The sequence below is a fragment of the Aegilops tauschii genome, chromosome 6 (genome assembly GCF_002575655.3).
Source record: "Aegilops tauschii subsp. strangulata cultivar AL8/78 chromosome 6, Aet v6.0, whole genome shotgun sequence".
Classification (NCBI taxonomy): Eukaryota; Viridiplantae; Streptophyta; class Magnoliopsida; order Poales; family Poaceae; genus Aegilops; species Aegilops tauschii.
The window spans coordinates 440,351,460-440,423,548 of NC_053040.3; the positions used below are offsets into that span (position 1 = coordinate 440,351,460).

Genomic DNA, 72,089 nt, shown 5'->3' on the forward strand with positions numbered 1-72,089 from the left:
AAAACATAATAGGTTCAGATCTGAATTCATGGCACTCGGGCCCTAGTGACAAGCATTAATCATAGCAAAGTCATAACAACATCAATCTCAGAACATAGTGGATACTAGGGTTTAAACCCTAACAAAACTAACTCGATTACATGGTAAATCTCATCCAACCCATCACCGTCCAGCAAGCCTACAATGGAATTACTCACGCACGGCGGTGAGCATCATGAAATTGGTGGTGGAGGAAGGTTGATGATGACGACGGCGACGGATTCCCCTCTCCGGAGCCCCGAACGGACTCCAGATCAGCCCTCCCGAGAGAGATTAGGGCTTGGCGGCGGCTCCGTAATACGTCTCCAACGTATCTATAATTTTTTATTGTTCCATGCTATTATATTATCCATCTAGGATGTTTTATACGCATTTATATGCTATTTTATATGATTTTTGGGACTAACCTATTAACCTAGAGCCCAGTGCCAGTTTCTGTTTTTTCCTTGTTTTTGAGTTTTACAGAAAAGGAATACCAAACGGAGTCCAATTGACGTGCCAATTTTTAATAATTTTTTATGGACCAAAAGAAGCCCCCGGAGTAAAAGAGTTGGGCCAGAAGAGTCCCGGGCTGCCCACGAGGGTGGGGGGCGCGTCCTACCCCCAGGGCGTGCCCCCCTATCTCGTGGACGGCTCGGAGACCCCCCTGACGTGAGACCTACGCCAAAAATTCCTATAACCTAGATCGGGAGTTTCGCCGCCGCAAGCCTCTGTAGCCACCAAAAACTAATCGGGACCCTGTTCTGGCACCCTACCGGAGGGGGGATCCCTCACCGGTGGCCATCTTCATCATCCCGGCGCTCTCCATGACGAGGAGGGAGTAGTTCACCCTTGGGGCTGAGGGTATGTACCAGTAGCTATGTGTTTGATCTCTGTCTCTTGTGTTCTTGATTCGACACGATCTTAATGTATCGCGAGCTTTGCTATTATAGTTGGATCTTATGATGTTTCTCCCCCTTTACTCTCTTGTAATGGATTGAGTTTTCCCTTTGAAGTTATCTTATCAGATTGAGTCTTTTAGGATTTGAGAAGACTTCATGTATGTCTTGCGTGGGATGCCTGTGGTGACAATGGGGTATTCCATTGATTCACTTGATGTATGTTTTGGTGATCAACTTGCGGGTTCTGTGACCTTGGGAATCTATGCATAGGGGTTGGCACACGTTTTCGTCTTGACTCTCCGGTAGAAACTTTGGGGCACTCTTTGAAGTACTTTGTTTTGGTTTAATAGATGAATCTGAGATTGTGTGATGCATATCGTATAATCATACCCATGGATACTTGAGGTGACATTGGAGTATCTAGGTGGCATTAGGGTTTTGGTTGATTTGTGTCTTAAGGTGTTATTCTAGTATGAACTCTATGATAGATCGAACGGAAAGAATAACTTCGTGTTATTTTACTACAGACTCTTGAATAGATCGATCAGAAAGGATAACTTTGAGGTGGTTTGTTCTCCGCTATTAGTGACTTTGGAGTGACTCTTTATTGCATGTTGAGGGATAGTTATATGATCCAAGTATGTTATTATTTGAGAGAACTTGCACTAGTGAAAGTATGAACCTTAGGCCTTGTTTCCTAGCATTGCAATACCGTTTACGCTCACTTTTACTACTTGCTACCTTGCTGTTTTTATATTTTCAGATTACAAAAACCTATATCTACCATCCATATTGCACTTGTATCACCATCTCTTCACCGAACTAGTGCACCTATACAATTTACCATTGTATTGGGTGTGTTGGGGACACAAGAGACTCTTTGTTATTTGGTTGCAGGGTTGTTTGAGAGAGAACATCTTCAACCTACGCCTCCCACGGATTGATAAACCTTAGGTCACACTTGAGGGAAATTTGCTACTGTCCTACAAACCTCTGCACTTGGAGGCCCAACAACGTCTACAAGAAGAAGGTTGTGTAGTAGACATCACTCTGTATCGTAAAACGCGATGAATCCTTCTTTCTGATTTTTTTTCTCCCCGAACGTGAATATATAGAGTTGGAGTTGACGTCGGTGGAGCCTCAGGGGGCCCACGAGGCAGGGGGCGCGCCCCAGGGGGTGGGCGCGCCCTCCACCCTCGTGGACAGGGTGTGGGCCCCCTGGTGTTGATTCTTTCGCCAGGTATTTTTTATTTATTCCAAAAATATTCTCCGTGAAGTTTAAGGTCATTCCGAGAACTTTTATTTCTGCACAAAAATAACACCATGACAATTCTGCTGAAAATAGCGTCAGTCCGGGTTAGTTCCATTCAAATCATGCAAGTTAGAGTCCAAAATAAGGGCAAAAGTGTTTTAAAAAGTAGATACATTGGAAACGTATCAGAGAGCCGGAGGCCATCGTGCTGCCCTCAAGCCGGAATACCGGCCGTAGCTCTGCGGCGCTCTGCTCTAGAGCGAGCAGTGATTGCTCGAACGAGTCGTACGCGTCGGCGAGCGTAAGAAACCGACCGCAGGGGGCTACGTTGGCCTGCGGCAATGCCCCCACGGAGCGCGGCCAGGACGCCCTCCACATGCGCGACCCTGAATACCCGTCCGCAGTGGACGCCGACCATGCCTTGAGTGCGTGCACTCCGGCATCAAGGCGCGTGTCGACGGGGTCACACTGGCAGTGGCACGGCTGGCACACCGACCGGGTGTGCGCGGCCATCCTCTTCTCTGCAGCGCTTCCGAGTGTGAAGTCATCATGTGGTGAGTACCAGCAGCGCGGTTTCGCGTTGTTTTTCTTGGCGCGCTGGTGGATGAAATCGAGAGTATGTGGTCGTGCCTGGGCGCCATGGTTTGCTGCAACGCAAAATGTTATACCATTGACAAGCCATGATTCTAGCGCTTTTTCTCGCACTAGAAATCCCCTGTATTATATATTTATATTCCAAGAACTGCGAGGATAAACTCCACAGAAGAGTACAGCAGATACATGAACCGGCAACTGGCTACAAAAATAAAATAAAATTGCAACAAAGTCAGCAGAATTCACGAGCCTAGCAACGAGATAATTCGCGAGGAAACTTCAGGAGGCAATACGTAGTCTCCAGGAAGAGCTACGCGTGTTCCAAGACCGCCGCTGACCAGAGAGGATCGTCGCCGGTCCACGCTCCAGTTGCCACCATCTTGAGCTTCTATAGACAAATAGCTAGGAATGGGAGGTTGTTCTCCTTTTCCAATCATAAAGAAAGCATTTGTCTACAAGTAACGGAAAAACATTAGTTGGGAGTCGGCAATTAACACCAAGTAGGTTAAATTTCGAACGAGTTACATAAAATATTATTTTGTAAGAACTTCCATAGAAAAATAATCACATTTTTTAAGAAATGAAATCTTCACAGTAATAATGTGCTATTCTCACTGTTATAAAAATAGAAAATAGAAGAGAAGGACACAAATTTTTGAAAGTATAGTATATATGTACCGAATAAGAATTAGAAGAGCTATATCTCATAAATTATTTTTTAAAACTCATATCTGATAGAAAAAACTCAGGCTTGGAAGTACATGGATAGTTACAATATTACAATATCGATTAGTTTAAAGAATAGGCAATATCCTAGACAACAAAGGTGTAATGCATAATATCTTTATGATAGGACAATATATGTTGGCATCCTATCACATCTTTATTACAAAGTCAAATAGGCAATATCCTAGACTACAAAGGTGTAATGCATAATAAATTTAACGTGCAACATACTTAATTTTTCGTGTGGCAAGTCAATACCAGAGAACTAAAACATGTGAAGTTGAAAATATGACTTACACAAGGAAAATTTTGTTTTTGCCACTCTAGATTTTGCCAATTTTCCTTATGCCATTCTAGATTCTGACATTTCACTTTTGCCGCTATTAGCTTTTGACAAGTATCACAATTGCCATTCCGTAGCAAAAGCAAAACAATTTTATTTCATTTTTGCCATTCTTAGCTTTTGAAATGTATCACAATTGCCACTCTGAAAATTTTGCTTTTGCCACGGGAATGCAATTGTGATAATTGTCAAAAACTAAGAGTGGCGAAAGTGAAATTTCAAGATCTAGAGTGGCATAAGGGAAATTGGCAAAACTAGAGTGGCAAAAACTAGAGTGGCAAAAACAAAATTTCCCCCTCGACATTAGGATATGGTAGTTGGCGGGTGAGCATTTCCAACACGGTACAACCCAAGCTCCACATGTCAGCTGTATGCTCATATGTTTTTCTACGATTAACAGCTTGAAGTGGGAAGGTGCACTTAGATCTTGGGCGCTTTTTAAAATTTACCACAAAATTATTCCCGAAATATTGCCAAATAACATCAAAGTCGAATAGTTTGAACCAGATTAGAATGGACTAAACCGCTGAAGTATGACTATTACCTCAGGTGCCATCCAGTAAACACTTCCTTTGCATGATCTCAGCATATTAGAATGGACTAAACCGCTAAAGTATGACTATTACCTCAGGTGCCATCAAGTACCAATCTGCCATTTGAAGACGTGCAAATAACCTCGAAGAAGAAACAAGGATCACCTCCTTCGTAATCCCAAAATCTGCAAGTTTTATCGATCCATTTGCATGAACCAATATATTGGCGCATTTGATATCTCTGAGTAGAAAGAAATGTTTCAATCAAAGGCTAAGACTAATTTTTTCCCACCTAAACCCTCTCATGAATATATTCTTCATAGATTGGTTCAAGCAGGGGGGGCAATGGTCCTCTTAGCTAAATAGCCCAACCTACGCACTGATTATTGGCTCATAAGCACTGATTATTTTCAAGATAAATCATAAGAGAAGCAAATTATACTCGTGGACCACATTCCTCTCATGGAGATAAACCAATCCATTGATAATCTGTCTTGTGTACGCACAGACTTGTGAGTCTTGCAGTTTATACTTTTGATAGGTAGATGAAAGAGAACCCTATGTAACAAGCTCAATAAAAAATGTAGAGTTTAGAATCTTCCCGCATTTAAGTTTTGAACATCATTATACATAAATAAATCAATTTTTGTAGTGACATAAGGATTGCTTAAACAAAACAAAAAAATCTAGAATCGCAATGCATAACCTGGGAACATCAAAAGGAGTGTGGGATACAATATAAAGGAGTATGGAATACCTTGTCAGTTCCATAATACTGGACTATATTTTGATGTTCAAACTAACAAAGGAGAGGAATTTCCTAAGAAACAAAAGAACATAAAACCAGGCAATGAAAATTGAAGAATATAGCTTCAGAAGATGTTAGAGCATGTGAAATGTGCATAGACAATAGTTGATATCACAAAAGTAATCAAGAGCAACAGTAAACCTGTTCTAGTGAAAGAATAGATTGATGTGAATTGCGTCCTTGGTCAAGCAAAGATACTTCCTTACCAACAAAGAACACACCTTCACTGCAGAAATATTCAATAACAGCCGGATAATATCGACTCGCTAGCATATAGCATTGTATGCTAGCCGGATAAAATGGACACGGAAAGATTTGGCCAGATTCAACATAATCAGATCCGAATCCAAATAAGGCCTGAGTCGGACATACCCGACAATGAGACGCAGCAATAGGTCATCTGTGAGTCTCTAGTACAACATAAGTTCTATGTCCTAATACCTGAGCTAGCGCATGTACTCTGGATGGTGACATACCTGCTTTGGGCGGACCAAACGCTACTCTGTAACTGGGTAGTTATAAAGGTAGGTTTCGGACTTGCCAACACCCATGTTGCGAGACATGATCGAGAAAGATGGGATTTGCCCCTCCGATCAGGAGAGATATACTCTAGGGCCCTCGTGTGATTCGACCAAGATAAGTACGTTCATGCGACAAGGATTATGAGATAATACGGTTTGTGGTTGGCACCACTAGAACCAGAAAGAGGTTGGGCTAGCACAAGGATGACAGACTCGCCTTGAGCCCGAAGTGTGACATGTTGTACAGATTTGCCAACCAGCTTCATTGTCTACTTGGTGGTCGGCACGCCTTGCTACAGGCCCCTACTAACCGAGCAGGTCGGATGTGACCCGACCTGCGACCAAGCCGACTTGAACCTAAGGGGTCGCGTGCTAGGAAGGAACCTGTGAGGCCGGGTTTGACTCCACGACTCACATGATCCTACTCGGACTCGGATCCAGACCGAACAGACTTTGGGCTTTAGGATCGGTGCGAGGCCCAAGTGTTGAGCCCGTGGCGGATGCCTATATATGGTGGAGGTGAGGCATACGGTTTCAGTTGATCAATTTGGCGCCGTCATTAGGGCTTTGCATGTGTTGCAACTAGCCACCTCCACTCACCGCCGGTTGTGTGATCGTACCTAGCAGTCCGCCGCACGATGTTCCTCCTGCACGTGCGGATACCATTAGAGGCGGTGTACTTGCGCTGCTCCGGCAAACTTGTTCGTGGGATCCGATCTGCTATGTGGGCCGGAGACGCGCTGCTTCAACTCTACTTCTGTTGCACGACACTACGCGTCTAGAGGTGACGATCCGTGATCCATCTCCCATAGCATGTTCCTGGTTGATATGCGCGTAGGGAAAATGTTATATTGTAGCCAATGCACCTAGCATAGCCGAACAAATGGTTGGCAAGGGAGCTCGGGAACGAGAAGCCCAGAACAATGGCAGGCCTCACCGCCGGGGAGGATAACTGGTTAGCTCGGAAGAGCAACCGTAGTGGCAATCCTAGGCACTTCTGAGGTGCAGGATGCAAATGTAAAACCTCAGCATAACAGAAACAACAAGCATTGTAACAAAGGTGGCAGCCAAGCTAAGGATGGTGAGGTCAACGCCGGTTTTGGCAACCAGCGCGGCGGTAATAAAAAGAAGCCCTTTCAAGGATCATGTACTTGCCCACACCCCTATTTCTCACACTTTTTCCCTTTTCGAAAGAATGTACTCGACTTTCAACCAATTAGTTTGTGGGGCTATGGATTGGACTTCAAGATGTTAAATTCTTGGAGGAACAAAACCCAAGGAAATGGGTAGAAAGCCGAATGTGCTCTTCTGAGCGCGAGCACAGGTGATCACGGTATCCCTCCCGCCTGTGGTCATCAGGATGCACGATCTGAAGCGTATAGGCCCAGGTATTACTCTAGTGTATGATTTAATGAACAGTTCCGTTGGCCCACTTCTGTCAAACGGCGTGTGGTACATCGTCAGCTACCTGGGCTCCGGCTTGGGGCGGCGAGAACGGAGTGGGCCGTTCTGGTGTGGATTCTGAGCCAACGCCGGCATCTGCCTCAATTATTGCTGCCCACGGTCACCGATGCCCACCACGATTCACTCTTCCTCCTTCCTCCTCGCTAAATTTTTTCTTCACCGACCTCGGCCTCTCGTCGCCAGCGAGTCTAGTGAACCTTGCGGGATGTCGACTTCCCGTCCAATGGCGTCGACGATGACATGCTGCCGCTCATCCCTTGCCCTGACTTCGGCTGGGAGATTATCACCTGGATTGCTCGCGGCGGCGAGAACGTCGGGGACCGCTTCTACAAGTGCGTCAAGAAACATGCCAGAGCAATTATACAGGTTCATGGTCCAATCGGACTCACTAGCCCCAGATCTGCATATTCTGCCGTGATAATCCCCAAGTGCAGGGAGTCATCGTAGCAATTTCCAAAGGTGGAAGTGATAAGTATGGAGTGTCGAACCCACAAGGAGCTAAGGTAAGATCAATATTCTCTCAAGCCCTATCTGCCACTGATACGACTCTACGTACACCGAACGTTTGCTTCCAACTAGAATCGAGAAATAAAACTACGTTGTGGGTATGAAGAGGATAACTTTGTATGGTATCGGAGAGCTAAAACATAAAAGTAGGTGCTATTATCATAAAGTTAGAATATATATATTACTAAGTATTATAAATAGCGAGTGTGCAATAATGGTGGATCGGTGTGCGGAATTGTCCTAGGCAATTATTAACAAGACCGGTAGTCATCATTGCAATTTCATATGAGGGAGAGGCATAAGCTAACATACTTTCTCTACTTGGATCATATGCATTTATGATTGGAACTCTAGCAAGCATCCGCAACTACTAAAGATCATTAAGGTAAAACCCAACCATAGCATTAAAGCATCAAGTCCTCTTTATTCCCATACGCAACAATCCCTCTTACTCGGGTTTGTGTTTCAGTCACTCACCAACCCACTATAAGCGAATCATGAACGTATTGCAACACCCTACAGCGGGAATCCCTCACGCTTGCGCGACACGGAGGGCACCATAGGACAGCACCAAAATAAAACATACAACTCATACCAATCTAGATCATCAATCAACCCAAAGACAAAAGATATCTACTAAAAACATCATAAGATGGCAACACATCATTGGATCATAATATGTGGCATAGAGCACCATGTTCAAGTAGGGATTACAGCGGGGTACGGGAGAGTGGACCGCGTAAAAGAGATGAGGATGGTGATGATGATGGTGGTGTTGATGAAGACGATCACCGTGGCGATGATTCCCCTCCCGATGGCACTCCGGCGCCACCGGAAGAGAGGAGGAGAGGTTCTCCCCCTTGTGCTTCCTCCTCCAGGCCTTCATGGTGATGATGGCCCCTCCGGGATACTCCTCCATGGCCACCGATGATGATGTCCCCCTCCAGCAGGGTACCAGAGAGGGCCTAGATTGACTTCTCGTGGCTACAGAGGCTTGCGGCGGCGGAACTTTCGATCTAGGTTTCTTTCTGGAAGTTTGGGTATATATAGAAGAGTTTTGCGTTGATTTCACGTCAGGGGGGTCTCCAGGCTGTCCACGAGGCAGGGGGGCGCGCCCTAGGGGGGTGGGCGCGCCCCCCACCCTCGTGGGCAGCCCGGGACTCTTCTGGCCTGCTTCTGGTACTCCGTGGGCTTCTTCTGGTCCAAAAATGATCTCCGTCAAGTGGCACGTCAATTGGACTCCATTTAGTTTTCCTTTTCTGCGATACTCTAAAACAAGGAGAAAACAAAAACTGGCACTGGGCTCTAGGTTAATATGTTAGTCCCAAAAATCATATAAAATATCATATAAATGCATATAAAACATCTTAGAAGGATAGTATAATAGCATGAATACTTCATAAATTATCGATACGTTGGAGACGTATCAGCATCCCCAAGCTTAATTCCTGCTCGTCCTCGAGTAGGTAAATGATAAAAGAAATAATTTATGAAGCGTGAATGCTAGCAAGTGCATAACTTTGATCAATGATAACTCCAATCACTTTCCTAGCATCATTATATGTCATAAAAATAGCTCATCTCATTAAACTTTTCATGATCAAGTCACAAGCAAGTCACAAGTTTAAAGTATAGATCATAAACTTTCTTGAAAACTAACAAACAATATTCTCAGTCATCAAACAATTGCAATTCATCCTATTTTCAGGAAGAGTCTATGTCAGAGCTTTGATTTAGCAAACTCCACATACTCAACTATCATTTAATCTTTCACAATTGCTAACACTCACGCAATACTTGTGGTTATGGAGTTTTAATCGGACACAGAGAAAGATAGGGGCTTATAGTTTCGCCTCCCAACCTTTTACCTCAAGGGTAATGTCAACAATAATAGCTCATGCTAACTTACATCCAATTAGATATATATATCAAGATCCTTCCAACATCCTGTGCTTGCCAAAGGATAAAATGTAAAAAGGAAAGGTGAAGATCACCAAGACTCTTGCATAAGGTAGAAGATAAAAGTAAAAGATAGGCCCTTCGCAGAGGGAAGCAGAGGTTGCCATGCGCTTTCAGGGTTGGATGCACAAATTCTTAATGCGAAAGAACGTCACTTTATATTGCCACTTGTGATATGGACCTTTATTATGCAGTCCATCGCTTTAATTTCTTCCACATCACAAGATCGTATAAAGCTTATTTCCTCCACACCAATCAATCATACATATTTAGAGAGCAATTTTTATTGCTTGCACCGATGACAACTTACTTGAAGGATCTTACTCAATCCATAGGTAGATATGGTGGACTCTCATGGCAAAACTTGTTTTAAGGGTATTTGGAAGCACAAGTAGTATCTCTACTTGGTGCAAAGAATTTGGCTAGCATGAGGGGGAAAGGCAAGCTCAACATGTTGGATGATCCATGACAATATACTTTATTTCAGATATAAGAAAACATAACCCATTACGTTGTCTTCCTTGTCCAACATCAACTCTTTAGCATGTCATATTTTAATGAGTGCTCCCAATCATAAAATATGTCCAAGATAGTGTATTTATATGTGAAACCTCTCTTCCTTCAATATTCTTTCATGAATTGTTCAAGTGACCAATTCTATGTTTGCTAACTTTCAATAAGTTTACTACCTATACTTATTATGTGTGAAGTCATTACTCCCCATGTTATAAGCATATGAAACATATACAAAATTCAGATTTATGACATTCAATTTATTCAACCATTTACTCAAAAGATATACATGAAGCACATGAGCAAATGACAAACTACTCCAAAAGATATGAGTGAAGAACACTGAGTAGTCAAATAATTAACTAGCCATGGGAGGATTCTTTTTCATTCAATATTTCAGATCCAATGATTTTATCCAAACAGCAAGTAAAATTGAAAATACGCTCCAAGCAAAACACATATCATGTGATGAATAAAAATATAGCTCCGAGTAAGGTATACCGATAGTTTTGAAGACGAAAGAGGGGATGCCTTCCGGGGCATCCCCAAGCTTAGGTACTTGAGTCTTCCTTGAATATTACCTTGGGGTGCCTTGGGCATCCCCAGGCTTAGGGTCTTTCCACTCCTTATTCTCCTCATATTGATATCTCACCCAAAGCTTGAAAACTTCAATCACACAAAACTTAACCAAACTTCGTGAGATAGGTTAGTATGATAAAGAGTAAACCATTCACTTTAGTACTGTCTAAGAGAAGGTTCATAATTGTTCCCACACAATGTCTACTGTACCATATCATTTCTACAATTTATATTGAGAAATATAAGTCATAGAAATTAGAAAACAAGCAAACTATGCAATGAAAACAGAATCTGTCAGAAACAGAACAGTGTGTAATTATCTGAACATAAACCATACTTCTGCTACTCCAAAAATTATGAAATAAATTGGTGGACGTGAGGAATTTGTCTATTAATCTTCTGCAAAAAGAATAAACTCAAAAGCACTCTTCTGTAAAAAATGACAGCTAATCTCGTGAGTGCAAAGTTTCTGTTTTTTACAGCAAGATCACATTAACTTTCACCCAAGTCTTCCCAAAGGTCTTACTTGGCATTTTATTAAAAAAAAAGCTATAAAACATGATTACTACAGTAGCTTAATCATGTAGACACACAAAAACAGTAAGGGTAAATATTGGGTTGTCTCCCAAAAAGCGCTTTTCTTTAATGCCTTTTAGCTAGGCATGATGATTTCAATGATGCTCACATAAAAGATAGGAATTGAAGCACAAAGAGAGCATCTTGAAGAATATGACTAGCACATTTAAATATAACCTACTTCCTATGCCTAGGTATTTTGTGAGCACACAATTTATAAGAACAACAATCAACTAGCATAGGAAGGCAAAACAAGTATAACTTCAAAACTTTAAGCACATAGAGAGGAAACTTGATATTATTGCAACTCCTACAAGCATGTATTCCTCCCTCATAATAATTTTCAGTAGCATCATGGATAGCAACTTTTTTCTCATACTCAATTGGAACCTCTTCCGAAATAGTGGAATCATTACTAGCTAAAGTTGACACTCTTCCAAATCCACTTTCATAAATATCACACTAAGATTCAACACCCTCCAAGATAGTGGGATCACTAATTCCTAAAGTTGACACTCTTCCAAACCCACTTTAAATGATAGTATTATTCATACTACAACATATATAAGTGAAGTTCATGGAGCATTCTACAATTAACATAGACTAACCAATATCCAAGCTCAAAATATATAAGTGAAGCACATGAAGCATTCTATAAAACCATACTCAAAAAATTTAAGTGAAGCACAAAGAGTAATTCTATAAGATCGTACTTAAAAGATATAAGTGAAGCACATGAAGTATTCTATAAATCAATGAAGGGCTATCTCATGCTAGCATGGTTCTTAAAGAAAAAGAAAAACACAAAGGACACAAATCATGTGAACAAAACAAAAACCAAGGTTTACCGATAATTGTTGAAGAAGAATGATGGGATGCCAACCGGGGCATCCCCAAGCTTAGATGCTTGAGTATCCTTTGAAATATTTACTTGGGGTGCCTTGGGCATCCCCAAGCTTGAACTTTTGCCTCTCTTTATTCTTCTCACATCGGTAACTCCTCGTTCTTCGAACACTTCATCCACAAAAACTTAACAAAAACTTTGTGAGATCCGTTAGTATAACAAAGCAAATCACTACTATAAGTACTGTTGCAAACCAATTCATATTTTGTTTTTGCATTGTAGCTACTTAATATAACTTTTTCATGGCTTAATCCACTGATAGAAATCAATAGTTTCATCGAAACAAGCAATCAATGCATCAAAAACAGGATCTTTCTTAAACAGGACAGTCTGTAGTAATCTGGAAGTTTAGTATACTTCTGTAACTCCTAAAATTATGAACTAAATTTGAAAATTTGAAAAATTTGTACAAAAGTAATGTGCAAAAAGTTTCAGACCCATTTGACTTCCCAGCAAAAAATGTAAATTCATGCACTACAGCCAAAGTTTCTGTTTTTGTTCTGCACATAGTAAACAAGCAATCTAATCATCCTAAAACCAAAGCTTGGCACATTATTTTTATAGTACAATGAATATATACAAGGGGATAATTATTTACAGAGAAAATTCCATGAAAATTCTACATTGTTTCCGTGAGCATGAACACAAGTGCTCAAGGTCGACCCTCACTTCTTCAATGCATAACTTTCCAATCACTTCTCTTTTTGAAAAACTTTTTAGGAATGAGAGGCAAGTAAATTTTTTGTATTTTCATTCTTTTAATTTTTTTGTATGTTTCACCCACAACTAAACAAAAACAAAAAGGAAAAACAAAATATACTTAGTGAAGAAAGCAAACAAGCACACACGAGAATATCAACCCCTCGCTATTGCTCCCCGGCAACGGCGCCAGAAAAGAGCTTGATAATCCCCAAGTGCAGGGAATCATCGTAGAAATTTCCAAAGGTGGAAGTGATAAGTATGGAGTGTCGAACCCACAAGGAGCTAAAGGTAAGATCAATATTCTCTCAAGCCCTATCTGCCACTGATACGACTCTACGTACACCGAACGTTTGCTTCCAACTAGAAACGAGAAATAAAACTACGTTGTGGGTATGAAGAGGATAACTTTGTATGGTATCGGAGAGCTAAAACATAAAAGTAGGTGATGTTATCATAAAGTTAGAATATATTACTAAATATTATAAATAGCGAGTGTGGAATGATGGTGGATCGGTGTGCGGAATTGTCCTAGGCAATTATTAACAAGACCGGTAGTCATCATTGCAATTTCATATGAGGGAGAGGCATAAGCTAACATACTTTCTCTACTTGGATCATATGCACTTATGGTTGGAACTCTAGCAAGCATCCGCAACTACTAAAGATCATTAAGGTAAAACCCAACCATAGCATTAAAGCATCAAGTCCTCTTTATTCCCATACGCAACAATCCCTCTTACTCGGGTTTGTGTTTCAGTCACTCACCAACCCACTATAAGCGAATCATGAACGTATTGCAACACCCTACAGCGGGAATCCCTCACGCTTGCGCGACACGGAGGGCACCATAGGACAGCACCAAAATAAAACATACAACTCATACCAATCTAGATCATCAATCAACCCAAAGACAAAAGATATCTACTCAAAACATCATAAGATGGCAACACACATTGGATCATAATATGTGGCATAAAGCACCATGTTCAAGTAGGGATTACAGCGGGGTACGGGAGAGTGGACCGCGTAAAAGAGATGAGGATGGTGATGATGATGGTGATGTTGATGAAGACGATCACCGTGGCGATGATTCCCCTCCCGATGGCACTCCGACGCCACCGGAAGAGAGGAGGAGAGGTTCTCCCCCTTGTGATTCCTCCTCCATGGCCTCCACCTTATGGTCCTTGGCCTTCATGGTGATGATGGCCCCTCCGGGATACTCCTCCATGGCCACCGATGATGATGGCCCCCTCCAGCAGGGTGCCGGAGAGGGCCTAGATTGACTTCTCGTGGCTACAGAGGCTTGCGGCGGCGGAACTTCCAATCTAGGTTTCTTTCTAGAAGTTTGGGTATATATAGAAGAGTTTTGCGTTGATTTCACGTCAGGGGGGTCTCCAGGCTGTCCACGAGGCAGGGGGGCGCGCCCTAGGGTGGTGGGCGCTCCCCCCACCCTCGTGGGCAGCCCGGGACTCTTCTGGCCTGCTTCTGGTACTCCGTGGGCTTCTTCTGGTCCAAAAATGATCTCCGTCAAGTGGCACGTCAATTGGACTCCGCTTAGTTTTCCTTTTCTGCGATACTCTAAAACAAGGAGAAAACAGAAACTGGCACTGGGCCCTAGGTTAATAGGTTAGTCCCAAAAATCATATAAAATATCATATAAATGCATATAAAAGATCTTAGAAGGATAGTATAATAGCATGAATACTTCATAAATTATAGATACGTTGGAGACGTATCATGCCGCACGACTCATCTCATGGCCCAACAATATCCAGTTCCAGCTGCTCGTCGCCATGCAGCATAGATTCGCAACAGGGCTTGGACACAGAAAGCAGCCGACGAGGTCATTGTTGGAGGTGGCGAGGCTCATAGCGCTCCATCCCAGATGCAGAAGAATCAACTCATGCCGGCGTCGCCTGCTAATCACTCTCCTTGCTGCTCGGAGATGCAGCGGATAGCTGTTTTCCTAGCGGGGGCCAATCTACTCGCAGCTGATCGGGCTGGGGATGTTGCTGCTAATCCTCGTGCGCATCTTCGGCTAGAAGCTCAGCCCGTCACGTTGATGAGTTGGTCTTGATGAGTTGGTCTCTCAGTCTGTATGATTGTTTTAGCGTTAGCAGTGATTTGGCTGGTCAAATCACATGTCCGTGTGTATAGTTAAGTCATGTGGTGTCCCGTAGTAGTAAAGATCAAGAGTGTTGTCGGTTGTGCCTTGCTTGTAATGTGATGTCCGTGTGTTAAATCAAGCACTATTTGGCTAATTAAGCAATGCGGTGACATGTGGTAGTAACGATTAAATGTGATGTCGTGTCTATTTTGACAGAGATAGAACTATATGAGCCATGGAGAGAACTGCCCTGAAGATTCGGACTTCTTTTTACCAAATGGATGAATGGCTCAACTGGTGAATGCATAGGTGGAGGGATCTACTTATGTAATTGCACCCCTGTTTTTACCGTTCATGTAGTTCGAAATTCGAATGGGAACAACATAGCACTGGGCGGGTGGCCTAACAAAGGCATTCACTTGTTAACACTGTACACTGCTACGTGTCCAGCATTCCATTGTATGGCCCACCCAAGAGGCAAACATAGTCAGGTTACCTCAAATTTACATCAGTCAATAGAAACCATGTTTGCAATGGGCAATGCGGTTCTTAGATTCTCTAACGCAATCCAGCCAACAATATATACACCAGTCTATAGGCATGTTGATTCTGTAAAAAAATTCAGAATGCTCTACCATACAACCGGAAAATTCAGACTGGACGAGCGTACTGTCGAAAAATTCAGAATGCATGACCGTATTGTTAAAAAAATCAGAAAACAATACAGCATTCTGCAGGCAGACATACATCATGCATACTAACTTGAAATCAGTTCAAACATACATGCAGAGGGGTTTCTTTTTTATTTTGAAACAAGCCATATTGCTATTGCCACACCTAACATCAGGCGGTATATTCAAGTATGCATGAAACAAGAAAAGTTCTACCAACTGAATAACTGCCACACATTTTGTTCCACAGAATTATAGTCTTTAGAAAAACAATAAACAAACAGATAGATTTGCATCCACTGCTCAGATGGCGTTCATCCATAGATCACCCACTCCATGGCAATTGTTTCGCATGTGCCCTTCAATGCCACAGTTTTTTCACCTTGCTGGTTTGCAAACAGGCTTCGGAATATCACCCCGGTCCGGGCAAGTTGTTCTCTTGTGTCCCTGCTGACGACATATCATGCAGAACCTCTTTTGTTGAGCCCCTCGTACGGTGCCTTCACCTGGTAGTTGTTGGGCGCCCCATCTCTTTCTGCTTCTTTGGTGCCACCCACCTTTGAAATATGGCTTCACCCACCTGTGCCTTATTTCATACAGTTGCGTCATGTATGCATGAGTATTCAAGTTATATTTCTCCACCAATATCTTCCAAGCGTCCTCAAATACATCGATTGTAAGCATGTTTTCACTACGTTGTGGAACTCCGCCCTAAACTCGCTCTTGGTGTACAATGAACCATGCGATTGCTTTTGCGTGCCACTTGCACCATCGATGTGCTCTCTGAGGCATAACATTTTGTATGCCAACCTCCCATCACGCGGTTCTGATCTGCACAACAACACAAATCATATTAGATATCAATGCTTCGTGAACAATAATACCAGTGTTGTCTCTACTAACTGCAGCTGCTGGTTAATCTTTAGTCCAGCATTGTACTACTTCTCAATCCACCTGCATCATTGCTCCATTTTCTGCGAGATGATCTTCCAGTCCTAGCACATCTCCCGTCTCGGCATATGGTTGTAATTTCTGCCATATTAGATTTGAATAAGGCGATGAGCCAATTGTAAGCAATAATACCAGTGTTGCTGAGTCGAACCAACTCCATTGCGTGCATATACATGTTGAAGTGTCTATAAGAGAAAGAGTTTATGATCCATGTTATCCCTCTGATAATGGGAATGGTTTGCCGGCAGGATGTCGCGAGCATATTTCGTCCACCGCTACACTAGATGCTTCGCTGGAATTTCATTCACACGGATGAAGTCAAGCACCTGTAATTACAACAAAGTGCAGGTCTCGTTAGGCCAATACACAACTGAAAATTCAAACTCTTGGCAGTTTTCAAACAACAAAAGCAAAAAATGCCACTGGCACCTTCTTCAAACTCATTGATAGTTAACATATGGTTGACTACCTTGTGGGAACTCTGCACGGAATTTATTCTTCTTCGTGTACAGTGGTCCAAACGTCTCCTACAACTTCTCCAACACATGCCATTTACACAACCGATGAGCAGTGCTTGGCATCACACTCCGGATCATGACATCCATTTCTTAGTTTTGGTCTGAAAATGACGAAGCACATCCATTGCTTAGTATTGTTTTAGGCGCAACCCCTCCCATGAAACAAAGGAACTCGGAGAATACGCAATTGAAACTTTGAACTGTTTCATCGCGGACAAGGACCCCAGCTAAAACCACACTCTGGAAATGACCTCGTGTTCTCGATTCCTGCTTTTCCCTGTATCAACAACAAAACACAATCTTAATACATAAGCTCCTCGCATAAGAATGTAATAATCAAGTCAACAAGAAATAAAATGATTCAGTTAAATGGGTACTCACTTCGCGACCAAATACTATCACATGTGCTCACTGAGCGCGAGCATAGGTGATCACGGTATCCCTCCCGCCTGTGGTCATCGGGATGCACGATGTGACGCGTATAGGCCCAGGTATTACTCCCGTGTATGATTTAATGAACAGTTCCGTTGGCCCACTTCTGTCAAACGGCGTGTGGTACGTCGTCAGCTACCTGGGCTCCGGCTCGGGGCGGTGAGAACGGAGTGGGCCATTCTGGCGTGGATTCTGAGCCAACACCGGCATCTGCCTCAATTATTGCTGCCCACGGTTGCCGATGCCCACCACGATTCACTCTTCCCCTTCCTCCTCGCTAAATCTTTTCTTCACCGACCTCGGCCTCTCGTCGCGAGCGAGTCTAGTGAACCTTGCGGGATGTCGACTTCCCGTCCAATGGCGTCGACGATCACATGTTGCCGCTCATCCCTTGCCCTGACTTTGGCTGGGCGATTATCACCTGGATTGCTCGAGGCGGCGAGAACGTTGGGGACCGCTTCTACAAGTGCGTCAAGAAACATGCAAGAGCAATTATACAAGTTCATGGTCCAATCGGACTCACTAGCCCCAGATCTGCATATTCTGTCGCGGGACTCATCTCGGGGCCCAGCAGTATCCAGTTCCAACTGCTCGTCGCCATGCAGCACAAATTCACAACAGGGCTCGGACACAGAAAGCAGCCGACGAGGTCACTGTTGGAGGCGGCGAGGCTCATAGCGCTCCATCCCAGATGCAGAAGAATCAACTCATGCCGGCGCCGCCTGCTAATCACTCTCCTTGCTGCTCGGAGATGCAGCGAATAGCTGTTTTCCTAGCGGGGGCCAATCTACTCGCAGCTGATCGGGCTGGGGATGCTGCTGCTAATCCTCGTGCGCATCTTCGGCTAGAAGCTCAGCCCGTCACGTTGATGAGTTCGTCTCTCGGTTTGTATGACTGTTTTAGCGTTAGCAGTGATTTGGCTGGTCAAATCACATGTCTGTGTGTATAGTTAAGTCATGTGGTGTCCCGTCGTAGTAAAGATCAAGAGTGTTGTCGGTTGTGCCTTGCTTGTAATGTGATGTCCGTGTGTTAAATCAAGCACTATTTGGATAATTAAGCAATGCGGTGACATGTGGTAGTAACGATCAAATGTGATGTTGTGTCTATTTTGACAGAGATAGAACTATATGAGCCATGGAGAGAACTGCCCTGAAGATTCGGACTTCTTTTTACCAAATGAAAGAATGGCTCAACTCGTGAATGCATAGGCGGAGGGATCTGCTTATGTAATTGCTCCCCTGTTTTTACCGCTCATGTAGTTCGAAATTCCAATGGGAACAACATAGCACTGGGCGGGTGGCCTGACAAAGGCATTCACTTGTTAACACTGTACACTGCTACTTGTCCGGCATTCCATTGTATGGCCCACCCAAGAGGCAAACATATTCAGGTTACCTCAAATTTACATCAGTCAACAGAAACCATGTTTGCAATGGGCAATGCAGTTCTCAGATTCTCTAACGCAATCTAGCCAACAATATGTACACCAGTCTATAGTCATGTTGATTCTGTAAAAAAATCAGAATGCTCTACCATACAGCCAGAAAATTCATAATGGACGAGCGTACTGTCGAAAAATTCAGAATGCATGACCGTATTGTTAAAAAATTCAGAAAACAATACAGCATTCTGCGGGCACACATACATCATGGATACTAACTTGAAATCAGATCAAATATACATGCAGAGGGGTTTCTTTTTTATTTTGAAACAAGCCATATTGCTATTGCCACACCTAACATCAGGCAGTACATTAAGTATGCATGAAACAAGAAAAGTTCTACCAACTAAATAACTGCCACACATTTTGTTCCACAGAATTATAGTCTTTAGAAAAACAATAAACAAACAGATAGATTTGCATCCACTGCTCAGATGGCGTTCATCCGTAGATCACCCACTCCATGGCAGTTGTTTCGCATGTGCCCTTCAATGCCACAGTTTTTGCACCTTGCTGGTTTGCAAACAGGCTTCGGAATATCACCCCGGTCCGGGCAGGTTGTTCTCTCGTGTCCCTGCTGACGACATATCCTGCAGAACCTCTTTTTGTTGAGCCCCTCGTACGGTGCCTTCACCTGGTAGTTGTTGGGCGCCCCATCTCTTTCTGCTTATTTGGTGCCACCCACCTTTGAAATATGGCTTCACCCACCTGTGCCTTATTTCATACAGTTGCGTCATGTATGCATGATTCTTCAAGTTATATTTCTCCACCAATATCTTCCAAGCATCCTCAAATACATCGATTGTAAGCATGTTTTCACTACCTTGTGGAACTCCGCCCTAAACTCGCTCTTGGTGTACAATGAACCGTGCGATTGCTTTTACGTGCCACTTGCACCATCTATGCGCTCTCTGAGGCATAACATTTTGTATGGCAACCTCCATCACGTGGTTCTGATCTGCACAACAACACAAATCATATTAGATATCAATGCTTTGTGAACAATAATACCAGTGTTGTCTCTACTAACTGCAGCTGCTGGTTAATCTTTAGTCCAGCGTTGTACTACTTCTCAATCCACCTGCACCATTGCTCCATTTTCTGCGAGACGATCTTCCAGTCCTAGCACATCTCCCGTCTCGGCATATGGTTGCAATTTCTGCCATATTAGATTTGAATAAGGCGATGAGCCAATTGTAAGCCAATAATACCAGTGTTGCTGAGTCGAACCAACTCCATTGCGTGCATATACATGTTGAAGTGTCTATAAGAGAAAGAGTTTATGATCCATGTTATCCCTCTGATAATGGGAATGGTTTGCCGACAGGATGTCGCGAGCATATTTCGTCCACCGCTTCACTAGATGCTTCGCTGGAATTTCATTCACACGGATGAAGTCAAGCACCTGTAATTAACAACAAAGTGCAGGTCCCGTTAGGCCAATACACAACTGAAAATTCAAACTCTTGGCAGTTTTTAAACAACAAAAGCAAAAAATGCCACTGGCACCTTCTTCAAACTCATCGATAGTTAACATATGGTTGACTACCTTGTGGGAACTCTGCACGGAATTTATTCTTCTTCATGTATAGTGGTCCAAACGTCTCCTACAACTTCTTCAACACATGCCATTTACACAGCCAGTGCTTGGCATCACACTCTGGATCACGACATCCATTTCTTAGTTTTGGTCTGAAAATGACGAAGCACATCCATTGCTTAGTATTGTTTTAGGCGCAACCCCTCCCATGAAATAAAGGAACTCAGAGAATACGCAGTTGAAACTTTGAACTGTTTCATCGCGGACAAGGACCCCGGCTAAAACCACACTCTGGAAATGACCTCGTGTTCTCGATTCCTGCTTTTCCCTGTATCAACAGCAAAACACAATCTTAATACATAAGCTCCTGGCATAAGAATGTAACAATAAAGTCAACAAGAAATAAAAGAATTCAGTTAAATGGGTACTCACTTCGCGACCAAATACTATCTCCTGCATACATCTCGTCATTTCTACATTCAACCTGATCTGGCCATACCTAATACGAAAACCTTTCTCCCAAGAATAAAGGTTGTAAAAATCGTAGGCCTCCCCTCAATGAGCTAGCACTTTTTCCTGATTTAGGCATGATCACACTCTCAGATGAGTTTTCAGCGAATCCCCTAATTTCTTTTTCAAGAGCCAGTACCCCTAGATGGTCCTGCTGATCCAATGCACATCCTAATCCTGCTCATAAATTACACCCCAGTTTAATAAGACCACACCATATAGCTTCCACATTGATGTTTCAAGTCCAGCTTCAAGCGCACGAACGAGTTAGTGAACTTCAAAAAATAAATGTACTCAATGCACCTAACGTTTCCTAAATACCTTAATCAATTTACAGTACCACTACATTTGGTTTTTGGTAATCACCAAATCACATAGCACTTCTTTCTGAAGGTTATTGCTACTTCAGTTCTGACATGGAAGGAGCATACATCCTACAAGCAATGCCGCAACTTGAGCCCTGGCATTTCTATTTCAACAGTTTGTAGCTTTCCTACAAATTACAAAATGCAACCTGATGTCTTTCAGAAACTTATAAGCATTTTTCTGAACATATTTCACTAATGTCATTTTCTAAAAACTAATGCTTGAGTGCACGGTTTTCATACTAATTCAATACGTCCCAGATTCCTTACATATGGCTGCATTGATACAAAACCAGTATTCTCAAACTCAGCTAGTTAAGATCAGTCGGATGGCACTACCCATGTGTTTCTATTTCAAATTGCAGCTCTAAAGCAGAAACTCCAAGATTGAATTCTCTGTTCCTTCATTTTGATTATTTCAGATCAACCACCCTTTATAACTAATGAACACCTGAAACCTTTGTCTTCTCTTTCTCTAATTCCCATCGGAACGGTTATACATGTTTTCAGCATGGACTATCACCCTAAACGGCTAAACATCAGCAAAGATTATTTCACAACAACCCCCCTTTATAACTAATCAACACCTGAAACCTTTGTCTTCTTTTTCTCTAATTCCCATCGGAACGGTTACATGTTTTCAGCATGGACTATCACCCTAAACATCAGCAAAGATAATGCAACGCACAGACATCTACAGCCAGTGCAGCAGCACCCCAACCATTTACAGAAGTCAAGTATGCAAGTTCATCTGTCCCAGGAATTAATTCATTACATTTTACATCTTTTGTGTGCCTATTCGTATCTTATATCCATGCATCCGTAATCGATGAATTATTTCCACTACATTATTTTTTTCTAGGTGAATTCTCATATCTATTTATCCATACCTTCATATTCCAGTATGCACAGAAGACATCTCCCACAAGCAAATGGTTCTTTTCATTTGTTCTTACCAAAAAGCGCTGCTACAAATTGATGCAACAACAATTCTAGCACTACATTTCATTTTTCGAGGACAACCTCTCCCCACAAATATCTGAAAATTAAGCACAACTTATATACCATCTACAACACACACAAAAATCAACCCACGAGCCTGCACTGCAATCAACAATGGCATGTAAGTTACGTGAGTCCAGCCTGGTGTCTACGGATCAATCTGTCCAATAGATTGTTCAGAAGCTTGCGGTTCAGTATCCACTTCGCCTGCAGCCCTCCCCCCATCAACGCTACCACTCGCCATGGGTGGTAGCTGCTCAGCCTCGGTCGCCATAGCCGGGAAGTGCAGCGGCTCCATTGGAAGCTGGCTGTCATTGACTTCTTCCATCACCGATGTGCTGCAGACGGGATATTATGTGTGTCAGGGACGTAGATCGACCACAAAGATTAAGAAGCAGAGCCTACATAGTAAGTATTGGGACGGCGGCCGCGAGCAGATGGGATTATCTGTCTTACCTCCTAATCGGTTGCAGCAGGAACTCCATCGCAAAGAGCGCCGCCTATTTTTGCTCCACCGCGGATCTGCAAGCGCGTTAATGGCGACCCAAGAACCCTAAGGCAGAGGTTGGGGACAGCTGCGCCCTTGTCATTTACTAGCGCCCAAACCGCTCCCTGCCTTGGAAGCGCTTATCCTGAGCCACAGATCAGACGGGGAACAGAATCCCGAGCCACGGCTCTCCTTTCTCGTCGTCACGGCGCGCGTCTCCGGCAGGAGGAACTACCCATAAGTATACGGTACTCCCTTGCGCTGTGAATTAAAAAAGAACGACCGACTGCCTGTGTAAGTCCGGCCCACACATCCAGATGGCTACTCACACGGCCCAGATAACGAGACCACCTGTGCTCGTGACTAGAACAACCGCGTAAAGCAACACTTATTCATCACCGTACATTTGTTAGCTTACTATATAATTTGCTCGTGTGTTGCAACAATATATAAATATTCTAATACGTTAACCCTGATTTGACTACTCGTGTTAATATGTTTGTGTAAATGAATGTTTATAAATTTATGGCTGTGATTTACCTACCTAAATAAAAATCACTTATTTGGTAAGAACTTTTTGGCTTACAAAAACAAACGGATGTGTCTATAGCTGATCTAGATGTGACATAATTATATCACATCTAAGTATGGCATCAACGCCGCCTCATCCAAAATACGCATCACACCTTGTGTTTTTTTTATACTTTACCGTCCATCCTCCCGTCCAACCAAATAAATCAAACTTTGCTTGCATGCGTGCTAAAAGTTTAATGACAAGTGCATGCATGCAATGCACTCCTTCACTGCGCGCAGTACAAAGACGTGAGACGATGAGCAATGAAATTAATTACTCTTATATCGGCTGTGAGACGATGAGCAATCAAATCAAACCGGCCACCCAAATACAAAGACGTGCGTATGTATGTACGACTTACAATTAAAACAAAAAAATTGAAAAAAAGTATAATATACAGTGAACTCTCTTTTAAATATGATGAACCTTTTGAATCATGCACAATGAATATTTCTTTAATATGCGCTGAACATTTTTTAATACACTTACCTCTTCTAACATACGATGAACTTTTTCTAAAACACATACTCCCTCCGTCCGGGATTATTGGGCCCAAAGACAAGAGTGGCAGGACCAAGGCAACCAGTAAATAGATGCGTTATTTTAGGCATTAACTCCTTCAGTAGATAGTTGAAGCTTCGTTTTGCACGCTAGTCATTAGGCTGGCCATAGTGGGGGTAACATAACCGGTAACATACACTTGGGACTAGCAAACATGCTTATGTGGCACACAATTAAAGAAGAGAGAGAGGGTTAGAGTAACATAGGTAGGTACCATATCATGTTAAATGCTATGCTACTTTGTGTCATGCATGTCAATAAATATGGCCATCTATGATACTACTTTATGATACTATGCACTATGAAGATAATATCATATACTAATAACATGATACTAGTATATGTTACTTCCCACTATGAGTAGCCTTACTGGTGCATGCATGCAACCACTATCCCACTGGCCTCTACCAATGACGCGCATGCATATGCATGCTCACGTGCTGGAGGGACACATGCGTGGCGCGGATTGCAAAGTTTAGCCTTCTAAATCATGACTCAGCAATTAATTTGTGGGGAAAAGGTTCGCCGATTCTCAAAGCGGGCCTAATAAAAACGGACAGGGTTTATTTGCTTATGGGCCTAATAAACCAGGACGGAGGGAGTACTTAACAATTGATTGTGCATTCAAAAATATGTTTGTTGATTCAAAAAAAATCACGATATTCAAAATTTGTTTGCAGATTCAGAAAATGTTAGCCAATTCAAAAAGGATGTTCACAAATTTCCAAAAAATATTAATAATAAAAAAAATCCAAAATTTTCATGATTTGAATGTCTTTTTATAATTTTCAAAAAGTTTCAGGAATTGTAAAACAATAAAAAGGAAATGAAATGAAGAAAAAACAAAAAAAGTGAAAAAAAATAGAAAAAACCAAAACAAAAAACAAAAAACTAAATAGAGAAAATAGATGAAAAGTAAGAGAGCAAGAAAACCGGCAGCAACCATCCCCAAAACGCCATAAAGGTTCCAAAAAGTGGATCCCCCAAACCCCATATTGCTCCGAGAAATCCCTGATCGCTTCTCGAAAACCACTCGCTAACAACGGAAACGGGCCGACCCGCTATGATTGAACAATGAGTGATTGCTATAAGGCCTTCCCCAAGTCCATGTTCTTTTATTAGCAACATGCAAATCGATGGTGGACTTGCAGTTGGGTCAAAAACGTCGGGCCCAGTTGCGAGTCATGGGTGGACTTGCAATTGTTCATGGATGGTTGTCTTGCAACTGCGCCAAAATCCAAGGGCCTGGTAGCGAGTCAAGGGTTGACTTGAAACTGTATACAAGATGGCCAGTTTCAGTTGTGATTCAATGGTTAACTTGCAGCTGGGACCAAAATGGCCAGCCCTAGTTGCGAGTCGACGATGGACTTCAAGTGAGGCAAAAACAAAGTTACGCGCATTTGTGAGTCTAAAAGTGGGCTTGCAACTTGGGCATAAATATACTAAGTTGTATGTCAATGATGGACTTGCAACTGGGGCGGACAAAAAGTGTTGGGCCCAGTTGTGTGTCAAAAGTGGACTTGCAACTAAGGAACAAAAAGTCAAGCCCAATTGCTAGTTAAGGGTGGACTTGCAACTGCGGCAAAAACAAGCCCTAGTTGCGAGTCGGTGGTGGACTTGCAACTAAGGAAAAAAATCAGGCCCAATTGCTAGTAAAGAGTGGACTTTCAACTGAGGCAAAAGAAGCCCTAGTTGCGAGTCGGTGGTGGACTTGCAACTAAGGAAAAAAATATACCCAATTGCGACTAAAGGGTGGACTTGCAACTAAGGCAAAACAAACCCTGGTTGCGAGTCGATGGTGGATCTGCAACCGAGGCAAAAAATGGGCCTAGTTATGAGTCAGTGGACTTGCAAACTAGAGCAAAAAAAGGATTAAAGAGCCCGGTTGCATGACAATGGTGGACTTGCAACTAGGACCCCAAAAATGTGGACCCAATTGCGCGTCGACGGTGGATTTGCCACTGTAATGAGAAAAGGGTCGAGCCAAGTTGCAAGCCAATGGTGGACATGCAATTGGGTCAAAAAAAGTCAGGCCTTGTTGCAAGTAAAGTATGGACTTGCAACTGAAAAAAAAAGATCAAGATCCTAGTTGCATGTCAAATGTGGACTTGCAGCTTGGACAAAAAAAGACTGGCCCAGTTGCGAGTTGATAGTGGATTTGCAACTGGAATGAGAAAAGGGTCGAGCGAATTTGCATGTTGATGGTGGACATGCAATTGGGTCCAAAAAAAGTCGGGCCCAGTTGCGAGTCAAGTGTAGACTTACAACCGGGCAAAAAATGATCAAGGGCCCAGTTGCATGTCAATAGTGGACTCATAACTGGGACAAAAACAAGGCTTGCAACTGGGTTAGGGCAAGTTGTGTATGGTTGGTGGACATGCAACTGGGACGGGGGGATCAAGCACAATTGTGTGTCAATGGTGGACATGCAACTGGGTCGGGAGATTCTGGGCAAGTTGCGTGTTGACGGTGGGCATGAAACTGTGTCGAGGAGCCGAGCGAGTTGCATGTCGTTGGTGGACATGGAACTGGGTCAAGGGGGTTGGGGCAAGTTGTGTATCGATGGTCAACATGCAACTTGGTTTTGGTGCGAGGCTAGTTGCGTGTCGATGGTGGACATGCAAACCGGAGAAAGGGGTTAGGGGTTCAAGTTGCGTGTATGATGTGTTAGGGAACGTAGTAATTTCAAAAAAAATCCTACGCACACGCAAGATCATGGTGATGCATAGCAACGAGAGGGGAGAGTGTTGTCCACGTACCCTCGTAGACCGAAAGCGGAAGCGTTAGCACAACGCGGTTGATGTAGTCGTACGTCTTCACGATCCGACCGATCAAGTACCGAACGCACGGCACCTCCAAGTTCAGCACACGTTCAGCCCGATGACGTCCCTCGAACTCCGATCCAGCCGAGTGTTGAGGGAGAGTTTCATCAGCACGACGGCGTGGTGATGATGATGATGTTCTACCGACGCAGGGCTTCGCCTAAGCACCGCTACAGTATTATCGAGGTGGACTATGGTGGAGGGGGGCACCGCACACGGCTAAAAGATCAAATCAATTGTTGTGTCTCTAGGGTGCCCCCTGCCCCCGTATATAAATGAGCAAGGGGGGAGGTGCGGCCGGCCAGGAGGAGGAGCGCCAGGAGGAGTCCTACTCCCACCGGGAGTAGGACTCCCTCCCTTCCTTGTTGGATTAGGAGAAGGGGGAAAGAGGAGGGAGAGAGGAAGGAAAAAGGGGGGCGCCGCCCCCCTCTCCTTGTCCTATTCGGACTAGAGGGGGAGGGGCGCGCGACCCTGCCCTAGCCGCCTCTCCTCTTCTCCACCAAGGCCCACTATGGCCCATTAAACCCCGGGGGGGTCCGGTAACCCCTCCGGTACTCCGGTAAAATCCCGATTTCACCCGGAACACTTCCGATATCCAAATATAGGCTTCCAATATATCAATCTTCATGTCTCGGCCATTTAGAGACTCCTCATCATGTCCATGATCATCTAGATTACACAGTAATGATTCTAACACCCATGGAGCCTTGGTGCTGATCATGTTTTGCTCGTGGAAGAGGCTTAGTCAACGGGTCTGCAACATTCAGATCCGTATGTATCTTGCAAATTTCTATGTCTCCCACCTGGACTAAATCCCAGATGGAATTGAAGCGTCTCTTGATGTGCTTGGTTCTCTTGTGAAATCTGGATTCCTTCGCCAAGGCAATTGCACCAGTATTGTCAAAAAGATTTTCATTGGACCTGATGCACTAGGTATGACACCTAGATCGGATATGAACTCCTTCATCCAGACTCCTTCATTTGCTGCTTCCGAAGCAGCTATGTACTCCGCTTCACACATAGATCCCACCACGACGCTTTGTTTAGAACTGCACCAACTGACAGCTCCACCGTTCAATGTAAACACGTATCCGGTTTGCAATTTAGAATCGTCCGGATCAGTGTCAAAGCTTGCATCAACGTAACCATTTACGACTAGCTCTTTGTCACCTCCATAAACGAGAAACATATCCTTAGTCCTTTTCAGGTATTTCAGGATGTTCTTGACCGTTGTCCAGTGATCCACTCCTGGATTACTTTGGTACCTCCCTGCTAAACTTATAGCAAGGCACACATCAGGTCTGGTACACAACATTGCATACATGATAGAGCCTATGGCTGAAGCATAGGGAACATCTTTCATCTTCTCTCTATCTTCTGCAGTGGTCGGGCATTGAGTCTTACTCAACTTCACACCTTGTAACACAGGCAAAAACCCTTTCTTTGCTTGATCCATTTTGAACTTCTTCAAAACTTTGTCAAGGTATGTGCTTTGTGAAAGTTCAATTAAGCATCTTGATCTATCTCTATAGATCTTAATGCCCAATATATAAGCAGCTTCACCGAGGTCTTTCATTGAAAAACTCTTATTCAAGTATCCCTTTATGCTATCCAGAAATTCTATATCATTTCCAATCAACAATATGTCATCCACATATAATATCAGAAATGCTACAGAGCTCCACCTCACTCTCTTGTAAATACAGGCTTCTCCAAAAGTCTGTACAAAACCAAATGCTTTGATCACACTATCAAAGCGTTTATTCCAACTCCGAGAGGCTTGCACCAGTCCATAAATGGATCGCTGGAGCTTGCACACTTTGTTAGCTCCCTTTGGATCGACAAAACCTTCCGGTTGCATCATATACAACTCTTCTTCCAGAAATCCATTCAGGAATGCAATTTTTACATCCATTTGCCAAATTGCATAATCATAAAATGTGGCAATTTCTAACATGATTCGGACAGACTTAAGCATCACTATGGGTGAGAAGGTCTCATCGTAGTCAATCCCTAGAACTTGTCGAAAAACTTTCGCAACAAGTCGAGCTTTATAGACAGTAACATTACCGTCAGCGTCAGACTTCTTCTTGAAGATCCATTTATTCTCAATGGCTTGCCGATCATTGGGCAAGTCAACCAAAGTCCACACTTTGTTCTCATACATGGATCCCATCTCAGATTTCATGGCCTCAAGCCATTTTGCGGAATCTCGGCTCACCATCGCTTCTTCATAGTTCGTAGGTTCGTCATGGTCTAGTAACATAACCTCCAGAACAGGATTACCGTACCACTCTGGTGCGGATCTTACTCTGGTTGACATACGAGGTTCAGTAACAACTTGATCTGAAGTTCCATGATCATCATCATTAACTTACTCACTAATTGGTATAGACGTCACAGGAACCGGTTTCTGTGATGAACTACTTTCCAATAAGGGAGCAGGTACGGTTACCTCATCAAGTTCTACTTTCCTCCCACTCACTTCTTTCGAGAGAAACTCCTTCTCTAGAAAGGATCCATTCTTAGCAACGAATGTCTTGCCTTCAGATCTGTGATAAAAGGTGTACCCAACAGTCTCCTTTGGGTATCCTATGAAGACACATTTCTCCGATTTGGGTTCGAGCTTATCAGGTTGAAGCTTTTTCACATAAGCATCGCAGCCCCAAACTTTAAGAAACGACAACTTTGGTTTCTTGCCAAACCACAGTTCATAAGGCGGCGTCTCAACGGATTTCGATGGTGCCTTATTTAACGTGAATGCAGCCGTCTCTAAAGCATAACCCCAAAATGATAGCGGTAAATCAGTAAGAGACATCATAGATCGCACCATATCTAGTAAAGTACGATTACGACGTTCGGACACACCATTACGCTGTGGTGTTCCGGGTGGCGTGAGTTGCGAAACTATTCCACATTGTTTCAAATGTAGACCAAACTCGTAACTCAAATATTCTCCTCCATGATCAGATCGTAGAAACTTTATTTTCTTGTTATGATGATTTTCAACTTCACTCTGGAATTCTTTGAACTTTTCAAATGTTTCAGACTTATGTTTCATTAAGTAGATATACCCATATCTGCTTAAATCATCTGTGAAGGTGAGAAAATAATGATACCCGCCGCGAGCCTCAACATTCATCGGACCACATACATCTGTATGTAGGATTTCCAACAAATCTGTTGCTCACTCCATAGTTCCGGAGAACGGCGTTTTAGTCATCTTGCCCATGAGGCATGGTTCGCAAGTACCGAGTGATTCATAATCAAGTGGTTCCAAAAGTCCATCAGTATGGAGTTTCTTCATGCGCAACGGCAGTGCCACAAATAAGTTGCACTATCATTATCAACTCTGCATCTTTTGGCTTCAACATTATGAATATGTGTATCACTACTATCGAGATTCATAAAAAATAGACCACTCTTTAAGGGTGCATGACCATAAAAGATATTACTCATATAAATAGAATAACCATTATTCTCTGTTTTAAATGAATAACCGTCTCGCATCAAACAAGATCCAGATATAATGTTCATGCTCAACGTTGGCACCAAATAACATTTATTTAGGTCTAATACTAATCCTGAAGGTAGATGTAGAGGTAGCGTGCCGACGGTGATCACATCGACTTTGGAACCGTTTCCCACGCGCATCATCACCTCGTCCTTGGCCAGTGTTCGCTTAATCCGTAGTCCCTATTTTGAGTTGCAAATATTAGCAACAGAACCAGTATCAAATACCCAGGTGCTACTGCGAGCTCTGGTAAGGTACACATCAATAACATGTATATCACATATACCTTTGTTCACCTTGCCATCCTTCTTATCCGCCAAATACTTGGGGCAGTTCCGCTTCCAGTGACCAGTCTGCTTGCAGTAGAAGCACTCAGTCTCAGGCTTAGGTCCAGACTTAGGTTTCTTCTCTTGAGCAGCAACTTGCTTGCTGTTCTTCTTGAATTTCCCCTTCTTCTTCCCTTTGCCCTTTTTCTTGAAACTAGTGGTCTTATTAACAATCAACACTTGATGCTCCTTCTTGATTTCTACCTCCGCAGCTTTTAGCATTGCGAAGAGCTCGGGAATCGTCTTATCCATCCCTTGCATGTTATAGTTCATCACGAAGCTCTTGTAGCTTGGTGGCAGTGATTGAAGAATTCTGTCAATGGCGCTATCATCCAGAAGATTAACTCCCAGTTGAATCAAGTGATTGTTATACCCAGACATTCTGAGTATATGCTCACTGACAAAACTATTCTCCTCCATCTTGCAGCTGTAGAACTTATTGAAGACTTCATATCTCTCAATCCGGGCATTTGCTTGAAATATTAACTTCAACTCCTGGAACATCTCATATGCTCCATGACGTTCAAAATGTCGTTGAAGTCCCGGTTCTAAGTCGTAAAGCATGGCACACTGAACTATCGAGTAGTCATTAGCTTTGCTCTGCCAGACGTTCATAACATCTGGTGTTGCTCCTGCAGCAGGTTTGGCACCTAGCGGCGCTTCCAGGACGTAATTCTTCTGTGCAGCAATGAGGATAATCCTCAAGTTATGGACCCAGTCCGTGTAATTGCTACCATCATCTTTCAACTTTGCTTTCTCAAGGAACGCATTAAAATTCAACGGAACAACAGCACGGGCCATCTATCTACAATCAACATAGACAAGCAAGATACTATTAGGTACTAAGTTCATGATAAATTTAAGTTCAATTAATCATATTACTTAAGAACTCCCACTTAGATAGACATCCCTCTAATCCTCTAAGTGATCACGTGATCCATATCAACTAAAGCATGACCGATCATCACGTGAAATGGAGTAGCTTTCAATGGTGAACATCACTATGTTGATCATATCTACTATATGATTCGCGCTCGACCTTTCGGTCTCAGTGTTCCGAGGCCATATCTGCATATGCTAGGCTCGTCAAGTTTAACCTGAGTATTCTGCGTGTGCAAAACTGGCTTGCACGCGTTGTATGTGGACGTAGAGCTTATCACACCCGATCATCACGTGGTGTCTGGGCACGACGAACTTTGGCAACGGTGCATACTCAGGGAGAACACTTTTATCTTGAAATTTAGTGAGAGATCATCTTATAATGCTACTGTCAATCAAAGCAAGATAAGATGCATAAAAGATAAACATCACATGCAATCAATATAAGTGATATGATATGGCCATCATCATCTTGTGCTTGTGATCTCCATCTCCGAAGCATCGTCATGATCACCATCGTCACCGGCGCGACACCTTGATCTCCATCGTAGCATCGTTGTCGTCTCGCCAATCTTATGCTTCTACGACTATCGCTACCGTTTAGTGATAAAGTAAAGCATTACAGGGTGATTGCATTGCATACAATAAAGCGACAACCATATGGCTCCTGCCAGTTGCCGATAACTCGGTTACAAAACATGATCATTTCATACAATAAAATTTAGCATCATGCTTTGACCATATCACATCACAACATGCCCTGCAAAAACCAGTTAGACGTCCTCTACTTTGTTGTTGCAAGTTTTACGTGGCTGCTACGGGCTGAGCAAGAACCGTTCTTACCTACGCATCAAAACCACAACGATAGTTTGTCAAGTTGGTGTTGTTTTAACCTTCGCAAGGACCGGGCGTAGCCACACTCGGTTCAACTAAAGTTGGATAAACTGACACCCGCCAGCCACCTGTGTGCAAAGCACGTTAGTAGAACCAGTCTCGCGTAAGCGTACGCGTAATGTCGGTCCGGACCGCTTCATCCAACAATACCGCCGAACCAAAGTATGACATGCTGGTAAGCAGTATGACTTATATCGCCCACAACTCACTTGTGTTCTACTCGTGCATATGACATCTACGCATAAAACCAGGCTCGGATGCCACTGTTGGGGAACGTAGTAATTTCAAAAAAATTCCTACACACACGCAAGATCATGGTGATGCATAGAAACGAGAGGGGAGAGTGTTGTCCACGTACCCTCGTAGACCGAAAGCGGAAGCGTTAGCACAACACGGTTGATGTAGTCGTACGTCTTCACGATCCGACCGATCAAGTACCGAACGCACGGCACCTCCGAGTTCAGCACACGTTCAACCCGATGACGTCCCTCGAACTCCGATCCAGCCGAGTGTTGAGGGAGAGTTTCATCAGCACGACGGCGTGGTGACGATGATGATGATGTTCTACCGACGCAGGGCTTCGCCTAAGCACCGCTACAGTATTATCGAGGTGGACTATGGTGGAGGGGGCACCGCACACGGCTAAAAGATCAAATCAATTGTTGTGTCTCTAGGGTGCCCCCTGCCCCCGTATATAAAGGAGCAAGGGGGGAGGTGCGGCCGGCCAGGAGGAGGCGTGCCAAGAGGAGTCCTACTCGTAGGACTCCCTCCCTTCCTTGTTGGATTAGGAGAAGGGGGGAAGAGGAGGGAGAGAGGAAGGAAAAAGGGGGGGGCGCCCCCCCCCTCTCCTTGTCCTATTCGGACTAGAGGGGGAGGGGCGCGCGGCCCTGCCCTAGCCGCCTCTCCTCTTCTCCAACAAGGCCCACTATGGCCCATTAAACCCCCGGGGGGTTCCGGTAACCCCTCCGGTACTCCGGTAAAATCCCGATTTCACCCGGAACACATAGGCTTCCAATATATCAATCTTCATGTCTCGACCATTTCGAGACTCCTCGTCATGTCCGTGATCACATCCGGGACTCCGAACAACCTTCGGTACATCAAAACTCATAAACTCATAATATAACTGTCATCAAAACTTTAAGCGTGCGGACCCTACGGGTTCGAGAACTATGTAGACATGACCGAGACACGTCTCCGGTCAATAACCAATAGAGGAACCTGGATGCTCATATTGGCTCCCACATATTCTACGAAGATCTTTATCGGTCAAACCGCATAACAACATACGTTGTTCCCTTTGTCATCGGAATGTTACTTGCCCGAGATTCGATCGTCGGTATCTCAATACCTAGTTCAATCTCGTTACCGGCAAGTCTCTTTACTCGTTCCGTAATACATCATCCCGCAACTAACTCATTAGTTGCAATGCTTGCAAGGCTTAGTGATGTGCATTACCGAGTGGGCCCAGAGATACCTTTCCGACAATCGGAGTGACAAATCCTAATCTCGAAATACGCCAACCCAACAAGTACCTTCGGAGACACCTGTAGAGCACCTTTATAATCACCCAGTTACGTTGTGACGTTTGGTAGCACACAAAGTGTTCCTCCGGTAAACGGGAGTTGCATAATCTCATAGTCATAGGAACATGTATAAGTCATGAAGAAAGCAATAGCAACATACTAAACGATCGAGTGCTAAGCTAACGGAATGGGTCAAGTCAATCACATCATTCTCCTAAAGATGTGATCCCGTTAATCAAATGACAACTCATGTCAATGGCTAGGAAACATAACCATCTTCGATCAACGAGCTAGTCAAGTAGAGGTATACTAGTGACACTCTGTTTGTCTATGTATTCACACAAGTATTATGTTTCCGGTTAATACAATTCTAGCATGAATAATAAACATTTATCATGATATAAGGAAATAAATAATAACTTTATTATTGCCTCTAGGGCATATTTCCTTCATGATGGTGGACATGCAATTGGGTCGGTGGGAGCAAGTTGCATGTTGATGGTGGACATGCAACTGGGTCAAGGGGGTTGGGCAAATTGAGCGTCGAATGGTGGACATGCAACTGACTGGGGGCACGGGGCAAGTTGGGCGTCGGTGGTGGACATGCAATTGTGTCGGGGCAAGTTGCGTGTTGATGGTGTACATGCAACTGGATCGGGGGTCGAGGCAAGTTATGCGTGGATGGTGCACATGCAACTAGGGCGGGGGCGGAGCAAAAAGTTGTATGTCAGTGGTACACATGTAACTGAGGTCGGGGTAGGGGTGGGGAAAAAGTTGTGTCTCGATGGTTGACATGCAACTGGGTCACGAGGTTTGGGGGCAAGTTGCATTTGATGGTCCAACTGGTTCGCAAAAATCAACTCCCCATCATGTGTCAAGGTTTGATTTGCAATAGGGACAAAAATGCCCCCCCACCGCCAATCACGTGTCGAGGATGAACTTCCGACTGAGACAAAAAATTGGCTAAGGCAAGTTGCATATTGAAGGTTGGACTTGTAACTAGGACAAATAAAGTTGGTCCAGTTGCATGTCAGGGATGGATCTGCAACTGGGACAAAAAAAGGTCGGGACAACTAGTTGCGAGTCGAGGGTGGATTTGCAACTGGGACAAAAAGGGTCGGGACCGCGGTTGCGTGTTGAGGGTGCAATTGCTACTGGGATAGAAAAGGTTGGGAGAAAAAATGGGTCGTCCCCCAATCGCCTATCGAGGGTGGACTTACAACTCAGACGAAAAATGGGTAGGCCCAATTGCGTATTGAGAGTGGACTTGCTACTGGGAGAAAAGGGCGCCTCCTCGGTTGTGTGTCGGAGAAGGAGTTGCTACTGGGACAAAAAATACACATTAAGAGTGAATTTACAATAAACGAAGAGTTGCGTGTAAAGGGTAATTTTGTAAATAGAACAAATATTGGTCAGGTCAGTTGCTTATCGAGCGCAGGACTGAACATGTCTCTTAGACAGAGCCCATCTCTTTGACATCGAACTTGAAAAGGAAAAATAAAAATAGCAACGACAAGTGAAATAGCTTGTCTTTTCCATTTCTCCACACATGGTCGATGAAAAATGGGCCACAAAAGTGTGAGCAAGAAAGGCCTGCAAAAAACAGACGTGGAATGCGAACGACTGACAAAGTGGACAAAACAGGACATGCAACATGGAGATGCATCGGTCGACAATGCAAGATCAAGGGTTTGCGCAAAAGTTACACCAGCAAAGATCCAACAGACGACAACTTAGATGAAACATTCTTAAATCTTATCTGACAAAGCTGAAAAAGAATGGATGACAATATTGAAACGAACCGGGAAGGTAGCAATTGCCGTAGAGCTCCGAAATCACTAATTAAGGAGTACTCGTTGCAAAGAACACTCCATCTTCCGAGGTCACGACAAGTGACGAACATGCAGCGCGCCACTTGTCGCAACCTGGGAGTTTTTCCTTTTTTCGTAGATTCGTTTATTTAAAACGTTTTATCTCTTTAACCGCGCGTCCAAATCTCAAACCGTTTTCACCATTGGATTCCTCGCGTCGAGATCTTCAAAACTAGATCCCATGTTGATAGGTTTTGACGAACTTTTTTTTCATGAAAAAAATCGGACGAAAAAACCAAACCGGGAGCACGGTTTTTTCCCTTTCCGAAAGAGGCACGCCCGTGCCTCTCGCGAAATCACAACTGTGCCTCTCGTGGAAGCAAAACCGTGACTCTCGTGGAAAGAAAAAAAAACAAAAAACGCGTTTTTTCCCCTTTCCGAAAGAGGCACGCCCGTGACTCTCGCGAAAGCACAACCGTGCCTCTCGTGGAAGCAAAACCGTGACTCTCGTGGAAAGAAAAAAAAAACAGAAAACGCGTATTTTTCCCTTTCCGAGAGGCACGGCCGTGACTCTCGCAAAAGCACAACCGTGCCTCTCGGGGAAGCAAAACCGTGACTCTCGCGAAAGAAAAAAAAAACAGAAAACGCGTTTTGTTTTTCCCTTTCCGAGAGACTCTCACGAAAGCACAACCGTGCCTCTCGCGGAAGTAAAACCGTGACTCTCGCGAAAGAAAAAAAACAGAAAACGCGTTTTTTTTCGTTTCCGAAAGGCACGGCCGTGACTCTCGCTAAAGCACAACCGTGCCTCTCGCGAAAAAAAAGTGACTTTTCACAAAAAAAAGTAAGCGCGTTTTTTCGCGCAAAAAATATTTTTTTCAAATTTTTTTTGGTCGAAATGCTAAGGAAGACCAGGGAAAAACCAAAACGTCGAAAAAACCCGGGAAAAAACCGTTTAAAAAGCCGAAAACGCATGCGAAAAAAAAACAAAATCTGGAGGGAGCGTCCAGAGCGCGATACGTGGCGAATGGCTGAGAGCGCGCCAAGTGGCACTGATCGTTGCGAGGCTCCCGAAGGAGCGCTCGTTAACTAGTTGCTCCCATAGAGCTCTCCTTTCCTACTCTATTTCAATTCTATACATCACAACATAGAAACAACGTAGCGAACGATTTGCTAGCGGCCCAGCGCGTCATAATAATGGGCCGACAAAATAAAGCCAAACTAGCCGAAAACCCAATTCAGTGCCCAGGCTCATCTGCACCCGGTCAGAAAAAAATCAAAGAAAATACTAAAAAATTCAAAAAATCCAGATTTTTTTGTGTGATAGAGAATTTTATACGTGAGGCTCGCTCCAAATTTCAACTTATTTGGACATCTAAGCAGCTCTCGGCAAAAAAGAACAAATCGGATCAGAACAGTGTGTGAACAGTAAACTTCTTTACAGACCCTGAATTTGTCTTTTTTGCTGAGAGTTGATCAGATGTCCAAATGAGTTGAAACTTGGGGCACACCTCACGCATAAACTTATCTATCACACAAAAAAAAATGAAAATTTTGATTTTTCTTAATATTTGTTTTGATTTTTTTCGTCAGGCGGGGTGCAGACGAGCTTGGGAGCAGAAACGCCGCACTCCAAACTAGCCAAGAAAAGTATGCGCGACAAACAAATAGTGACCAACCAATCAAAGGATAGGGCGCTTGCATGAAAACTACATAAACAAAAATTGAAGAAAATATTCACAAATTTAGAAGGTGTTCACAAACTTAAAAAGTATTTGCAATTTTTATTAAAAAAACATACACAAAAATCTTATTCACGAATTTGAAAAAAGAGAAAAAATAGAAGACAAAATGAAACAGAAAGAAAAAAACTGACAGAAAAGGGAAAAAGTATATAGATAATCAAGAGAAGAAAGAAAACCTAAAAAGAAAAATAGGTGCTAATGGAGGAAAGAGAACGGGAGATGGAAGAGAGAGTAAAATTTGAGAGTGAGAGGAGAATCGGTAGCCAGCTGGTGGTTTGTGAGACAAACGAACGAAAAACAAATCATGACCAGAAATCCCTCCTCATCCCATAATAAACAAACAATATAAAACAAAAAAGTGATCCTAAAAAATGGGACGAGTCCATCTCACGGGATTCAAGGTGCCGTCGTCTCCTATGCCCTATTTTTTCTTGTCGGAGGCCGAAACCCAAACAGTTCCTGTGGACGTCGAATCAATGATGAATCCGTCCTGAGACGAGCCGCAGATGTCCACCACAACGCGGTTGCGGCGCCCAGACTGATGCACCATATGGGGCGCCGGAGAATGCGACTCCGACTCACCGACGTTCACTGCCGCAAGGGCTGTCGCCGTCTCCCGCGCCCGGTGCCTTGCACGGCGGGGCACGTCATACCATAACCTTGTCGGACGAGGCCCATGGTGCGTCACCATGCTCCGCGCCCCAACGGACCGCACGGCCTCCAACGAGGCAACTACGGTTGGCCTAGCGTCGGATCCATGCGCCATTTGGGCAGACGTAATGGATTCCCGACGAAAGGAGTCAGAGCGCTGCCTCGCACAGGCCTCCTCCCGAGAGCGGGCGGAGCGCAAGCCGGACAACCATCTCCTCTTCGGGGCCGTGTGGGATGAGTTCGGGGTCGACGGATCTGGAGGTGAAGACTCGAATCCGCTGCCCGCCATGCTGGAGACGGCCGCAAGGAGCCTGAGACGAGGTTGGGTGGCGGAGGGGAGCGAAGGGAAGGGGAGTCAAGTGGCTAGGGTTTAATCCGACGAGCGGATGGAAAGGAATTTATGCGAGGTCGGGTGGGCCAGCACGAGCCGGGTTTAGTCCATTCATTTACATAAACCATCAGATGTCTAAACTTTGGTAAGATGACAATGTCTCCAATGCCTCTGATTATATCCACATGGGCACAAAACGTATAAAAACAATCATCATAATAAAAAAGAAGACCTAAAATAATTCCCATTCAACATACCATCAACATCACCAAAAGAAATAAGTATGTGTGCCAAAAATTGAACAATTATAAAATGATATTCTTACAACACGTCTCGAACAACACCGATCCAGCACCACAGTGAACACATCTACAGAAGAATCAAAAGAGGAACAAGGGCCACCCGGCATACGGCAAAAAGGATAAGTCATACCTGCAAAGAACACAGTGATTATTACATACTGATTGCACAAACCGAGTTGAAAATTGATATTTGATAGTGTCGGAAGCCTAGGCGGCGGTGACGATTCGGCGATGTGAGAGAGAAACAGATCAAAACTATATTACAAAACACTAAAAGTATGGTGACGTGTCATGTAGTCGGAATAGCGCATGAACTAGCGGATATTCCCTTTTGCTCTTAAACTTTTGTTACTCTAGCAACCCATCATCTAATTACTACTCCGCAATGCCTTTCCTTAGGCCCAAGTATGGCGAAGTGTCCTGTAGTCGACGTTCATAGGACACCACTAAAGAAAGCAACAACATACATATCATCAAAATACCGAACAAATACCAAATTCACATGATTACTTATAACCAGACTTCTCCCATGTCCTCGAGAACAAAAGTAACTACTCACAAATCGTATTCATGTTCAAGATCAGAGGAGTATTGAATATCATTAAGGATCTGAACATATAATATTCCACCAAATAAACTAACTAGCATCAACTACAAGATGTAATCAACACTACTAGCAATCCACATGTACCAATCTGAGGTTTTGAGATAAATATTGAATACAAGAGATGAACTAGGGTTTGAGATGAGATGGTGCTGGTGATGATGTTGATGGAGATTGGTCCTCCCATGATGAGAGGATCATTGGTGATAACGATGGCTTTGATTTCCCCCTCCTGGAGGGAAGTTTCCCCGGCGGAATTGCTTCGCCAAAGAGCAAAAGTGCTCCTACCCAGGTTCCGCCTCGAGACGCGGTGCTTCGCCCCGAAACCTTCCTTGGGAGAATGCGACCGCTGGCGCTGGTAGAAAAAATCATATGCCGAGGAAAAGAACGACAAGTGCCACTGAGTTGGAGCTCGACGCCATTGTTTTGCTTGGTTGGAGGAACATCAAACTGAAGAAATTTCTGTTCTAGATGGAGGTGGAGGGGCGATAAGAACATGGTGGGGGACAATGCTTGGCTGAGTAAAAGAATCAGTCTGGTGAGTGGCGCAACTTTCCTAGGGCCAAAGGGGGCAATCGCCTCCCCTACTCTGACAAAAATCCATTATGTGTACACCCTTAATGTTGGGCTTAAATATCAAATAATAGTCAAAATTCAAGCAATTTGCATTCTTTGCCCCCTCAATGCCGCTTAGTCCCTTCAACAACCTCTGTCAAGCTCCGCCACTGAGTGTGGTAATTTGGTGCGTTGGATGCGAGAGCTCGATACAACCGGAATGTCACGCCAAGCTTTGCCAAGGCTGGATCTTAACATGAGCCACTTTTTTATCGTTGTTTGATTGCTTTTCTGTAATAGTTTCAATATTTGCTTACGTAATGAAGATACATAGCTAAATTGGATATACAAAACTAGTTATTGCTAGAATGATGGTCTGAACCTTTTTTTTGCAAAAATGATAGGTACCTGAGTCAGGTACATGCACATGGCAAATCTAACACTTTTGATGGCAATTCTAGTGATGCAAGGATGATAAGTTAGTTGACAAACACGATAACTCTGTCAAAAAAATAAACTAAAGCACGAAGTTGCCATCACCTCGTTACTAAACTTGCCATCAAAAATGTTCGATTCGCCATGTGCTCATACCTGACGTTTGGGCGTTATCAGATTCCTTTTTTTTTTTGAAAAAAATCTGAACTAGCTTTTTTTTCGAGGAATTAAATCTGAACCAGTTGCTAACAATCCAACATCTGAGGCCCAAATGGAACAAAAGCCTGCTTATTGTCCCAGAATTCCAGTTCGGCCCATACACACACAATCTTCCGCCACACGCTTCGCACGGGCCAGATCTGGAATGCGCAGGCGACGAGACGAGTAGCGGCGCCTCTGCCAAAACCCTCCCTCCCCTTTTCCCGCCCCCCCAAACGGCCGAAATTTTTCCCCACACGGCCCCCGCTCCGACCACCCCGCGCACGGCGATGGAGGCCGCCGCCGCCGACCTCCTCGCGGCCCTCTCCTCCCCGAGCTCCCGCGCCGGCCTCCACTCCCGCTTCGCCGCCTACCTCCAGCCCTTCTCCCCCCACCTGCCCGCCGCCAACCCTAACCCCAAGCCGCCGCCGAAGAGGGCGACGAAGCAGGCCAAGCAGCCGCCGCTGCCCCCCGACGCGGCCGCCGTCCGCCCCCTCGCGAAGCGGTTCCTCCCGTTCCTCTGCCGCGCGCTCCAGCTCCTCCCGCCGCTCCTCCTCCCGAACCCTAGCGCGGGCGGCGACGCGGCGGGCCTCGACGAGCTGCTCGAGATCTACGGCCTCACCCTCGACTGCCTGGCGGCCATCTCGACCTGCCTCGCCGGGAAGCCCTACTCCGTGCTGCTCCAGCGCGGCCGCTTCGTGTGCTGCCTCGAGTCGCGCGGCCACTACGCCCGCGCCGAGGCGGAGGCGGCCGCCACTCTCGACGCCCTCCGCTGCGCGCTCTCGCCACCGACGGCCGCAAAGCCTTCTCGTGGCGCTGCAAGTGTTGCTCCCCTCCTCCCCGAGCCTGGCATTGCAGGAGAGGCTGGCGCGGACCCTGAGGTCACCACCCTTGCGGTTGAGCTCACCGTATGCCTTGCTAATTGTGCCAGCAAGGGCAAGGTGAAGGAAGATGCCTGCTACGAACGTGTTCGTAACCTTGTTGAGCAGCTCCGGCCATGGCTCCGGTGAGATAACGTGCTTTGCCAACTCTGCATTTTGTGCGGTTGCAGGATAACCTTGCTTTGTGCGGCCATGGCTCCGGTGAGATAACCTTGCTTTGTGCGGTTGCAGGATTCCAACTGAGGAGGCGAGCAAGAAGTATGTGACTCTGCTTGTGAATGCACTGAGCCGCTGTGCCATTTCCCTGGCTGCCGAGTCTTCATTTTTCGACGCTGATCTTGTCCGTGAATTCTGTGTTGCAACCTTAGGGGAGTGTGAGAAGGCACAGCTGATTGAACGCTTGCCCATCGTACGTGTGTCTATCAATTTGATTGCCATTGAACTCAACAAATATAACTTAATTATATTGGTTAATGGTTTTACTGTTTATTCTTGTTGAAGGTTGCACGCAAGATCTGTTCTTCTGTAGATTTGAGTTGGGGTGAGAGCACATCGCTTTTGCTTGCCGTGCTTGAGTCTGTTTTACGTGTCAAGGTAATGTACCTCTGAAACATGTTGATTTCACTAAAATTCAGAAGAACATTAAACTATACAAAGTTTAGCGGCAAAAACCGTGACTTGGCTGTACCAAATGATTGTGAAGCTAGAAATATGGTCCCTATATTAGTGAGATTCCTTGCTATGGAGATATGTGATTAAAAGTGGAATAAGGCTTGTCAATAGTTGGATTTTGCAAATCTATCTTACGAAACAGTGTTTCCTGTCCATGGTTTAGACACTGCATTTGTTCTTTAATTTAGGCTGGCTTAAGAAACTGTTCATCCGTGTCATATAGTAAATTTTGTGCGAGGTACTTACTGTTTTGGTTGCTTAAACCATCTAGTTCCTCCTCCCTGTGACTGAGCAATTTCATGCAGATAAAACACATTGTCTTTCACTAAAATTTAGAAGCACATGATTGTGCCTAAGTTTAGCATTAAAAGTGGTTGTCTTGACAACAGCACATGATCATGAAACTTACTTCCGACATTTAAACTATTAGTGTGGTTCCTTGTTTTGGAGATGTGCGGGTGTAACTAGAAGTGAATAAGGCTTGTTAATAGCTGAACTTTGTAAAGTTATCTTAGTAGACGTTGTTACTTGTTTCCAACCTATGGTTTAAACTTCTCTATTGAATACATCTTACTATGAGCTGGTGGTACTTATTTTAGTAGTGATACTGAATGTGCTAGATGCCTTGGAGCAGTAGATGCTGTTTAAGTGTCCTGATTCAGTATGTTGTTTTAATCTTGAAGCATTCTACCTCCTTGTGATTACTGATGGTGTAAGTCATCTCTACTATTAAAGGGGAGTTTGTTGTTTACATTTCCATCACTTCCACCCTCTCATCGATACATGCCCCTTTCCGCCGATTTTTTTCCCAAACCATGCGATAACCCCGAAATTGTTGTAGTGTAGTATTGTGATTTTTCAGTAAAGATCCCGACCTATAAATATTCACAGCCCGGCTCATACGGGTGGACAATATTTACCCAGAGCCCTGTTGCGACCTCAATGCTCTTCTTGAAGGAGCTTACTTTAGAGCAAAAAAAGGGAATAAAAGTTAGGAAGACTACTGACGTAGGGCGGCGGGTGAGCTCAACCTCGAACCAAACAAGCAATTGAACGGTCCAGCACGGATTGAAATAGGAGCCGGTTTGACAGGAAGCTTTTGAAAACGACCGCACCTCCTCGTTTCTTGGAAAAAAAAAATCCCTTGCAAAGCAATCAACAGAAATCAAATAAATCACCAATAGCAAGAAATCCCTTGCAAGAAAACAACAAAATCAACTCATGTAGTTGTATGTACACAATCTCAATCAAATCATATCTTTCCTTACCTTTGCTTATGGATTCCCTCCACACAGCAAATCTCAATCTCAACCCAATCAAAAATTCCTACGCCGGACCACTAGAATAAAGTTGCCCCCGTTGCAACACACAGGTATTTAGGTAGTTATGAATAAATGACAATTAAGTCTTGCAAGCAGATTTCTGGTGTACCTCAGTTCTCATATATTGTTTGCACCGAGGCAATGAGTTATTTTACCAATAAGACATTGTTAGTTGTTGTAATATCATGCAATTTTTTTCAGGCCTACTTACCTAAAGCTTTGAACGAGTTCCTGGAGTTTATAGATTATTTTTCTCGGAGTTTTCTTTCAAATAGGGATGTAAATGCTGGTGCTTCAAAACTATTTTATGGACAAGGTGGTTTTTCTTCTGAGGTACATTATGTACTGTTTTTTTTACCATTGCTTGATGTTAATTTATACCATAACAGTGCTATTATTGTTTTTGATTAATTAATTTGCTTGCAACTTATAGATTTCCCCGCCCATCGCCTCAGTTCTTCATCTTTATGCTACTGGATTACACTTCAGTAGACAGCAAATGGGAAGCGAAGATCAGCCCTCTATGTCAGTGGATTTTCTCAAGAATGAAAAGAACCTACAAACTTTGAACAATGCACTGGGCACACTAGAACGGATTTTCTGTGTCACTGATGGCAAATCCAGTAAACATGATAATTTGGGTAAATATTCAAGTACACTAACTGATGCCAGGCATCCCAATAAGAAAGACAGTTATAGTTGTTCTCAGTCACGTGAGCATATTAATTTTTTGGCATATTTGGATTCTTTGGAGTTTGTTTGCAAGATACTATTGCAGCCTGCAAATGCAGTTTGGGAGAGCTTCTTCAAAGAAAAAACAGTCCCCACTTCGGGGAAAATGACATGTGTCTTAATGGCACTGAATCAGTTTATTGATTCCAGCCTTTTTGCTTATAGGTAAAGCCCATAAAATTGTACTGTATTATCTCACTGCAATAATCGAGTGATTTCTGATTTTGCAAGCTGTTCTTTTGTGTGTTTTAGCAGTTGTACCAAAATGTCTGACGAAGAGAAGGAGAGATTAAATAAAACCTTACTGAGGGCCCTAGTGTCAGCAATCAAAATTTCCTTTGTGACCAAAGAGGCTATCCAGGTACCTAAGTCGCTTGTCCTATACTTGTATTTGAATCTTATTAATAGGAACTCAAGACCATTTAGTCATTTACCACTGGTGTTATTACTTGTGCATCATAGAACCCCTTGATTCAGCCTGTTATTGGTATCATCTTTGGAGCATTTTGTTGCATGTATAAGTTATTATCAATAAACAACTTTGTGTATTCTCCTTTACCAGTCCATTTGTGGAGAACTGCTGTTAAATCACTGAATTTACTATCTTCTACTACCATCCCTATTAATGCATTTTGCTTTCATAGTCCAGAAGAGCTTGTATTCTATCAATTGTGCCATTTCAAGTACATGGATAAAGCTTGAGGATTTCAAATATTTGATCCCTTCAATTGGTAACATCGGCGTGACACTTTATAATATTGGACATTTTGAAGAGGTACCCTTCTAAGGTGCTGGTCTTTTACTTAAATTTGCTTTTAACTACGGAGTTTTGTACGATTGACTGTTTTAACTGCTTCAGGCACCAAAGGCATTAGAACTATGCTGCCAAGCAACATGGGCACAGATCAGACTTTCTTACTGTAGACTATCAACAAGAACGGAAGGTCACATCATAATTGAGGATCTACCGAAGGATACACTGAAGGATATCATTACAGATGCATTTGCTAGGATAGATAAGATGGTCAACACTCTCCATAGATGTGGCTCAAAAGTGATACGAGATATTGTTGTGAAGAGCTTGTCTGAATTGTTGGCCCATGGTGACACATCAGATTATCACAAAAGCTATTCGGTTCTGATCGAGTCGTGGGTGAAGGTATTGACATAAAAAAACTAGAGAAGCTATCCCACTTCAAACACTTTGCTGATTTGGTTTTGTTTATTTCTTATGCAAACTTTAGATAACACTTAAGGATTTTGCGAATGACCAAAATATGGATAGTGCCCCACTTCTATATCATTCTCTAATGGGCTACCCATCTCCCTTGCCAAAGAAGTTGATAGGCTCAATCTTAGAGCAGGTACCAGATTCTGTTTTGTTAGATTAAAAATAGTGTATCTTTATTTGGATCTCTTTCTGATGCGAAGTGCTTCGTGGACGTGCATTGGTTTTTTCAGGAATTATTAAAATATGGAGAAATGGAATCTCGTGCCACCATGCTCTGCGGAAATATGCAAATAAGAATAATAGATATTCTATTGAATGAACTTTATTGTTCAAAAGAGTACTATCTGGACAGATCAAAAGTTTTAGTTAGAAAGGCACATGCACTCCGTTCATCTGGGGTGCAAAACATAAGCAGGTGTCTTGAGTCCTTATCTGAAGCCATATCTTTACTGGTGAAGCCCTCGCCACCCCCTTCTTGTCCTGTTTTCTTATGTATACCATGGTAGGAGGTATTAGTATTGGTCCAGGAGTCCTATTAGGCTATGTTTCCTTTCCTTATACCCCAAGTCATGTGTAATATATATATATGCTCCTTGGGCTACGCAATAGAGATAAGTTGCATCATAACATACCACGAGTGAGATCTAAGATCATTTTCTTCCATCGAACCAGCGAAGCATCTTACTGGATTCATCTCGAGGGAATGCGATTGTGATGCATGAATTAGCTATTGCATACTGCTTGCATGCACATTGTGCGCAGGAAGCCAATCGTGGCGGCAAGGTAACTGCTTCATATCCGAGCTGCATTTAGTTGAGTTCACAAGAATTGCTTGTAGTCACTTGTACTGTTGTACATTAGCTAGAACATGCCTTATTGCCTTTCCTTTGTTTGCTCATGGTTATTTGTTATTTTGAATAGGTAATCTTTGATGATGCTAGGAGTGCCGTTGGCTTGTGGTCAAAGATGGGCACTTCTCATCATTCTTCTCCTGGTGTGATCTTTCAACAGCCATCAGAAACTCTTGTACCACTTCTTTGTTCTCTTGTTGATTTGTTGGCCATGAAGGTAAGTCAAAGCTAAAACTTATTAGGTTTGATAAGATATAACTGTGCCTTTAGCAAGATAATTATGTGTTTTTTGCCCTATATCAGGGTCACTTTGAGCTTCAGTTTGAGCTGTGCAAGCTTATCATAACGATGTGGAAGCAAGAAAATTTACCCATAGAAAAGTTATTATCCATGTTATTTATCAACCGGCGCCTTAATCATGCGTGCTGTCATCTCCCAGTGGACCAGATTTTTTTTTCTTATGTGGCAGAACACCTTGGTGTTGATTGCCGCAATACATTGTTTTGGAGAAACTGTTTCAAAGGAGATTATCCTTCTCTTTCTATGTTTCTTCAGCAATTGTGGCCTGTTGAATTCTTTTCTCAACCGTGTGAATATTCCCTTGGAAATCAGTTTGGTTTCAATGCTAATGTTGATGGGATTGTTAAAGTTGCATCATCTCTGGTTTCTGAAGTAAGCTCAGTTACTAGCATTGCAAAAATGTAGTTCTTATTGTCCTTTAGTTTTTCTGTTATGCATCTTGTATTGCTTTTTGCAGGTTCCTTCGAATAATCAATCAACCTATCTGGCTGGCTGGCTGTATTATGATTTGTCAGAAAGACTTCTGTCAAGAGGACAACTTCTCCAGGTAATCATTTTCTCTCTCATCAATTTACTTTGGTGGAAAATCTCCAGCTATTATGAAATTTGCTTGACTGTAGAGCTGCTTTATAGTTTAGCCCCTTGTAATCAGAACAACTCTTTGTTTTGTTTTGCAGGCCATTTCATATGGAAGAGAAGCCCTCCAATTGCGCAAGAAGCTCCTAAAAAAGAAGTTCAAATTTTATTTGGGCAAGTTTGTAAGCAAGGAAAGCGAATGTTCTGGTGGGCAAGGCTTTGTTTCACTTGAAGCATGGGGACCAACAATGGCTGAAATTTGGCCAGATTGCACCAGGCCAAGCAGCATGAGAGATTCTTTCCTTACCCCATGGAATGTACTTAAATGTTACCTTGAAAGCATATTACAGGTATGACAATAGTGTGGCATGAGTTAAGTTCAGTACCAGCAAATTGATTGAAAAAGTTGGTGGAATATGTGCACCACCGCTAGCCATCTTTAACATAGTAAGATGAGTCCAACCTACTTATGAGTGATGGCTCATGTTGACACTGCTTTGGCTTTTGGCAATATCGCAATCATTTCCATAATGTAAAACATGGTCTCAAGTTGGCTACAGACTTTCTCATATTATTCATGTTTTTTCACTATGTATACTCAGGTTGCTCTGATGCATGAGTTGATTGGTGATGGCGCCGAAGCAGAAGTTCTATTACGGACAGGAAAGGAGATATCATGTTTCCAAGGATTGCCAATTTTTGCTGTTGTTTTTACATCAGCGTTAGGTACATACATCTAGCGATGATCTGTCTGTTGGTTTATTGTTTTTATTCATCTGTGTTGGTTTTTATTCATTTATCCCTTCTTTCTCATCTTTTAGGTCAACTATACTGCAAGAGACAGCTGTGGGATGCTGCAGAGGGTGAGCTTAAACATGCTAGGGATCTCCTTAAAGAAAATGGTGAATTCATTTCATGTGAGACATGCAGGTTGACTCTAGAGATATCAGTTGATGTGCAAGCTGGGGATCTGTTTTGGAATCAATTTGACAAAGATTTGCAAAAACATTCAACATGCAATTTGTCTCGTGCTTTAGGCATGTACCGATCTGCCATGGAGAAATTGAATGACACCAGTTTGGAATTTTCTGCTGGGTCCTGTTGTAAACTTAATACTAGTTGCATTTTGGGCAACAAAGACTGTATTGCAGAAACCAAGCGTGGAGCTTGTAATCGTGGGAAAAAACCCTTAGCAGCCAAGGATGGAGTGTTACCTCCATGTACTCCTTGTTTTTTGTTCAGTCAAGAACCTATTGACCAGTACAATGAACTTGTGGGATTAAAATCTGAAAGGGAAAACTTGAAGAATGCCGAAAGTGCCCCACCATTGGATGTTAACGTTAAGAAGACATCCAGAACTTCATCACGTTTAGCCAAAGAACAGAATGCGGCAGCTCATTCAAAGACTAGAACCACCCGATCCAGCAAGCGAACTGCACATGTGAAAAGTGAAAAAGATCTAGCTGAACTGAATAGTGAGAATGACATATCTGGGAGCGACAAATTGTCCACAGATGCTTTGGTCTGTGGGAAGCTAAGCTGCTCCCTTGATGGTGTTTACTGCAGCAGAGATGACATATGCAATATGTTTGGGTGTTGGAATTGCCTTTTTGTTAATTCACTCAATTCCGAGTCCATTGAGAATATATTGCAGTTCAGAAAAGACTGCATCCGCCGACGCCATCTTGTGTCTCTTCTGTTAAAAACAGGTACTATTTTTATCCATGTTCTGTTATGTGCCAAACCAATCTGTGATATACTTCAGTTATGAGACACGCAATTGAAGGTTTCACATACCTAAGGAATCTCATTGGTTGGTAACTTGGTGCTTAATTATGTCAAAACTAAGTTAGCTGAAGTGTGCCTTGCCACAAAAGACGTGGCCAACACAATGGGGGCCCCAAGTGCTCAGCTTAGCTAAATTATTAGTCTATGATGGTGGTCCATGGAGTTAGAAAAGTGTGATCGGCCACAACAATGCCTGTGAAACAAACAGTAGCCTAAGTTTCTTACGCAAGTTGTACAAGTAGACACTCCCTGAAAGCTCTCACATCACAAATATAGCGCTCCACATTTCTACATGCGATACTTGGAAATGTATGGATCTGTTAGCTTAAGTAGTTTGATCAAATTTGATTTCTTGCTTCTGTAGTTGGGCTACTTGTTGATCATTACTTATTAGTTAAGTTCCTTAATTCTTTCATATTATTCAGTCCTGATGTGCTGCCTTTGCAGCAAGAGCCTTGGGAGCTCAGGGTGGAAAGCATGGAGCTCATGAAGTTCATAGTATCTACTGGCAGTGTATATCATTGTTGTATTTCAGATCTCTTCCTCAAGGTTGTTATAGAACCTATGAGCCTCATTTAATTGGACTAATCATGAATGAAAATACTGGTGATTTTCTTTCTTTAGAGCGTGCGGAAATACTATGTAGTATGAGTTTCTTTTTGCTGAAGGGTTTCCTTTCAGAACAGTCAAGGTTTGTCTAAATCAATTCCCTATTATGCATCAGTCACATGCATAACATTCTGATCGTAGCAGTTCACGGCCCTTGCTAAACTGTCATCATCACTATCTGCAGGCATAGTTGCTGCAGCTTCTCTAGTGTACAAACGGCTGATATCGTTTCTTGGTTGCTGAAAGCTTTTGTGTTATCTGGAGAGAGTCCTTCACTTCTTCAGGAGGTCTGTGATATTCTCAAGTCATTCGCTCTCGTAATTTTAAATGCTTAGTTCGTATATCTTTCTACCTCTTTTTGTTAGTGTCTGCTCAAGTCAGGCTGTTTTTTCCTTTTGTCGTCAATTATACACTTGCTCCTGTCTTTACATCCAACTCCCCCATTGCAGGTTTGCAGGCTACTCACATGCATATTCTTACTCTCAACGATAGATTCCACGGTTCAATTACCTTTGTATTCCAAGGGATCTCTCTCTTTGAATCATTGGGCTGCTTACTTTCATCAGGCTTCTGTTGGAACTCATCTCAATTGTCATTACCTTGCAAGCTTACAGGCATTGCCCAGAAAAACAGATTCGAAGGTTTGTACCACTCCGAAGTTCACAACCAGATTAACACATACTGGCATACTTCATTTGTTCTAATAATTCCCCTTCATGTTTTCAGGGTCTTGTTGGAGATTTCGCAAACAAGATAGATGAGGTCCCAAAGTTTCTAAGGTTCAAAATTTTAAATAGTTAACTTGCTGATTTATTGTTTCATATGGTGTATGTACATGTATAATTAAACTACAATTTCGGTATCAGGTTTTCATCGGCAGACATGGAACATCTCGAAAAGCATGTATCAGAATTTTTCAATCAACTTCCTGATGTACCAATTGTGTGCATTAGTATGCTTGGAGGTGATTTTGTGAATGTTCTTGGGGAAGCACTTCTTCTCCCTTCCCTGTTTCCTGCTTGGATGTTGCTCTCAAGGTTTGATTCAACAAACAAGCCTACCACAATGCTTCTACCAGTGGATTCTATTTCAAAAGGTGTGTAGATTGCCTGTTGTGTTGCATAGTCTTATAAGTTAATATTGGGTCTCTTGCACTTTTTATTCACATGCTTATTGTTTGACAGAAGCACATAATGAAGACTCTTCTATCAAAGAACTGGATAATCCAACTAGAGCTTCAGATAAGAATTGGAAGTGCCCTTGGAGCTGCACTATTATAGATTATGTGGCTCCAACTTTCAGAAAGCTACTTAAGGATAACTTTAGATCCCTCTCTGGTGCAATTGATATTCCAAAGGATGGACAAGCAAATACAGTAAGGTGGTGGTCGGATAGAATGAAGCTCAACAACGACCTTAATGAGATACTGGAGTAAGATTTCTTATGTATGCTACGCGTGCAACTGTAAATATTTTAAGACGGTCTTTAGATATCTTGCTCCGTACATTATTGAAGATTTGCGTTTTCATTATAGGATTATGTTTTAAAAATCAATATTCCTTTGTTCTGATGTCTTTGTTTGCCGTTTTGAACAGAAACATGGAAAAATTGTGGCTAGGACCCTGGAAATACCTTCTGCTGGGGCACCAATCAGCTGACCAACACAGTGAGGCAGTGCTGGAAAATCTAATCACTGGTCTAGAATCAGAATTCAAACTTGAAGCAAATCCAGCGCTCATCAAGGTCATCCTTGGTGGGGTTGCATCAGTGGATGAACTGAAAGAATGTGTTTCTCAGCTTGTATCATATAAAGCTTACTTTGGCAGGGGAGGGTGTTGTGGAAGAGATAGACTTAGAGCCTTCTCTTGCCAGATTGATGCTGAAGCTCTGGTGCCCCTTGAGCATTTATGCAATGGTGTAGTGAATGAGCTGTCCGAGCTAGTTGAGAGAACTCCAGTGATTTTAGTTCTAGATACTGATGTGCAGGTGAGCATTATGATATCCTTATTATTGGCTATCTCTTCTGTTATTAAAAAGGTCTTTTTGACTCTGTTATAAGTTTTGACGGATGTTCCGCCTTACTGATTAGCCACTGGAAGGGATAAATTAAATGAAAGCTGTGTCATCATTTGCATCTACCTTGATGTGATCTAATGTAATTCATTTTTGCGGTAAATAATTAAACAATGGATGAAACAACACTGTAAGGATCTTTCATGGTAAATTTTAGTGTAGCAATATTCTTTAACCTTGAAAGGAAATGTTCTACTGCTAGCTTTCTCGTATTCTTTGTCTAGCAATATTGCCAATAGAAGTTTTTTTTCGATCCCCATCATTATCTTCTTTAACCTCTTCTTAAAAATGATTGAGTGCAGATGCTTCCTTGGGAGAACTTGCCTGTGTTAAGGAATCAGGAAATGTACCGCATGCCGTCAGTGAGAAGCATCTTTCTAGCATTGACTAGAAGCACTAATCATCAGAAAGATGCCAGTGTCATAGACCCTCCTTTTCCTGTTATTGACCCTTTCAATGCATTCTATCTGTTGAATCCTGGTGGTGATTTGATCAGCACACAAGAGGAATTTGATCAGTTGTTTAGAAACTACGAGTGGAAGGTAACGATGATCTGTTAACTATTTAGAGATGATGAGAAAATGTGCTGCTTGTTTAAACAACCTTCTCAATGGTGAATATTGCAAAAGAAGAATCCTACAACTGTGTTGTATAAACAATGTAGTCTGGCTTGCGGAAGTGGAACCTTTACTGTTTTCTTTAAACTCTAGAAATGGTAAATATAAATAGTTGGAAATCTGGTTTCCTGGTAGCTTTTGGTGTAGACTCTCCATTTGAGTGTATTGTTAGTTTCACTAGTCAGGCATGCATCAAGTTTAGCATACTATATATAGATGATGCAACCTGCTGAAACGCTTTAACGTCTGTCACAAGGAAATAAGCCATGTATCCAAGAATGATGCAAGCTAGTTAAAGTATAAATTTGGATTTTTCTTAAAGCAATCACCAGCATATAATTGTGATGCATTGATGCCATGCAGGGAAATGCTGGGGATGCTCCAACAGCTGAAGAGCTTGTCTTGGCCCTGAGGAATCATGATCTTTTTCTCTACTTTGGACATGGAAGTGGTATGCACTATGGTCTATGGATATAAATATTGGTAGTTAAGTCATTTTGCTGGCTTGTATAATGTGCTTGTGTCGGAGTCATTTGAACTTCCACGGCTTCAACCTTCAACCTTTGAAGCCATCAAAGTGTAGCGCATTACCATAATATCCACACTATAGGATGCAAGCTAAAAAACAGTGTCTGGTTCTTCCATGGGCATAGCTACCCGTGTTAAGTTATTTTGTACAAAATGCTCACCAAGCTTGTATTGAAAGCTTCCACAGGAACTTTAACTAGTAGATGACACATACTCCCTCCGTTCCAAAATAGATGACTCAACTTTGTACTAACTTTATAGGACAAAGTTGAATCATCTATTTTGGAACGGAGGGAGTACTTTTATAGAACTTACTTATATACTCCCTCCGTTCCAAATTACTCGTCGCAGAAATGGATGTAGAATGTATATCTACATCCATTTCTGCGACGAGTAATTTGGAACGGAGGGAGTAGTAGTATAGTGGCAGATGTATCAGTAGGAACTATTGCTTCTGACGCTAGTGCTAACAAATGCCTTCAAGTCTGATGGTTTGATGACCACTTGTGCTATTATTGTTAAGGAATATGAACTCCCACCACTTAGTACTGTTCAGCATTCAGATACTTTTTATAAACTGGGTACTGCTCAGGTATCTGTTGTACTGCTAACAGAGTGTTCTAACTAGTGTGAAAAAATGTTGCAGGTAGTCAATATGTCTCTGGAAAGGAAATTGAGAAGTTAGATAATTGTGCAGCTGCTCTCCTCATGGGTTGCAGTAGTGGGACACTTCATTGCAAAGGAGCGTATGCTCCTCAAGGGGCCCCTTTGTCTTATTTATTTGCTGGTTCTCCTTCAGTCATTGCAAATCTCTGGGACGTCTCAGATAAAGATATAGATCGATTTAGTAAAGCACTGCTCAATTCATGGCTGCAAGAAAATGTCACAGCTGCCAAGAATTGCTCTAAATGTTGCCCGCTGACACAAGAATTTGAGTCCATGACCATCGCCGCGAAGGACAATGGTTGGTCAAGACGAAAAGGCTCACGAGCTAGGAAGCAACAACAGACAGTAGAGATGGGCGGCAGTAGTAGTTGCTGTAACTGCGGGCACAGGCGAATAGCTTCACATATAAGTGAAGCTAGGCGTGCTTGCAGGCTTCCTCTTATGATCGGTGCATCTCCTGTTTGTTATGGTGTGCCTACTATCATCAGGAAGAAGTAATGGACATGCAGTGTTGTAATGGGAGATCATCGAGGACTGCATGCTGTAGTTCTGGGCTTTGAGCCACTGATGCAAACCGCATCGCACCGAGGGAGGTGCCATGATAGGCATGTCATTGCACAAGCTCAAATGTTCTGGTGACATGTCTATGCTGTTGTTTGTACTTAGCAGCAGATGCAGAGCTAACAAGATAATGCTGATTGGCTGTTTTTTACCCTAGGAGCAGCCGGAAATTTCATCGATTCTGACGAGATTCAGTGCTGTGCCAACACAGGGTATATACGAGTAAAATTATGCTCCGGGAAATCAGTAGCATGTAGAGCAAATGAACCTTGATCTGTTGTTAATTTGTTATACATGTGCTTCCAAATGTAATTTTGAGCACATATGTAATCTTATGTTCCGGGAAATCAGTAGAATGTAGAGCAAATGAACCTGCCACAAGGCAACTGGTAACTGTTGTTTGTATTATTTTGTACACTATAGATCTGATTCTTTCTGTTACATTATAATATAGCTGGTTTAATTGTATGTTCTTGTACTGTAGTAGCCAAGGGTTTGGGCCACGTGTGTTTCTGTTATGCTTCCATAATATAGCTGGCAAAGTTTTTCTCCTTGAAAAGTCAAGCTTAATAACCTTTAACCAAATTTATATCAGGTACACCATGATTCATGAGACATGATTTTACATGGATTTTGCTACAAATTGATGCTCAGTTTTTGTCAGGAATCGCTGTGCTTCTAAAAAAATTGCCATCCTTGGTACAATATAATTTTTGACATAAAAAACGCTGGATCTCCCCTGCTTAAAAATCCGACGCCATATTTTTAGCATTTTTGTTTTATATTGTAGTATTTATTAGATATTCTTGGTCGAACTCTACAATGTTTGACTAGTGAAAAATGCCTGTACGCACAATGTTCTGGAAGGAAGGGAGCACTATGCCAAAATGTGCTGCATTATGTGAGCGCATCTGCGCATTTCATCGTTCTCATGTCTGCAATGATTCATAGCTTCACCCGGCAGTGCAGTGAGTGCTGTATTTAAAACCCAACAACATGTCACAAGTGAAATACGCTGAACAACGCAGTATCCAACAAAGCAGAGCCACGCACACAACAAAGAACAGCGGCTGAAATAATTGGCCAGAAACAATTGGAAACTACACAAGCCGCACAAGATGGATGCGGCATTTTCCTTTTTCAGCAAAGAATGTGAAAATGATACATGGTTGATGGAAAGCAATGATGAGCTGAGGTTAAGACAAACTACTTTGGTACAATGATCATGAACAAGTAAATTTTGGTTGGAATTGATGAATGCCAGGCACCAGGGAATCAGCTGTGCATGTACTCTGGTGACAGAGCCCCTGCCTTCTCAATTAGAATCTAAAAACAGTCTTCCACGGTTCCTACGGCGTCGCCGGCGACGCCTGTCTGATCTAAGCATACCCGCGCCTCCCGCTCCGGCCAGAGCCATGTCATCCTCGTCGTCGCCTTCCGAGGTGAAAGGGTATGGGGTGGTCTCGTTGGCACCACCACCGCTAACCGCATAATCTTCCTCGGCATTTCCAGGCATGCCACTTGGACTCTGGAGACTTTGTGTTCGGTGTCGCTGAGCAACTTGACGCATCATGAATATTATCAGCCTTCGAGTGTTATCCGCCTCCCGGTCATTGCCACGATCGTCGTCGTCGCTGTCTTCGTCCTCCAAGTCCGCTCCATCCTCCAGGTCCAACACATAGTCACCCCAAACCACTGCCCTCCCCATTGATGAAGTGACCGTGCTGAGTGCGTCTTCCCTCTCTCTTTCAAACTCGAGCGATCTCCACTTCTGTTCGACGGCGGGATCCACTTCCCTTGGCTGCACAAGAGGGTGCTCCAACTTCACATGCTTGCGGAGTTCCTTGTACGTCCCCACAAACGAGCAGCCATCCTGCATGCATGTTCTCCTTTTTCCGTTCAGATAACTTCGAGCTGGTTCTACCACAGTCCACCCCTTCACTTTGCCACGACACAATGGGCATGCGAGGTCAATGGACTCAGTCTTCTCCACTGCAGTCAATGGCACAAAGTCCAAGGTACTGCCAACAGTGCTGGCAGGCAGTTCCTCAAGCAATGCCCCCTTGGTGTATGCCTTCTTGAACTGATCGAGGCAATTTGAGTGCCGGTAGCTAGTTCCACACATGTAAGGGCGACAGCCCTTGTCATGAGATGAACAAAGGAGAAGCACAGCATTGTGTGGGTATTCCATGCACACGGAGCAGTTGGCATCTTCCCAGTCCATCTTCTGCACAGTTGGCAGTGCTTTCTTCCTGTTGGCTCCTTTCATTGCCTTCCAGCGGTACGAAGGAATGGGATACGGTGTGGCCCTGAGACGACGAGCCGCATGCCTCTTTGCCCTTGCATTTCTTGCCATTTTCTTGGAAGCCTGTCTGGAAAACCATCACTACATGAGCACCTCATAACAGTGTAACTTATGATAAACAGGAGGATTAATAGCAAATAAAGGAGGGGAGAGACCAGCACCACACCAGGAACATGAACAAACAAAAGAAGGTCCCTTCCAATTATGTTAGTATAGTGACAATCAAAGTCATACAAAGGAGAAAATGATATCAACTCATCCAGCATATTCTCTGCCCCGAATGGTTCAACAGCATAAGCAGCAGGGCAGCAAAGGGGGCTGACAGCATGAAACACAATCAAGTAGACTGGTGATCTACAGGTGCCAGTTTCATTAGGTTCTGGGAACTGGGATCATACACTTCCAAGATCATCAGGAGAAAGTTCTACCCTAGAAAGAAAAATGAATATGCAAAGCCAAGCCCTGAAGACAGCATAAGCAGCAGGGCAGCAAAGGGGACTGACAGCATGAAACACAATCAAGTAGACTGGTGATCTACAGGTGCCGATTTCATTAGGTTCTGGGAACTGGGATCATACACTTCCAAGACCATCAGGAGAAAGTTCTACCCTAGAAAGAAAAATGAATATGCAAAGCCAAGCCCTGAAGATTACTTGATCTGCATCACTCATGATGAAGAACACATCATAGATCAAAGTTCACAGAGATAATGTAGAAGGTTGTGAATTGTGTCAAAAGCACACAAGTAATAAAACTGAAGCATATTACTGATGAAAGTGTATCAACAGATTGCCAATATACATAAAACCAAGGAGCACATCAACTTGTAGGCAAAAAAATAAATAAATCATGTTTTCATCACCAAATCGACCCTCCCCCAGATTTAGATTGAGATAAGAACAAACTATTTAGCAACATTACCACACAATTGCAGCTTTACTCTTGCAACAGCTGTCCTCAAACAGGCAAGTGTATCAACAGATTGCCAATATACATAAAACCAAGGAGCACATCAACTTGTAGGCAAAAAAAAAAAATCATGTTTTCATCACCAAATCGACCCTCCCCCAGATTTAGATTGAGATAAGAACAAACTATTTAGCAACATTACCACACAATTGCAGCTTTACTCTTGCAACAGCTGTCCTCAAACAGGCAAGTGTATCAACAGATTGCCAATATACATAAAACCAAGGAGCACATCAACTTGTAGGCAAAAAAAATAAATCATGTTTTCATCACCAAATCGACCCTCCCCCAGATTTAGATTGAGATAAGAACAAACTATTTAGCAACATTACCACACAATTGCAGCTTTACTCTTGCAACAGCTGTCCTCAAACAGGCAATCAAACTTCAGATCCACAAGAATGGCTAACAAAGCAGCGCATGCACCAGAAGTCACAAATAAACTTTCTGGGATCCAAGTACAGTTGGGTAGACGGATAAAGAAACAAGGCGCTGGAACAACCAGGAGCATTAAATAATGAAATACATCAGATGTGATCTACATTCCCCATTAAAAAATCACACCTAAGAGCCAGATAAGACTAGCTAAAGGAAAAAAACGAGCGACTCACATGGAGCATCTCAGCTCGTCTCAGATCTGCCAGATTAGATGTGAGAAAACAAGGAACAACACATACTACTTTTTAATTGGAGAGAATCATTTGATACTGCACTTGGGCCAAAGATTCCATCCTTTGAGGACATGCTACGTTACCAGCACACGGAAAGAATATGAAGCAAAGGCAGCTCCTTTAAGTTTCACTTTGCTCCTGGTCCTGCTTATACGATAAATGCAGATTGCGAGCACATGGAAGGAGGTTGGGAAATGATCTCTTTTGCCGCAACTTGGTGTCTTGGACCCAAATCCAGCATTCTTGAGCCCACATTAGCGGCAAAAGGATGCATTTATTTTCCTTCCATGTAAAATAAAAGCACCCTATCCACTCAATGGTGCAGTAATAAGTAGGCAAGATCTCTCTTACTGCACTTGTAGTCGAAGAGCCTTGACCTGACCTCCATGCCAGAATGCAAACAAATACTGAAGATGGAGATCTCTTGCTTCACTTAAGATTCTAATTGTCCATTCCTAGGGAAATGAGCATCAAGTTGATCATTTCCAACAGAAGAAGAGAAATCTAGACACAACAACAATCGCAACTGCACATCAAATTCATGGATCACGCCATTGTGGCACACGGTCCGAATCTACACTACACGCAGAGCGAAACACCAAGCACAAGCGTCAAATTTACTGCTTCACCCACTCGCAATTGGCGGAAGAGAAGCCCTCCTTTGCTCGGGTAACTTCAATTTAGGCCAAAGACCCAAGAGATCGTGACCGCGAGCACCCAAATCCTCACTGCCCCGGGCGAAATTCGCACGGACATGACCAATTTTGGTCACTCCATGAGAGATCCACGCCCAGAGCGCTCCCAGGCAGCGCCCGCCCGGATCGCGGCCTGGGCTCCCCAGACACGGCCCCGTGCTGTCTCCATCCCGCAGGAACCAGCCGCAGAGCGCTCAAATCGCCGCCGGAACACCCGAAATTCCCCGGGAACAGGCCGTCTCCCCGCAATTCCCAGCGCAACACGCAAGCAAAACCACGTCCCTCACCACTCCATGCCCCAGAGGGGCAGGCCTCGGCCCATCCCTCCCAGACCAAAACCACAACCACCAAATCGACCGATAGAAAGCAGAGGCAGGGCAGGGGGCTATAGTTGGATATATACCTAGGCCGCGGCGGGGTCGGCGAGGGGCGCGGGGTCCGGGCGGTCCCGGCGGGGGGCGCGAGGCCGCGGCGGAGTCGGGCACGGCGGGGCGACGACGGCGAGGGGCACGAGGAGGGGGAGGAGGACTGCAACGGAGCGCAGGGGAACGGAGAGGACAAGGACGCAAGTTATGGAGGCCAACGATTTGCTCGAGGGAGAAGAAAAGTGGCGCAAAAAGAAGAGAAAAAAAACGGATAAGGAAAAAAAGAGAATGGGGAGTTGGGAAATGGACGCAAGGGGGGGAGGGGGAGGAGAGGATGGCCGGTGGGCCAGAGGCTGGGTGGGATAGGCAGAGGCAGCCACGTTTGTTTTTTTGTTGCGTTCGCGTTGCAATTACGGCTGGTTTTTGGGGCGGGGGAGGCGTGGGGCGGGTCCGTGGACCGAGCCCGTCGCGGGCGGACACGAGGGGCGTGGCGGCGAGGCGGGGCGCGTGGGCGGCGTCCATGCAGGCGGTGAGGCGCCGCTGTGAGTGACGCAACCGACGGGATCGGAGGGGCACGTGCTGCTGCGTTGAAACGACGGACGGGCGGACGGGGAGGAGGAATATGCATATTCTCTCCTCAGATTTATTCATCGCGGTAGTGGTGGAATGGGCATTTTTACCCCCGCGTGTTAAAAGGATTCATTTCATTCCTTCGCGCGGAAAAACACCGTCACGTGGCCTCTTCGCCTTTCCACGCCTCGTCTCTTCAACGGTTCAAGCAGTAGAACCGACGATCCTCGTCAAAGAAAAAAAAAGGGTAGTAGAACCGACAATCCTCATAAAAAAGAGAGTAGTACAACCGAAGATGACCGCGAACGATGCTAACATTTGGCTTGGGGATTTTTTTTTCCTTTTCATATTGGATCGAATTACCGAGCTATGGCATCTCGAAAAAGCTCCTATGGCTCAGTGTCCTTTTTCCTCTTCTTCTTATGGAGTGCCTGAAAAATCAACCCATGCCGATTCTCATGTCTCTGTATGTGGTTTGAAAATAAGCGGACGGTTTTTACTCTCTTAGCATTTACACAAAAGGTTTGGCATTGCAATCTTGTACCCCTATTTCGGGTCTTCCGTGAGATCCTGATAATAAAAGAGGGTCTTAATTAGTGATTTGTTGATGGAACCACCAAGCACATGCTCTTTTGGTGCCCCAAAGATTGCAAGTTAATGCAATTGTTTGTTGCCAAATTATCGCCTGGAGATTGACATGCTCACCTTTGATATCAATGAGCTAAATTAATAAGCCGCCAAAGGGTAATGTTTTGTTTGTTTTGTGTCTTTCTGCTTGAAAAATCCCCTTGATTTTCACAATGATCAACATTATCTCATCGGTGGCACCATTGTTACAGTAAGAACCGTTGCCTCGATTATATTCACTGGAGCCACAACCCTCTTCACTCAACTACACAAACTAGATCTACAGTGTCATCATCTCCTACGCCGACCAATCATTATCCCAGTTGAAGTGGGCGGCACTAGTGCCACTACATCACATCGACCAAGAAGGCCCGAGGCTTGGACCTTGGGATATCCTAGAGTGCAGGATAACCCGTTCTCCCTGGGGAAGACTTATGTAGGATCTGTCCTTAGGTGAGATCAATGTGATCAATTTTTTTGAAGATACAAAACATGTTCAAAAATTCTGAGAAAAAGTGGAGACACACATTCATGTGTGATGTACAAGCTCAAAAAGTTTCAGCTCCTAATTCGAACTACACTTACAGACTTACTGGAAAAAAAAGACAAAATCAGATGTGAATAGTGTCAAATACTATTCACCCCAAAGCTGACACTATTCATAGTCGAATTTGTCTTTTTCAAATCTCTAACTGTGGATCGAGTTTTGAGCTGATTTTTTTCGGAGTTATAGATATACCCCGCAGGTATGTTGTACATTTTTTCCAGTTTTTTTGGATTGTCTAAATGTAAAATGTTTGGGTTGATCTTATGATCTCACCTAAAGGGCTGATCCTATACTAGTCTCCCCCCGTTCTCCCTTCTCGCCCCACCCTCTCCTTGACAATCACTATGGCAAGGCAACAGTTGAGTATAGGCCCATCAGACGAGGAAGCAACAACATAACTAATTGACGATGCAGCGGACCTTGTGGTTAATCATAGCCAACTAGTCGAACGGTTGTGGCGACGGTTAAGCCCATTGCTATGTTTTGTGGGAGTTCTCAATTTGAAAAATATTGACGATCAACTGCAAAAAGGTATATAACCCTTTATGACTTGTAGAGAACATGTGGCGATTTGGATTGTTTCACCAATTAATTAACACTAATACAACTAAATTTTCTGTTTATGTTTCTCGGGTTGTGTTTTGAAATTTCTCCTTCACGATAGACGACTTGTTATTCTCGTGACCTAATTTTATCTTTAGATTTTCTTTGAGAACTTTGAGCGAAGTTCTCGGCTTAAAAAATTTCTGTTTATGTTTCTCGGGTTGTGTTTTGAAATTTCTACTTCGCGGTAGTCGACTTGTTATTCTTGTGACCTAGTTTTATCTTTAGATTTTCTTTGTGAACTTTGAGCGAAGTTCTCGGCTTAAAACACACCCTTTGCACCACAAGACCCGTTACGTATGATACGTTCTTCGAGCTGTACATAATCTTTTCTTTTGAAATGCCGATTACAATATAGACGCACATGGTCACACATCGTTTATTAAAGACCGGATCGAAATTGCAGAGCTTCAAGATCAATGAAATGCCACATGTGTAGAATAATTTGAGTCTGTACATACTGAATTGCTGATGCAGTTCTTTTATTTAGGACTTGGTGTGGGAAAACATGCTGTTTAGCTGTGCGACAATACGCGTATATTTGCATTTTTGCGTGTATGACGTGGTTTAGTATTGCCAGAGGAAAGGGTCTCCGTTCTCAGGTCGCCTAGACAAACATTTTCTTTAAGAGACTAGAGAGACTTTCACGCGAACAAGTAACGAGAAGAGTGAAAACAACCGCAACCATGGCTTAGCTGTCTTCTTGTGCGATTTGGCCACCGTGCAGATCAGATAGATCGATCAAGGGCGACTAAGCTGGAAGATTCCTGCAGACTACTACTAGTACTAATATCAGCATGTGGCAGGAAGAGAATAATGATGCGATCAAATCTGGATGGGGATAGATAGGGCCTGGATGGATGGACCGCGAAGCGCGGCACGCACGCACTGGATTTGGGTGCTGTTGGCTGGCACCCTTTCTTGTTCTCAAGCTGAAAACTCAGTTTCGGTGGTTCAGACTTCATCAGAGGAAGAAAACGTAAACGGGGAAAGGATGCTACGGGGATCACATGATCGACGCTGCGTGGTGGTCCCGCTTTGGACCTCTCCCCCCATGATGAAAACCGTGAGGCATTGAGTAATTTTACATCAGTATTTATATGTGCTATATGACTTCGGATTCCGTTGTCGATTACCCTTTTCTTTTCTTTTCTTTTATGAGATGGTGATTTAAACTTGTTCTCCGTATGATTTAGTATGTTTTTTCAGAAATTAAGTACCTACCACTGAAGAGATTTCAGCCTTAACGAGTTACACAAAAGGGCAAATGCGAGGGTTTGATCCCTGGAGGGTTGGGGTACAACCACCCTTGACCCTTCTAATCATTCAACCATAAATTGGTTCTCAGTCAGCCAGATGTAATTGTGCAGGGTATTTAATTTCTCTGTTATAACACGGGAATGGTTTCCACCGGACTAGCAATATTCCTCCCATTAATTAGTTCTCATTTCTTTCTTCTCTAACGGAAAACAAAACCTAAATTTGAAACAAACCCAGCATGAATAACCAAAAAACAAACAATCAAAAAAATGTCACTATTTATTTTTGTTATGTATTTTGTTTCTTTGTGTGTATTTCGATTTCAATTTAGTCTTTTTAGGGACCGTTGGCACATATCTTGTGAACATTCATGAAAAAAATAAATAAATTCTTGAAACATTCAAGTTAGATTTTTGTGCAGTGGTACCATGTCAACCATGGCATCACACGATTTTTATGAAAGATGGTGGCTAGAGAATGCAACTGGCTTGCTGTTTTGGCTCCGACAAGGCTTCGGTGAGCAAGTTTCATTGTCAGCGAGCCCGTATCAGCTAGCCTCGTGCCTCAAATGTCTATCAATGAGAGGTTAATGGCTTTTGCATGTTTGTTTCATACATGGAAGATTGTCAGTGATGTTGCTTATATATGCACATAACTAGTGTTGCATGCAGGGTTTTCATGCTGCAATGGTCATACAGTCCGTATCTCGTATTTGAGAACACACAACCAAGGAGGCGAAAGACCGATGGTACGCCCCGCCCTACTAACACTCAACAAACATCTAAAGACATTCAATACAACTTATAAACATATATACACTCAACAACATCTAAGCTTAAGAGCCTATGTAAGACTACCTGCAGAGCTTCATTGACGAAGTCACTACATAACACCATATCACCTATTAGTCAATAAAAATTCTATGTTGATACAAAGACCCAAGCTTGAAGTTTGACTCTGCTAGAAAAGGAAAAAACCTCTACTAACCAAGTGAGCAAACATTCTGTTCCTTTTATTTTATTATTTGAAAATGAGGGACCTAAACGCAACCAAATCTCCAGCAACTCTTCAAAAGCCCTTCATTTGAACATCCGAGACCCTTGAACCGTCCTCCATCGTCTGTAAAGAAACACTTGGAGCAAAAAAGTAGGAGTCGAGTTTGCATGAAGCGAGAGCCGCATCATCGCGCCGTCTAAACCATGAACCCTGTGCCGAACATGATGCATTGTTGTTACTATCATGCATCCACCGTTCAACCAAAAGTCAGTGCCAATGGGGTGACAATATCCAATGCACCACTGCTTGTTATAGATCATAACACACATTGGGCTCCTCAGTGTAGGAGTTTGCAGTACACAACAAGATTCCCCTCAGTGATAAATCAAGGTATCAATCCGTGGAGGTACTGGTATCCTGCAACCGTGCCCTTCAATACGAATAAAACTTTACTTGTGTCCCCAACAATTCTAACAAGGGTGTCAATTCTTGCTAGTTGTACAAGTCTATTAAAAGATAACGTGGGATAAATATTTTTGGCATTTTCAGAATAAAAAAAACTAAAGTAAAAAATCACGTAAAGGTAATGGGCCAAGTAACCAAGCACTGACAGAGGGTCCCTAGGGCCACCTGAAAGGATCACTATGGTCGACCAGAAGGGGAAGGGAGGTGAATAGGTGATTACCAATTTTTAGCTCTTTTAATCAAATTAGGATTCACAATAAAATAGTTGCATAGATATGCAACTAGGTGGACAACCTATATGACAAGCACAACAACAAGCACACAAGCAAGCACAAGATACAAACACAATAAGCTTGCACAAAGTAAAGGTTAGAAATAACCACAAGTGGAGTCGATGGAGACGAGGATGTGTTATCGAAGTTCCCTCCCTTTAGGGGGAGGTACGTCTCCATTAGAGCGGTGTGGAGGGACAATGCTCCCCAAGAAGTAATTAGGGCTACCATATTCTCCTCACGCCCCCGCACAATTCAAGATGTTGTGATTCCACTAGTGGTGCCCTTGAAGGCGGCGACCGAACCTTTACAGACAAGGTCGGGGCTCTCTCCACAACTTAATTGGAGGCTCCCAACACCACGACGAAGCTTCACCATAATGAATGTAGCTCCGAGGGGACCTCTTCCATCTAGGGTGCCCAAACACACAAGAGTAACAAAATTCACACAGGAAAGTATGGGGGAATCAAATTTCCTTTGGTGGAAGTGTAGACCTAGGTCTCCTCCCTCAATCCCTAGCAAATCAACAAGTTTGGTCAGCTAGAAAAGGAGATCGGGCAAGAAAGCTCGAAGGGAAACAATGAAGGAAAGAGAGAGAGTCCAGAGGTTGGTGGGAGGTGGAAGAACCACTTCCTTTTATAGTCCTCTCCAAATCGAATAGTTATGCTGGAATTTATACTGTAGTGGTATAACCGGTAAATGGACGCACTACTAGGGAAAAGCCTATAGATAGATGCTTAGCAGTAGCGCAGGCTACTTACCCCGCGCTACTGTTATCTAGTAGCAGCGCGGGGAAAACCCCAGCGCTATTGGTACCACTTAGTAGCATCGCTAGGTAAGCAACCCATCGCTACTACTAAGTGGTCCCCACGGTACCCCTGGGGTAGGCCACAGTAGCAGCGTTGGGTATCCTACCCGCACTGCAACTAATCTTATAGCAGTAGCGCGGGGTAGGCACATGGCGCTGCTACTATTTATACATATAGCCAGCTTGTGGGCCCCACTTACCAGTATCGCGGGCTTACTGCCAGCACTACAGGTAGTCGCGTAGTAGTAGCGTGGACCTGTTACCCCGCGCTACTGCTAAGCGTGCTAATAACTCACAAGTATAGGGGATCACAACAGTTTTCGAGGGTAGAGTATTCAACCCAAATTTATTGATTCGACATAAGGGGAGCTTGATACCCACAAGTATAGGGGATCACAACAGTTTTCGAGAGTAGAGTACTCAACCCAAATTTATTGATTCGACACAAGGGGAGCCAAAGAATATTTGCAAGTATTAGCAACTGAGTTGTCAATTCAACCACACCTGGAGATTAAATATCTGCAGCACAATAATATGGTATTTTTGATAGCACTGGTAACAATAGCAATGGTAACGGCAACAACAGTAATAGTTTTGTAGCAGTTGTAACAATAGCAATAGCAATAGTGACTTAGCAAGAACAATATGTGAAAAACTCATAAGCATTGGATCGATGAATTCGTTGGATGATATTCATCATATAGCAGTCATAACCCTAGGGCGATACAAAACTAGCTCCAGTTCATAAATATAATGTAGGCATATATTCCGTAAATAGTCATACGTGCTTATGGAAAAGAACTTGCATGACTATTTTGTCCTACCCTCCTGTGGCAGCTGGGTCCATAAGGAAACTAAGGGATATTAAGGCCTCCTTTTAATAGAGAACCGGAACAAAGCATTAACACATAGTGAATACATGAACTCCTCAAACTATGGTCATCACCGGAAAGTATCCCAATTACTGTCACCCTGGGGTTTACGGACCATAACACGTAATAGGTGCATATGACTTGGAAGATCGGATCTAGAACATATATATAATATATGGTGAAAACATAAACGGTTCAGATCTGAAATCATGGCACCCGGGCCCTAGTGACAAGAATTAAGCATAGCAAAGTCATAGCAACATCAGTTTCAGAACATAGTGGATACCAGGGATCAAGCCCTAACAATACTAACTCGATTACATGATGAATCTCATCCAACTCCTCACCGACCAGCGAGCCTACGAAGGAATTACTCACTCTCGGTGGGGAGCATCATGGAATTGGTGATGAAGGAGGGTTGGTGATGACGAAGACCGAAGATTACCCTCTCCGGAGCCCCAAACGGTCTCCAGATCTGGCCTCCCAATGAAGAACAGGAGGCGGCGGCGGCCCCGTATCGTAAAATGCGATGAAACTTTCTCTCCTACCCCCCCCCCCCCCAAATAGGATTTTATAGTGCTGGAATTAGGGTCAGCGAAGCCCTGAGGGCCCCACCACCCACCAGGGCGTGCTAGAGGGGGTGGCGCGCCCTGGTGTCTTGTGGGCAGCCAGGGCCCCCTCTAGTGGGTCTTGGTTCTAGCATTTTTTATTTATTACAAAATAATTCTCCAAAAAGTTTCGTCCAAATCCGAGAACTTTTATTTCTGCACAAAAACAACACCCTGGTAGTTCTGCTGAAAACAGCGTCAGTCCGGGTTAGTTTCATTCAAATCATGCAAATTAGAGTCTAAAACAAGAGCAAAAGTGTTAGGAAAAGTAGATACAATGGAGATGTATCAACTCCCCCAAGCTTAACCCATTGCTTGTCCTCAAGCAATTCAGTTGACAAACTGAAAGTGATAAAGAAAAACTTTTACGAACTCTTTTGTTCTTGTTTACATATATATGCTTAAGTAGCACCCAGGTTTTCAGCAAAGATCATGACTAACCATGTCAACAATAACTCTTAAAAATTATATAAACTCATATCAATAGCATAACCAACTAGCGAGCAATAATAAAATATCTCAAATGCCAAAACTTTGTCAAAACAATCATGATATAATATGACAATAGTGGTGTCTCACTAGCCCTTTTTAAGACCGCAAAACATAAATGCAGAGCACCTTCGAAGTTCAAGCAGCGACTAAACATTGTAATTCATGGTAGAAGAGATCCAGTCATGATGCATTCAACATTAACTAAACACAATGCATGAGGATGACAATAGTGCTCTCAGGTCTGGTGCTTGTTTGAGAACATGATGACTCAACATAAAAGTAAATAGATAGCCCCTTCACAGAGGGAAGCAGGGATTTGCAGAGGTGCCAGAGCTCAAAGCTTAAATGCGAGATAAATATAATTTTGGGAGGTGCACCCTTCCTGTCAACGCTACGACCAAGAGTTATCAATATCTTCCATGCTAAACACAGTTCCCAAGCGGTAAAAGTAAAGGTTTACTCCCCTTCCACCAACAAACACAAGCCATGGCTACCCGAATCCACGGGTGCCGTCCATACCAACAACAGTCCTGGGGGAGTTTTGTTTAATTATTTGCAATTTTTTATTTTGGGACTGAGCATCCCTATTACTGGCCCCTCTCGTGCAAGGACGAGTGAATAAACACTCATCATGAGAATAACCTGCTTAGCATGGAAGATACTGACCGCCGCTTGTCGCTCCATGAGCGGTCCAGGCACACAAAACAGATGTTCATTTGAAATTTTAGAGGTGGCACAAGCAAATTTACTTGGAACGATGGAGTAATACCGCATATAGGTAGATATAGTGGACTCATCTGGAATAACTTTGGTTTAAGAGTTTTGATGCACAAGCAGTATTCCTGCTTAGTACATGCGTACGCTAGCAAATAGGCCGAGAAGCGACCAACTAGAGAGCAAAAACGGTCATGAACATGCTTTATGAATAATCAACATTGAATACTAGCATGAGTAGGATATAAACACCAGAAACATAAATATCGTGGAGACTATGTTGGTTTTGATACAACTACATGCGTGAACATGTGCCAAGTCAAGCCACTTGAAACATTCAGAGGAGGATACCATATCAGCATACTACATTACAATCATTTTAATGCATGTTGACACCCAAGATAAATCATTATCCACTCCTAGCTACTTAAGCATGACATGAGAAACTATAATCTCTAATTGTCATTGCAAACATGTTTGATCATAATACACTGAATCATGGATACTGAGTTAAACATATTTACAAAAACAAAAACAAGTTGAGTTCATACCCGCTTTCCTCTGCCACAGTCACTTCATCAAATATCGTCATTATTGCCTTTCACTTGCACGACCGAACGATATGCAAATAATAATAATGCAAGAGTGCAGTGGACTAAGCTGTAATCTGCAACATTTATTCAAAGGAGAAGACAAAATAATATGGGCTCTTTATTAGATCAACAATAATGCATTTAAGAGCCACTCAAAATTTTCATCGTGGTCTTCTCCTTGGTACGACTCAAGAAAAGAAAAGGAAAATAATTTTAGAGAAACACACTGAAATATTTTTGGAGTTTTTAGTTTTTCTTGAAGAAAGCAAATTAAAGAAGGAAAAACAAAAACGAGAAAAACTATTTACATGGGAAAGCTCCCAACAAGTAAAAGAAGAATCGAGAAATCTTTTTGGGTTTTCTTTAATCCACAACTGAATTAAACTAGAAAGAAAAACTGAAAAGAAGCAAGAAATATTTTTTTATTTTCTTAAAGTTTTTCAAAAAAACGAGAAGAAAGCAAAAAAATAAATCTATCATGGGTAATACAATGAAAAAGAGTGGACACTGCTACTTCGTGGGCTTGCGTTGGTTTTTCCCTTGAAGAGGAAAGGGTGATGCAGCAAATTAGAGATAAGTATTTCCCTCAGTTTTGAGAACCAAGGTATCAATCCAGTAGGAGACAACGCACAAATCACCAAATACCTGCACAAATAATCAAACAACTTGCACCCAACGTGATAAAGGGGTTGTCAATCCCTTCATGGTTACTTGCAAAAGTGAGATCTGATAGAGATTGATAAAAGGTAAAGTTAATATTTTTGGTATTTTTGATTTATAGATCGGAAAGTAAAAGATTGCAAAAATAGTAGATCGGAAACTAATATTGTAGATCGGAAACTTATATGATGGAAAATAGACCTGGGGGCCATAGGTTTCACTAGAGGCTTCTCTCATGATAGCAAATAATACGGTGGGTGAACAAATTACTACCGAGCAATTGATACAAAAGCGCAAAGTTATGACGATATCTAAGGCAATGATCATGAATATAGGCATCACGTCCGTGTCAAGTAGACCGAAACGATTCTGCATCTACTACTATTACTCCACACATCGATCGACTCCTGCCTGTATCTAGAGTATTAAGTTCATGAAGAACAGAGTAACGCATTAAGTAAGATGACATGATGTAGAGGAATTAATTCAAGCAATATGATGAAAACCCCATCTTTTTATCGTGGATGACAACAATACAATACGTGCTTTGCTGCCCCTACTGTCACTGGGAAAGGACACCGCAAGATTGAACCCAAAGCTAAGTACTTCTCCTATTGCAAGAAAAACCAATCTAGTTGGCCAAACTAAACCGATAGTTCGAAGAGAATTACAAAGATATCAAATCATGCATAAAAGAATTCAGAGAAGATTCAAATAATATTCATAGATAAGCTGATCATAAATCCACAATTCATCGGATCTCGGCAAACACACCGCAAAAAGTATTACATCGAATAGATCTCCAAGAACATCGAGGAGAACATAGTATTGAGAATCAAAGAGAGAGAAGAAGCCATCTAGCTACTAGCTATGGACCCATAGGTCTGTGGTAAACTACCCACGCTTCATCAAAAGGGCAATGGTGTTGATGTAGAAGCACTCCGTGATCGAATCCCCCTCCGGCAGGGTGCTGGAAAAGGTCCCTAGATGGGATCTCACGGGTATAGAAGGTTGCGGCGGTGGAAAAGTGTTTTCGTGGATTCCTCTGGTGGTTTGGGAATATATGTGAATATATAGGCGGCAGATCTAGGCCAGGGGTCACCGAGGGCCCACAAGGCAAGGGGCGCGCCCTACCCCCCTAGGCGCGCCCTCCACCCTTGTGGCCGCCTCGTGGCTCTTCTGACTTGCACTCCAAGTCTCCTGGGTGTCTTCTGGTCCAAAAAAAATCATCGCGAATGTATTATTCCGTTTGGACTCCGTTTGGTATTCCTTTTCTGCGAAACTCAAAACAAGGAAAAAACAGAAACTGGCACTGGGCTCTAGGTTAATAGGTTAGTCCCAAAAATAATATAAAATAGCATATTAATGCATATAAAACATCCAAACAGATAATATAATAGCATGGAACAATCAAAAATTATAGATACGTTGGAGACGTATCAAGCATCCCCAAGCTTAATTCCTGCTCGTCCTCGAGTAGGTAAATGATAAAAACATAATTTTTGATGTGGAATGCTACCTAACATATTTATCGATGTAATTTATCTTTATTGTGGCATGAATATTCAGATCCATAAGATTCAAAACAAAAGTTTAATATTGACATAAAAACAATAATACTTCAAGCATACTAACAAGGCAATTATGTCTTCTCAAAATAACATGGCTAAAGAAAGCTTATCCCTACAAAATCATATAGTCTGGCTATGCTCCATCTTCATCACACAAAATATTCAAATCATGCACAACCCCGGTTTTAGCCAAGCATATGTTTCATACTTTAGTATTCTCAAACTTTTTCAACTTTCACGCAATACATGAGCATGAGCCATGGACATAGCACTATAGGTGGAATGGAATGGTGGTTGTGGAGAAGACAAAGAGAAGGAGATAGTGTTGGGGAACGTAGTAATTCAAAAAATTTCCTATGATCGTGCAAGACCTATCTAGGAGATGCATAGCAACGAGACGGGAGAGTGTGTCTACGTACCCTCATAGACCGAAAGCGGAAGCGTTTAGTAACGCGGTTGATGTAGTCGAACGTCTTCATGATCCAACCGATCCAATGACCGAACGTACGGCACCTCCGTGTTCTGCACACGTTCAGCACGATGACGTCCCTCAAGCTCTTGATCCAGTTCAGGATGAGGGAGAGTTCTGTCAGCACGACGGTGTGGCGACAGTGATGATGAAGTTACCAGCGCAGGGCTTCGCGTAAGCACTACGCCGATATGGCCGACGTGGTAAACTGTGGAGGAGGGCACCGCACACGGCTAAGAGATGTCTGTTGTGCCTTTGGGGTGCCCCCACCTCCGTATATAAAGGGAGGAGGAGGAGGTGGCCGGCCTAAGGGGGCGCGCCATAAGGGGGAGTCCTACTTGGACTCCTAGTCCAAGTAGGATTCGGCCCCCCTCCTTCCTTCCACCAGAGAGGGAAAAGGGGAAGGGAGAGAGAGGGAGAAGGAAAGAGGGGGGCCGGCCCCCTCCCCTAGTCCAATTCGGTTTGGGCAAGGGAGGGGGCGCCCCTCTGACGTGGCCTTTCTCCTCTCCTCCAATAAGGCCCAATAGGCCCAATACTTCTCCCGGGGGGTTCCGGTAACCTCCCGATACTCCGGAAAAATGCCCGAACCACTCGGAACCATTCCGATGTCCAAATGCAACCTTCCAATATATGAATCTTTACCTCTCGACCATTTGAGACTCCTCGTCATGTCCGTGATCTCATCCGGGACTCCGAACAAAGTTCGGTCATCAAATCACATAACTCATAATACAAATCATCATCGAACATTAAGCGTGCGGACCCTACGGGTTCGAGAACTATGTAGACATGACCGAGACACATCTCCGGTCAATAACCAATAGCGGAACCTAGATGCTCATATTGGTTCCTCCATATTCTATGAAGATCTTTATCGGTCAAACCGCATAACAACATACG

At 43.3% G+C, this 72,089-nt stretch overlaps 2 protein-coding genes and 2 long non-coding RNA genes across 8 annotated transcripts; 1 reads left to right on the forward strand and 3 right to left on the reverse strand.

Annotated features, from left to right (window-relative positions):
- Nucleotides 1-19,272: 19,272 nt before the first annotated feature.
- Nucleotides 19,273-23,155, reverse strand: LOC109766105 (uncharacterized). 2 transcript variants are annotated; one of them, XR_012188105.1, is made up of 8 exons: nt 22,895-23,155; nt 22,569-22,776; nt 20,994-21,248; nt 20,571-20,889; nt 20,252-20,426; nt 20,103-20,180; nt 19,845-19,979; nt 19,273-19,735 (listed from the first exon to the last, which is right to left on the reverse strand). It is a non-coding gene; the product is annotated as an uncharacterized lncRNA (long non-coding RNA). The 2 variants fall into 2 exon arrangements; XR_012188104.1 differs by having other exon boundaries at nt 20,052-20,180.
- On the reverse strand, nt 21,844-22,276 carry LOC141026279 (uncharacterized). Its single transcript, XR_012188106.1, has 2 exons — nt 22,024-22,276; nt 21,844-21,887 (listed from the first exon to the last, which is right to left on the reverse strand). It is a non-coding gene; the product is annotated as an uncharacterized lncRNA (long non-coding RNA).
- A 17,730-nt stretch (nt 23,156-40,885) lies between the features above and the next one.
- On the forward strand, nt 40,886-54,525 carry LOC109766103 (separase). 3 transcript variants are annotated; one of them, XM_020324872.3, is made up of 27 exons: nt 40,886-41,656; nt 41,763-41,940; nt 42,033-42,125; nt 43,727-43,858; nt 43,959-44,422; nt 44,510-44,618; nt 44,907-45,032; nt 45,117-45,416; nt 45,502-45,621; nt 45,719-45,940; nt 46,161-46,271; nt 46,410-46,556; nt 46,643-47,011; nt 47,097-47,186; nt 47,317-47,565; nt 47,818-47,941; nt 48,037-48,924; nt 49,451-49,694; nt 49,797-49,899; nt 50,062-50,253; nt 50,339-50,391; nt 50,479-50,708; nt 50,797-51,043; nt 51,208-51,598; nt 51,988-52,227; nt 52,666-52,753; nt 53,477-54,525. In XM_020324872.3, the coding sequence occupies exons 1-27, from the start codon at nt 40,941-40,943 to the stop codon at nt 53,992-53,994; spliced, it is 6,744 nt and encodes a 2,247-aa protein (XP_020180461.1). In that variant the 5' UTR covers nt 40,886-40,940; the 3' UTR covers nt 53,995-54,525. The 3 variants fall into 3 exon arrangements, with proteins under 3 accessions (XP_020180461.1, XP_020180462.1, XP_040248783.1); XM_020324873.3 differs by having other exon boundaries at nt 44,513-44,618; XM_040392849.2 differs by lacking the exon at nt 40,886-41,656 and having other exon boundaries at nt 41,822-41,940; nt 43,727-43,841.
- Nucleotides 54,526-55,158: 633 nt separating this feature from the next.
- Nucleotides 55,159-59,337, reverse strand: LOC109766104 (uncharacterized). 2 transcript variants are annotated; one of them, XM_020324874.4, is made up of 2 exons: nt 59,101-59,337; nt 55,159-56,429 (listed from the first exon to the last, which is right to left on the reverse strand). In XM_020324874.4, exon 2 carries the CDS (start codon nt 56,411-56,413, stop codon nt 55,373-55,375), a length of 1,041 nt encoding a protein of 346 aa, XP_020180463.1. In that variant the 5' UTR covers nt 56,414-56,429; nt 59,101-59,337; the 3' UTR covers nt 55,159-55,372. The 2 variants fall into 2 exon arrangements, with proteins under 2 accessions (XP_020180463.1, XP_073358500.1); XM_073502399.1 differs by lacking the exon at nt 59,101-59,337 and adding an exon at nt 58,354-58,452.
- Nucleotides 59,338-72,089: the final 12,752 nt, after the last annotated feature.

Excerpts from the sequence above, each read along its gene's own strand:
- LOC109766103 (XM_020324872.3), top strand. The coding sequence starts at position 40,941 with ATGGAGGCCGCCGCCGCCGACCTCCTCGCGGCCCTCTCCTCCCCGAGC. Across the intron at positions 43,859-43,958 it reads AAGGTGGTTTTTCTTCTGAG|ATTTCCCCGCCCATCGCCTC; the intron begins GTACATTATGTA and ends TGCAACTTATAG. Across the intron at positions 46,272-46,409 it reads AAGCCAATCGTGGCGGCAAG|GTAATCTTTGATGATGCTAG; the intron begins GTAACTGCTTCA and ends TATTTTGAATAG.
- LOC109766104 (XM_020324874.4), bottom strand. The coding sequence starts at position 56,413 with ATGGCAAGAAATGCAAGGGCAAAGAGGCATGCGGCTCGTCGTCTCAGG.